The sequence below is a fragment of the Sceloporus undulatus genome, chromosome 2, assembly GCF_019175285.1.
Source record: "Sceloporus undulatus isolate JIND9_A2432 ecotype Alabama chromosome 2, SceUnd_v1.1, whole genome shotgun sequence".
In the NCBI taxonomy this organism is placed as follows: domain Eukaryota; kingdom Metazoa; phylum Chordata; class Lepidosauria; order Squamata; family Phrynosomatidae; genus Sceloporus; species Sceloporus undulatus.
In genome coordinates this window covers 224,796,339-224,865,807 of record NC_056523.1, presented here as the reverse complement: position 1 = coordinate 224,865,807, position 69,469 = coordinate 224,796,339, and the positions used below count along the sequence as shown (strand labels likewise).

General features: G+C 43.5%; 5 protein-coding genes across 7 annotated transcripts in view; all 5 read right to left on the bottom strand.

Moving 5' to 3' along the window:
* ATN1 (atrophin 1) overlaps nucleotides 1–515 on the bottom strand; it is an 84,775-nt gene extending 84,260 nt beyond the window's left edge. Inside the window, 2 exon segments of the mRNA XM_042451837.1 lie at nucleotides 136–223; nucleotides 441–515. The gene's annotated coding sequence lies outside the window, so the exon portion shown is untranslated.
* An 11,358-nt stretch (nucleotides 516–11,873) lies between these two features.
* Nucleotides 11,874–31,761, bottom strand: LOC121923430 (gamma-enolase). Its single transcript, XM_042453842.1, has 11 exons — nucleotides 31,629–31,761; nucleotides 25,437–25,538; nucleotides 20,192–20,287; nucleotides 19,864–19,922; nucleotides 19,403–19,472; nucleotides 19,030–19,163; nucleotides 18,384–18,606; nucleotides 14,907–15,104; nucleotides 14,495–14,696; nucleotides 14,131–14,238; nucleotides 11,874–11,902 (listed from the first exon to the last, which is right to left on the bottom strand). Exons 2-11 carry the CDS (start codon nucleotides 25,519–25,521, stop codon nucleotides 11,899–11,901), a joined length of 1,179 nt encoding a protein of 392 aa, XP_042309776.1. The 5' UTR covers nucleotides 25,522–25,538; nucleotides 31,629–31,761; the 3' UTR covers nucleotides 11,874–11,898.
* LRRC23 (leucine rich repeat containing 23) lies at nucleotides 31,629–42,776 on the bottom strand. Of its 2 annotated transcripts, none has more exons than XM_042453845.1 (8): nucleotides 42,542–42,776; nucleotides 40,450–40,596; nucleotides 39,133–39,245; nucleotides 38,693–38,946; nucleotides 38,453–38,583; nucleotides 35,949–36,085; nucleotides 34,704–34,965; nucleotides 31,629–32,231 (listed from the first exon to the last, which is right to left on the bottom strand). In XM_042453845.1, exons 2-8 carry the CDS (start codon nucleotides 40,579–40,581, stop codon nucleotides 32,187–32,189), a joined length of 1,074 nt encoding a protein of 357 aa, XP_042309779.1. In that variant the 5' UTR covers nucleotides 40,582–40,596; nucleotides 42,542–42,776; the 3' UTR covers nucleotides 31,629–32,186. The 2 variants fall into 2 exon arrangements, with proteins under 2 accessions (XP_042309779.1, XP_042309778.1); XM_042453844.1 differs by having other exon boundaries at nucleotides 42,642–42,668.
* An 8,465-nt stretch (nucleotides 42,777–51,241) lies between these two features.
* On the bottom strand, nucleotides 51,242–61,408 carry TPI1 (triosephosphate isomerase 1). Its single transcript, XM_042453301.1, has 7 exons — nucleotides 61,209–61,408; nucleotides 53,751–53,874; nucleotides 53,561–53,645; nucleotides 53,291–53,423; nucleotides 52,576–52,661; nucleotides 52,337–52,424; nucleotides 51,242–51,781 (listed from the first exon to the last, which is right to left on the bottom strand). The coding sequence occupies exons 1-7, from the start codon at nucleotides 61,318–61,320 to the stop codon at nucleotides 51,663–51,665; spliced, it is 747 nt and encodes a 248-aa protein (XP_042309235.1). The 5' UTR covers nucleotides 61,321–61,408; the 3' UTR covers nucleotides 51,242–51,662.
* A 2,928-nt stretch (nucleotides 61,409–64,336) lies between these two features.
* USP5 (ubiquitin specific peptidase 5) overlaps nucleotides 64,337–69,469 on the bottom strand; it is a 26,056-nt gene continuing 20,923 nt past the window's right edge. For both annotated transcript variants that reach the window (XM_042452767.1, XM_042452768.1), the window contains exons 16-20: nucleotides 68,328–68,471; nucleotides 68,035–68,180; nucleotides 67,753–67,906; nucleotides 65,731–65,815; nucleotides 64,337–64,962 (exon numbers count right to left, since the gene is read on the bottom strand). In XM_042452767.1, coding sequence (XP_042308701.1) covers nucleotides 64,869–64,962; nucleotides 65,731–65,815; nucleotides 67,753–67,906; nucleotides 68,035–68,180; nucleotides 68,328–68,471 — 623 coding nt within the window. In that variant the 3' untranslated portion in view covers nucleotides 64,337–64,868. The remainder of the gene's footprint in view (nucleotides 64,963–65,730; nucleotides 65,816–67,752; nucleotides 67,907–68,034; nucleotides 68,181–68,327; nucleotides 68,472–69,469) is intronic.

Here is a 69,469-nt window from a genome sequence, read left to right as displayed (position 1 = left end):
ATCATCATCATCATCATCATCATCATCATCATCATCATCATCATCATCATCAGGCAATTGTCTGCTAAACTGCATACAATGTTACAGGGAGAGATCAAACACAACAGTGGCAAAACATTTCTTTGCTATTTGTACCTCGATGTAGCTCAGTTTCTTCCAAACTGATGACCATAAGCCTTTACCCTCATCCCTGCTGGTATTCTTCAAGTTTGGCCAGCAGGCCCTAAATACAGGACATTCAATTTAGGGCAGTATCTCCCCTTCTCCCCCCCCCCCCCTTTTTCAGGTTTGCACATTTCCAAGCAAACCATGTATTAACTCTTTCCCCCCTTTTGATTATGTCATGTCGAAGAAGCCCCTGTCCTTGCCTGCCTCTGCCCTCTAGCGGAAGGCCCACCATGCAAGGACTCCTGCAGACTGCATTCCCTGGCTTTCCTTACCTGTTGAAGGGATCACATTTTGAAGAGAGGAGGCCGAGACAGGAAAGAAAATGGAGTTGTGATACAATGGCCTCTGAACTACACTTCCCACAATGCATTGTTTTCCTGGAGCTCACAAAGCAGAGCCAACTTGCCACACTGGGATGATCGAGGCAGCATCCTTGCTGCAGATAATAATCCTGTTTGACACCACTTTAATGGCCACGGCTCCATGCTATGGAATTCTAGGAAGTGTAGTTTGTTGCGGCACCAGAGATGTTGCCTTAATCTAAGGGTGACTCGGTAGCAACTGCTTATGAGGTTTTACAATAGCAATGGCAAGTACATTGCTACACCATTTATCAGTGAACGAAGCACTCCCTAAATGGTTTACAATCCATACGACTAATCCCCCAACAAGCTGGGTACTCATTTTGCTGACCTCCAAAACTATGCAAGGCTGAGTGGACCTTGGAGCCCCTGGGATTGAACTTGTTAAAGTATATTGCTAATTTGTATTGAAAATGTTCAGATGTGTCAATGGTTAACTAAGGTTTAAAATGGTTCCTATTGCAGGCCAGAGAGCCTGGGCCTGGAAGAGCAAGTCTTCAAGGACATTGCCTGAGACATAATATAAACAAATGTATTATTGTTATGCTTTTGTGTAGTATGGTGACTTCATGGGAAAGAGGTGTGTCCACTTGGTGGGAAGGTTGATCTTTTGAGAGAACAAAGACTGATGTCACATTCAAGCTTCTAGCATGGACTCTGAAAGAGAATAGATGTATAGTAGCCTGCTGTAAAGTGTACATAGCAACAAAGTCAATAAACCCTCATTTGAGTGAAAATCTGTGTGGAAGTTACTTTGATATTGAGTTGCCTGAGAAGACTGCATCTGTTCCAGTTGGTACCGGTTCAGAACCACCGGCAGCACGAGCCATCATCCATAACAAAGATCTTTTTCTCTAACAGAACTCACAACCTTATATCTGCAGGACAGGCATTTAACCGCCGCATCACCAAAGCTCCCTAATGTGGAGATGGGAAAATGCAGGGTCTTAATAAATAAAGAATGCAGATGCCACACTATCGGCCATACCACTGTGGGCTTTGCACGGATTATTGCTTTTGCCCTGAAACAAATACCAAAGTGCAAGAAAATCAATTTATCACCCAACATGTCATCGGTCAAGACAGGGATATACCTCTTTACTTCCAATGATCTAGTACCCTTGCTCTCTCAAAAACAAATAATTTCTTGAGCACTTGCTTTCATGACAATTGCTGAAGCTTATTCTCTCCTTGTTGTATGATAATACATTCAGCAACGTAGCTAGTTATAGGCCTACTACTAGAGGTAATATATTGCCACGCCATTGACAGTCATCATTAATTAGTCTAATCCCCTTTTAAAGCTACTTCATGTAGAAAGAATCATAGAATCATGGTGTTAGAAGAGAACACAAGTGTCATCCAGTCCAACCCTCTTTGGCCGTGCAGGAATTCACAATCAAAGCATTCCCGACAAATCACCATCCAGTCTCTGTCCAAAACCCGTAAAAGAATCTGAGATGCCATCACTCTCCAAGACAACATGTTGCACATCTCTTACAGTCAGTTCTTCCTAATGTTTAGATGGAATCTCTTTTCCTGTAGTTTGCATCCATTGCTTGGCATCCTATTCTCTGGAGCAGCAGAAAACAAGCTTGTTCCATCTTCAGTACAACATCCTTTCAAATATTTAAACATGGCTGTCATACCACCTTTTAACCTTTTCTTCCCTGGGCTAAACATCCCCAACACCCTCAGTCACCCCTCATAAGGCAAGGTTTCCAGACCTTTCACCATTTTAGTTGCTGTCCTCCAGACATGCTCCAGCTTGTCAAAATCCTTCTTGAATTATGATGCCCAGAACTGCACACAGAAGATATTTCTTCTAAAGATGGAGGGGAGTTAGGGTTCCCATATCCCGCCTGGGGGCGGGACTTTCTCGATTTGGGGTGGGTCCGCACGGTCCTGCCCCGGTTTGGCCCCGCCCCCGGGACTCCCCCCCCAGTGAGTCCTGCAGGCTTGGCTGGGGCTTGGAGGACGGCTGTCTTCCAAGCCCCAGCCATGCCCTGGGGGCTCCTCCACGATCGCGGAGTCCTCCAGGCTTGGCTTCAGCGAGGCCCCATTCCCTTGCCTGGCTTCCTCTGTTGGCGACGGAGGCAGCCAGGCAGGGGAAAGAGCCTTTCCTCTTTCTCCTCCTCCTCTTCTTCTGCCTCCTTTTCTTCCCCCCTTCTTCCTCCTCCTCTTCTTCTTCTTTCTCCTCCTCTTCCTCCCCTTCTTCTTCCTCCTTTTCCTCCTCTTCTTCATCTTCTTTCTCCTCCTCTTCTTCTCCATCTCTTCTTCTCCTCCTCCTCTTCCTCCCCTTCTTCCTCCTCCTCTTCTTCTTCTCCTCTTCCTCCTCCTCTGCCTTTTCCACTCTTCCTCCTCTTCAATGCCCAGATATGCTGTTTGGAATGGGGGGGGAGGTTAGCCAGAAAGGGAAGTACATTTCTGCCATCTGTCTAGGAACAATGCCAAAATGTCCTCCATTTTGATCATGCCTAAGAAACATGCATTTATATTAACATTTTTTTTAAAAAAAATCATAATTTTTTTCGCATGTCCTCCATTTTTATAAAATGTGTCCTACATTTGAAAATATTATCCTACATTTGTCCTACATTTGTCCCAGTTTGGAGGTCCAGAATTTTGGCAACCCTAAGGGGAGTGATTAAACATGGAGAACAACAATACTACAATTTATATGCACATTAATGTTGTATATGGCTGAATTTCGGAGGAAGGAACTGGAAAGACCACCTCTGACTATGCCTTGCTGAAATTCATGGAGTCTCCATTCATTGGCAGGTGACTTGAAGGTAAACACACACGCAGGTATTTATTAGTATCTTATAAGGCAAATCAGGAGCAAAGATTTAATAGGGGAGAAATACTGAAAACAAGGCTGGTTGGAATATAGCTTCTATTGTGTTTGAAAAGAGTTCAGTTCTGTATTGGCATAAAGCAGAGCTACATTTGAAGCAAATTTGGCTGGGATTTGATCAGCCAAGACACCCATGTTCTGAGTCCACCTTGTGAGTTGCCTCCCTTCTATGTAGGGCTGCCATATCCCGCCTGGGGGCGGGACTTTCCCGGTTTGGGGGGGGTCCGCACGGTCCTGCCCCGGTTTGGCCCCGCCCCCGGGATTCCCCCCCCCCCAGTGAGGCCCTGGAGGCGGCTCCGCGATCGCGGAGTCCTCCAAGGCCTTGCTGGGGCCTGGGAGGAGGAGGAGGCCGCTTGACACCGCGGCGATGGCCGCGATGATGGGCGGCCCCCGCGCCCCTTCCTGGCCTGAGAGGAGGCCAAGGCTTCCTCCCAAGCCGGGAAGGAGGACAAGGTTTTTAAATGTAGGACTTTTGTCCTGTGGCCAGGAAATTTTATTTAAAAAAAGGTCCTACATTTTAAAACCTTGTCCTACATTTTTCCCGGTTTGGAGGTCCTCAGGGATGGCAACCCTATTTCTATGTGCCCTCTTTTCAGACACAGAAGAGAGCACAGCAGGCAAACACTGGATCCCCTATGACTGGCAAGAAGTATAATGTCTCTGGATGGATCAGTCCAAGTATATGAAATACTGATGTGACACTGATGCTGCTCTTAACAGAACTGACTCTATCCTGCCTGCTGCACTCCTTCAGCAGGGTTCAAAATCAATAACTGGATACTAAATCTTGATTTTTCCAAGTACTAACCGAACTCTGAAGCAGTATTTCATCCGGTAGCTTTGAGACATTCTGGACCCAACCACCCCATGGCAGAAAACTGCACACAGCTTTTCTATAAAAATTGTGCATCTTCTCCCAAAAACTGCACAGCTTTTCCACAAAAGCGTGCAGCTCCTCCAGAAGCTATTCAACTCCCCCTGAAAACTGTGCAGCTTTCAGTATGAAAATCTGCTTTCAGTCAGTCTGATGTGTATTTTGTGCAAGATTGCTTTTTTATAACCAGTAATAGAATATTGCACAACAAAATTGTTGCACACAGGCAGTAGCACCACTAGGGTTGATGTCACACATGCAGTAACGTCATGGTCACTGTCTCCCTTCATTGATCCTCCTGGATCATTGCTATATACAGAATCCATAGTATAGTTTTTGTACTGATTTACTCATAAATCGTAATTCCCATATATCACTGAATGTAATGACAATTGTTGTGACATAAACACCTATCAGAATTAAAATTATACCTTTAATTACAATATCATCATACAGCCTAAATGTAGTTATAGTGAATTCTGGTAATAGTGATGTTTTAAAAGAAATTTTTTTTAAAATATGTTGTAATATTTTTAAATTTTAAATTTAAAAATTTAAATTAATTAATTATCTTATTATTTTAAAAACCTGGGCCCCTCTCCTTTCTCCTCCTACCTACCGCCTCCTCCACTCACACCAGTCAGCACTTACAAGCATTTAAACAGGGAAACAGATGTACCAAGTGCAAGTAGACAAATAGGTACCAGAAGCGAACAGAAGGAGGGCATCCCACAGCAAAGGGGTGCCTGAGGGATTGCTTCCACAGTGTGGGCCATTTAACAAGACATGCATCCAAGCATTTATACATTTATTCATGGAAAGTAACAAAACATTCTCGTACAACAATCACGCTACGTCAGTAATCAATAGATTACGTGGCAGGTTAGCGTATGCATATCTCTGGTCATCCTGCACCACCATCACCACCACACCCACACACCACCCCTAGCGATGCCACTGGTTGCACAAAACAGCAGTGTTGCACAACAAAAGATGGCCTTTTGGTCTACAACACTTTTGATTTCTATGTAAAAAACAGCAATAAAGGTAAAAGGTAAGATATTCCCCTTTGACAAGGTTGTCAAGTCATGCCAACTTTAGGGGGTGGTGTTCATCCCCGTTACTAAGCTGAAGAGCCAGCGTTGTCTGAAGATGGCTCTATGATGCATGTGGGCCAGCATGACTGCACCAAACACCGTTAACTTCCTACCAAAGTGGTATTTATTCGTCTACTTGCACTTTTACAAGCTTTTGAACTGCTAGGTTTGGCAGAAGCTGGGGCTAGTGATGGGAACACTCACTCCATCATGTGGCAATTGGGTTTCAAACTAATCATACTGCATACCAAAGGTGTGTTGCAAAAACAAACCATGGGGCTATTGTTTGTACAACATTGCTGATTCAATATTTTCATTGTGCAACCTTGCTGGTTTGTTGTTTTTTTTTACATAGGAAACAGCATGTTATTGCACAGCAAAAATGTTGTACAAAATCAGTATTATTAAAGAACAAAATAGCCAATTGGTAAAAAATAGCAATGATGTGCACACAAAACCATATATGACTGCAGCTTCATTTAGCCAAGTGTTTCTTTTCTTGTTCCATAATTTGGTTTGCACAACGTTTCACATAGGTAAAGACTGCAGCCAGCATGAAAGATTTCACGATAGTTATTTGTATAGAGGTATAGTGTACAATTCAGTGTTGCATTTTCTGCACTTTCCCCAAGGTAAGTGAAAATGATGTAAGTTTGTGAGGATTTTTCTCCTCTAGAAGCTTGTGGAATTTTTCGTGCATCATAAAAAATACTGAGTATATGTGAAGTCGAAGGCTTTCATGGCTGGCATCCATAGTTTTTTGGGTGGGTTTTTTCAGAGCTAGTGGCCATGTTCTAGAAGAGTTTATTCCTGATGTTTCGCCAGCATCTGTGGCTGGCACTTTTCTTCCCTGAAGGAGGGAGCAAGCTTGTTTTCTCTGCTGCTCCAGAGACTAGGACTCGAGCAGTGGATGCAACCTACAGGAAAAGAGATTCCAGCTCAACATTAGGAGGAACTTCCTGAGAGTAAGGGCTGTTCGACAGTGGAACACACTTCCTAGGAGTGTAGTGGAGTCTCCCTCCTTGGAGGTTTTTAAGCAGAGGCTAGATGGCCATCTGTTGGGGATGCTTTGATTTAGATTTCTCCTGCATGGCAGGGGTTGGACTGGATGGCTTTACGGTCTCTTCCCTCACTCTATTATTCTATGATTCTATATTTTAGGGATGCACCCTCCTCAGGACCAGAAAGTTCCAAATTTTATTTTTGTTTCTTGTTTTATTTCAAGACTGATGCACCTTTCGTTTATCCCAGAATATATTTTGGCATCTTTCAGTACCATCAGAGACTTTTCATACCAGCTCCCAAAGTTGGGTTTGTTTTAATTGGATACAAATAATAATAATAATAAATTTGTTTTATTTATATACCGCTATGCCAAAGATCAAGCGGTGAACCAGTAAGCTAATTAGCAAGTAGCTATTTGCCCCCAACGTCTGGGTACTCATTTTAGGCGACCTCGGAGGATGCAAGCCTGAGTCGGCTGGGCCCTTTTGCTGGCTTGACTCCACCTTGTGGTTTTGAGTGAATGGCGCAGTACATCAGGCATTTACCCACTGCGCAAAGAAGAAACAGGACAAATCGTGGGTCTCTTCGATATGTCCAGTGGCCCTTCAACAAGGTAGCAGGAGAGGTGTAAACTGAAGCCAGAACTAGCTAAAATAAAGGCAAAAGGAGCTATCACCCTCCTGCTGATGCTTGACTCAAGAAATGCTGTTTTTAACCATTTAAAAGGCTGTAATAAGCAGTTCTGGATAAAGTGTGCAAGCACACACCCAAATTTCAGTATTGATGACTGAAACTCACACTGAGAGCTTTCTACCTTGTCTGCTCCTGGTGATTAATAAAAAAAAATGTAGAAACTGAAGAAAGTTAATTTGTATTAACCTTTTATGTTTCAGCATAGCTCTCCTACAGGTATTCTTTTAGGCTCTTTGTTCTCTAGACCAGACTTTACAAGTATTTAAGGCAAAGCGCGAGTTATCCTTATGCAGCTCACTCCGCAACCTTATTTTCCTGTTTCTCTCAGCCTTATTCCACAGTTCAGGGGGGTGGGGCAGAATTTATTTATTTATTAATTTTTGGTAACCAAAATTCTTAATAGGATTTTGGGAGGAGAGATGGTGGTCCCTTGCTGGGTTGGTTGGAGGCTCCCCTGAGCAGAAGGTGAAAGGGACAGTGGGGGCAGGAAACCAGAGAGTGAGGCTCTGCCTATCCCCCCCCCCCCAGTCCTCCATATCCCTTCCCCTCCCATAAAGGAGAGACCCCTGGGAGAAATGGGATTTTGTTTTTTGTTTGGTTGTTTGCTGCCTTGGGGCAAAAGAGAGACCTGGGTAGCCATGGGTAAGGGAGAAGACTGGGCAACGTGTCCGTTTTATGCCAGTGATCAAAGCTTTGAGTCTGGCCTCATTTGGGGTAGAGGAAAGCAGCAACCCAGCAGACCTGGCCCACAACATTTTACTGCCTGAGGCAGAGGGTTAAAATGACGCTTGGTCTTCTCTCTCCCAAACACACCATGGCTGTGGAATCCTGTGTTCTCTTACTGGCACTAGGACAACCTCTTCCAGGGCCTCTGAGGGGAGACCGTGTTGGACTGACACAGTTTTGCCCCATTCAAGACTCTGTAATTTAAATTTGTTTGTAAAAATGCTGTTTTCAATGCCCCCTTTTTTATCACCCCCCAGACCTTTCCACGTGTCCCTCAAGGGGGTTGTACACACCAACTTCAGGAATCAATGCTTTAGCAAGACTGTTGTTCTTGTGTGCCTCCAAGTGGTTCCAACTTACAGCAACCCTAAGGTATCATACAAGGGTTCTTCTTGGCAAGTTTCTTCTTTAGAGTGGGATTCCATGGCCATCCTCTGAAGCTGTTCTTTATTCATGCTGAACCTCTCACCTATTCTTGACCTTCACTTGCTTGCAATTGCTCTGGCCTGATGAGGATTTCCCCAAATTTAGCTCTTACTTTGCCAGGACTTACACTGAAGCACATGCATGGGCAGTCCAACACCACTGTCAAAAATGGTTCAGCTACCAAAACAGTCATGATCAGTTTCACACTGTGAAGCAGCTAGTTCCAGATTTCTATTCAGCCTGCAAATGGGTTATGCAGACAAACTCACTTAACCCTTGCCAAGAAAGCTGAGTCTCCAACTTACTAGAGAAGCTTGTCCTCAGCATCACACAAACAGGTCTGCTACATTTTCCACGTCCAAAAGAGTGGAGTCATTCCTAGGAAAATAGGTTGGCAGTTGTTATGACCGATAAAGACCTTTAGAGAAACTTCAGAGCCGCCTTGTTCCAAGAATGCTGCTTTTGGGCTTTCTCAGTGATAAAATAAGGAGGATTGTTTTGTTTGCTCTGGCATAATGTTTTTGTATGTAAATCACATAGATTATCCATTACAAAAAAAAGGTGACTTACCCTGCCGTTTTCATGTTGATTACGGGATGCAGTTGGGTATTCGCAGGGAAAAACCCGGTTACAAGCTGGCCAATTTGCAAAGTTGGGAATTTCGCTGAAAATGGACAGGAATAGATATTTTTTTGTAATGGGATAATCTCCATAGAAGTTCCACATTTCATGATGGTGTCACATGCTGTGTAAGATTTTAATCTGAAACCTGTTTTAATATCCAAGTTACAAAATATGGATATCAAAAATATCCTTATTTTGCTTCTTTTTTCTTAAAGCAGCCAGTGGCTGTTGAGCTGCAATTCATAGCATTTCTCACATTGACTATGCTGGCTACTGCTTCTAGGAACTGCACTCCAACAACATCTTCAGAACTGTACTTTTCTGACCTCTGGAAAGCGAAATTGAATTTGGGAAGCAAATTCAACTAGATCCTTCACATATGCCTCCATGGATTTCAGCTGCAAACCTGACGACCTGTGAGTAGTGTAGGATTAATGGGATTTGTGCAGCCCTTCAGATGATGCTGGGCTGCATCCCAAGCTGATGAGGAATGCCAGGCCTGTTCAGACAGTCCAAAATAAAGTGCTTCGAGTCACTTTGGAGATGGTATTTCAAGATACTGCGTCCAAGAGTCCAAAGGCCGCACCAAAGCCAACGCTCCAGTCTAAGGACTGGAGTGCAGCTTTGTGAAGCTTCCAGACTCTAGGACTCATGCATCATTGATACCATACCTCCAAAGTGACTCGAAGCAGCTTTATTTTGGCTGTCTGTAACAGGCCGCAGTTGCAGCAGCAGCTAAAGGGTCATGTATTCACTCTCCTTCCGAGTAAGAGAATGGGAAAGTTAATAGCCACACGGCATAGAAATGAAAACCTTTCTTCTTGGTGATGCCAATCCTCTCAGGAGAGCTGCTTTTTGCTGAAGGGTAAAAGTAGGTCTCAGACAACAAGGATTTCAGGGTGTTTAGACACCAAACCTTCAGCCCCGATCAGGAGCTGGTAGGTTTTACCCAGAACTTGGAAACATTAGTTTGGATATAGCTCCCCGAATCCAAGAATGTAGTGTCATGCTGCCAAGAATTCTGGAAATCATACTCTAGAATATGTAACTCCATCGATGGTTTCATCCAGTCCTTCCAAAAAAAAACCCAGAGATATTCAGGCAGAGGCAAGAGCTCAGATTGAATCAGAATTTCATTGAGTTGAGGTTTTGTCTGTTGGTGAGATTTTTGGAGGGGGGTGTTTGGTTTCTTTCCTATTACTTGTCACTGTTGTTCAATTGAAGGTGAAACTGTCTGGAGGTCAAAGCAGAGTGGATGGCAGGGATAAGGAGAAGGAGAAAGAGAGTGCCTTGTGACCAAACATCTGGGAGGGCAAAGGGAGGGAGAGTGGTCGTGAGCAGGCTGCTGATTGCAACAACATGCCCACAAATGCACTGACCCACAACACCCCGAAAACATAGCCCAGTGGTCCAGAGTATCTGTGGCAGCACATTTGCCCTTGTGTTTTCAGAAAAACTGAAAGCAATGCAACTTTCAGATCAATTGCAACTTAACCTCAGACTCAGGTACTACAGCACACACACACACATGCCCACATACATCAAACTACACTGGAGATTAAAAGAATACTTGAAAGTAGGTAGGGACAGGCAGAACCCCAACATGCACAGACACCATGTGCACACTCTTGTGTGCACACACACACACATATGCACAGAAAGCAGCAGCTATGGACAGAATGCAGAACACAAGGTTAAACACAAACTCATATCCAAGAGCAAAACATAGCACCTAACATTTTCCAAGTGGCAACAGCACAGAAACACACAGACCTGCGTCAATAAACAAACACAATTGTCATCCTGACTAAGGACAACCCTCAAATCCCCATGTATGGGCCATGTGCCCTGGCAAGTGTGCTCATGCCATTGGTACTTGGATACACTGATGACTGAAGCAGGCCAGAGAGCAGACACTTCACACAACCGCAAAAGCTGGCTTGCAGCACTGCATCGTGGAGGGGTGGAAGGAAGCGCCATTCTCGACATGTCTAGGGGATTCCAGTTGGGGAGCTAAGGAGCAGAGATTCGGGCAGCTGGAGGGGTATGTAAAGGAGTGAGGAGCAGAGGAGATGGAGAAGGCAGTTAGGGGACATCAGAGAGAGTCTGTGCATGGAAATCTGCAGGGAGGGCTAGTGTGGCAAGGACTGTGTTTATAGGACACTTGGATTGCGAAAGTTGTGGCCAGCAAAGCGGGCTTCATCGCCAAGCTCCTCCTCCAATCCTGGTGGAGACAGAAAGAGAGAAAGTTGATGAACCATGACTCTGGTCACATAGTGGGCGCAGACTGGACAATATTAACCTCCTTTGAAAGGTTAAAGAAACAAAACTTAAACTGCTAAGGTCAGCTCCATTAGAAGCTGCACAATAATGAGTTGCAAAAACCCCAGTTCAAATCATGACTCTGTCATGGAATCCTTTGCCAGCCCTAAGCAGCACACCCTCTCTCATCTCTGTTGACAGTGGGAGAATAAAATGTGCAAATGTTTTGCTAACCATTATTTCAGTAGAATGCATATCTACATCCAGTGACATTAATCTAGCAAAACTAGATTTTTTTTTTGGTGAAGTGCCATTTAATTCCAAAAGCAGGAACATGAAGCTGTATATTGAATGCTGCATATTGACAGCCTTGCTTGGAATCTATGAAAGACACTAAAGTGATAATGTGTATGGGGGGAAACTCCTTGTAGTGATGGTTCTGGGAAACCTATGCCTGGAAGCCAATGCCAGGAGAAACAACTGGTATCCTTGTATAAAGTGAGGATGTAGCCCTGAATTCCCTGTTGAGTGTACTGGAAGAGATCCTAAATGGTACCCTGTTTCCCTTGTAATAGGCAAGTGGCCCTTCAGTGGTGCACCTATGCAGTCAAGGCTCCCCTGGCCTCCCATAAATGGCCAAGGTATGTGGCCCCAAGACATCTCCAGAAGCAGAAGATCCTTGACTCAGTTCAGTGAGCCTGAATCCTGAATTTTACACTTTTTACATCACCTGTTGCAGTTCTTACCTCATTAGCTGATTATATTTTGCCAGTCGCTCGGACCTGCATGGCGCTCCAGTCTTTATCTGTAAAAGAGAGCCAACTCATGTATCACCCCAGGCCCTGAGGTTTCTAGGCCAAAACCTGAGTCCTAGGGATTCCATGGTGATGCTTAAGTACTACCACTGTTGCTTGTGTTGCTTGACAGCTTGTTCATTTACACACATATGCACACACTGGGAACATATTTTTTCTGTTTCAAAATGAAGAAGGCTGAAATCTTAGTTGAGGGGGCTGCTCCCAATGAAGGTGAAATGAGGGGATTATTCCTCCCAACATAGACACTCTGGAGAGTCTTTTGCAGTTACAACAACAAATCTGTTAAGCTGTAGGAATTTTTGTAGGAAATGGTAGAAGCTGCTGCTCTCCACGCAGCAAGATTTGCACACAGCTCGTTCTTCCTGCCCAAAGGTGACTGCTCAAACTGATGAATTAGTAACTTTGTCTCCTGACTGGAGATGACCTACAAAACACTGGAGACTAAGTCGCAGGTCCTGGGTTCTGGCAACATCTGGCTGCCTGAGTTACTGAATGATTTTCTTTTTTCTTCTTCTTTGCTACATGGTTTAAAAGATGAGTGCTTCGGGCGTTTACCACAAAATATGTGCAGTTAGGGAGGGTCGAAGATGTGAGTTCCCATCCAGTCTTAATTCCCTATGTTCAAGTTTCTGCACTCGGTATCCCTGACAGTGGCAGCCCCAACCTTGGTGTCACCGGTGGCGGAGGGGGGTTGCTGGCAAGAGGGTGCGCAGCCCTCTCCTTGCTGGGGTGGTAAAGCTCTCCTCATAAGGAAATCTTTGCCACCATGGCAAAGCTGGGAGGGGCACAGCAGAAGAGGACCCAACTAGAGGTCAGCCCTCGTCTGGGGTGTCACCCAGTGGATTCTGCACCCCCTTAGTGCTGCCACTGATTCCCAACTACACTTACTGTTCTACTTGCATCAAGTGAACACAAGTAGAGCAACTTTTCAACACTTGACCCAGTTGGTAAATAGTGGCAGGAATATAGTAGAGGGAGAGCAAACTGCATGGCCACAATCACTCTAATACTAAGTGTTTCTCACATTAAAGGCTCTCACAATAGCACCTGACCTGAGGAATGCCATACATACCAGCAGTAAAGTATGATGGGAGTGCTTGGTTGACCACTGAAACCAATACAAAAAGTATTTTTGTTTCTAAAGGAAGGAAGGATGCAAGTAAGCAAGCAAGCTCTGCTCTCTACAACACCATCCTGGCTGGCTGTTGGCCTTCCTAACCCTCCTTCCAGGATATAGTGGCAGTAAGAAGGCAACAGTATTATTTGTTTCTTCCCTTCATTTCCCCTTAGAGGCTAGCAGTGTCTGTGTGCTACATAGCAAAGCTCAAGCTTTGCTCACCATCTTCATTGCCTCTGTAAACAGTGTCTCTGGAGTGTCACTGTGGCATTAGGTCCAGCCACCCAATGTCTATTTAAAAAGCAACAGAACTAGAAAAGGAAAAGGGATACTGTGTCAACTGGCATCAGCCCCGATATTCCCATGCCAGGTGCTGATATGCCCACCATTCATCAATTTGCTGGTAACTCTGGAGCCATCTGGGCCCTTGAGGTTGCAGGGTCCCCAATGTCGGTCTCAGAGTTCAGGTCAATGGTGCCACTGGAGCCTCTTCCCCCCTCAGCCTGCCTCACTTGTCCATAATCATAATTCAGCCTCTTTCTGAGCAGACTCAACAAAGTCCTTGATTTGTGCCTAACTTTCCAGTGCCTTTCCCACCATTTCTTCTATCTTTTTAATTATGTATCAAGAAAAAATCAAGGAAGGATAACACAAAGAGCTACAAAATGCTTTCTGACTAATAGTGCTAGCAATCCCCTGTCAGAAGAGCACATTCCTAGGAACACATGACACCGGAAAATGCCTCATACTCAGGTCCTTGGTCCATCTAACCCAGTATTGCTAATTCTGCCTGGCAGCATCTCTCCACAGTTTCAGGCAGAATTCTTTTCTAGCCCACTAGGAGACCCCGATATCCCTGGTGCTCTCCCATGCAAATTAAACCTGTCTTTATCCTGCTTAGCTCCCAAAACCAGACAAGAGGGATATGTCAGTAGTATGGTCATCTAGAGCGCTATATAAATAAAGGTATAATAAAATAATAATAATAATAATAATGATAATAATAATAAAAAATCTTATAAAGTATGGTGTTATGCATAGACTGTTTCCTCCTAAGAGGAGGTGGAAGGCATGATTTCATACCCAGACAGAACTTACCTGCCCAGTACAGAGTCCCACCCCAGGTCCGCAATGAAGGTGTCTTCAGTCTCCCCTGATCGGTGACTCACCATCACTCCCCAACCATTCTCCTGGGCCAGTTTACAGCTACGGGGAGATACAACAAACATAGTTAATATACTTCCCAGTGGATTTGTGCCTGGGCAAGTGCTCTACAGCTCATGGGATCTTTGTAGATTGTAAGCCCGAGGGCAGGGAACTGTCTAATTAAAAGGTTGTATGTACACGCTGTGAAATTTACAGCGCTTCATAATAAAGGTTAATAAGAATAATAAGTAATAATAATAATAATAATAAAATAAAGAGGAAGATGAATGTAGAAGAATTTTGGAATTAAACTTACGCCTGAATGGCTTCAGTGACTGATCCAATCTGGTTGACCTTAAGCAGGAGACAGTTGCAGGCCTTCTCTTCAACAGCTCGCTCGATGCGTCTCGGGTTGGTCACTGTCAAGTCATCCCCTACTATCTGAATCCCTACATTTGCTGTGAACCTGGACCAGGCCTCCCAGTCATCTTGGTCAAAGGGATCCTCAATTGACACCACTGAAGAGAGAGGAAGGGAAAGAGGGAAGAAAATGATGGGTTTATTACACACAGTCATCATTCCATCTTTTAACGACAGAAACTCTATGATGAGTTGCATTGGCGGCGGCGGGGGGGGGGGGGTTGGACTGGATGGCCCTTGTGGTCTCTTCCAAATCTGTGATTCTATGATTTTCTTCTCTGCTGCTGAGGTTTTCCCAGTTGGCTCACCTGGATAGTCCCGAACAAAGCTCTGGTAGAGGTCACCCAACTCATCAGCAGAGATGTAGCGGCTGGGGTCATCAGGGGATTTGAAATCCAAGTCATATTTGCCATCTCTGTAGAATTCTGATGCAGCCACATCCATGCCGATTACAATTTTATCAGTGTAGCCAGCTTTCTCAATGGCTTCTTTTAGGAGTTCCAGTGCTGAGGTATGAGAGAGAAAAAGCATCTTTAAGGTTGAAAATGTCCTTTAAACATCTGAAATAATCCTTTGAGTGGAGATTCCCACTGATGAATAAGGAAGAGGAAAAGAGCATCTCCTGTTTGGCTTAGGGTCAAGCTACCTGCTGCACATAATCCATAGAATTAAAAACTCTGACAGATGTTCCTGCTGCTACTTCTGGGGAAACCAGCTGCAAGGGTGGGAGGACTTGCAGCTGGAAAGTTATGAGAGGTTTTCTTCTAACATGCTCTTCACCAACTTTTTCTTCCAGCTGCTCCTTCCTGGTTACAGATGCATGTTTATCTTACAAACACATATCTGGAACCCTAATAAAAACAAAGGTCAAGCACATAGTTCTTCGGCTTCTTTGTTCAAAATCTTCCCCTCCCAATGCTGCTTTGCCCAGAAAAGGCAGCCACTGAGGTTTTATCATGTCAACGTGTGTATTATCATGTGCATTTGCTGTCGGTTCTCATATACTCAAAGTCAAGCCTTAAAGTAAAGCAACATTAAATGAATTTTTCAAAAGATGTTTAAGTTTATCAACTGAAGGAAAAGCAACAGTGCAGGGACCAATTTCAATCAGTTATTTTCTGCACTGCCCCAAGAATCTCCAAATGTTCTCACTCCCCAGGTTGGCTTATACCTTTCTCTTGCTTCCATTTGAAGAATTTATTCTATTTCTTCAGAATTCACCTATTTTAAAATATAAGCTTTTATTACTAATTATATATGTTAGCTGGTCTTTCAGTTATGAATTTGTTTAATATATGGATAATTTTATTTTATTTACTTTAAAAACTGTTCTCCTTCCCAACAGTCTCTATGCAAAACAGAAGTGAGAGAACAAATGGTATCTAATCCAGATAGGATGGAGATAACTGATTGGAATCGTGTTGGTTAGTCCAGATCGGAGTAAACCCATTCAATTTGAATAGTGAGTCAACATATACCTCAATCTAAATGATTCAATGGCTCTACTCCAGACAGGACTAACCACAAATTTAGGTTAACTGTTGGCTGGGGGTTCTGGTGATCCTGGATCCTCCCATTCATTTTGGTGACAGCATCCACAATATAGAATAACTTTCTGAGCAAGAGAAAAGTCCCACCCCATCATTAAGCAAGCTTTGATTTGGTCCAGCATTTTTAACACAGATCACCTTGTGTTTTATCCTCTTGGTATATTCTATTTTTGTTTGTTTTACTATTCTTTAGTCTGTCGTGGCATTATTTGTTACCATCACAAGCTGCTCTCACTATCTCTATAAAAAGGCACAGTATTTATATCTTAAAACGAATAAATAAAGGTGTGAGAAATTATCAGGGAAACACCAACAAATTTGTCGGGTTGTGAAGCTTTTTAAAAATATCAACATATGAATGGGTGAAGATCTTGGGAGTGTAGAAATCCCAAAGGGAAGACTCTGGTCCAAAACACACTGCAGCAGCAGAAACAATCCAGTTCAAGACCACTTTAACTGCTCTGTTTTAGTGCTAGGGAATCCTGGGACCTATAGTTTATTGTGGCACCAGAGCTCTCTGACAGAGAAAGCTAAGTGTATCACAAAACTACAGTTCCCATAATTCCTTAGCTTTAAGACAGGGCAGCTAAAGCAGCCTTAACCTTAGAGTTTATCAGATGCGAGTTTTTGGCGATTTTTCTTGCTTATCGCACAATGTTAGCGTCACCAACGTTGCGCAATAACGTGAAAGTGTGATGTTCTTCCAGACGCCATTCATTTCTATGGGAGCTCGTTGCACAACGCTCCCGTAGTTTAAGCGTCATTCCTCCCCTTTTTGGGCATTGCGGGCAAAAGTGGAAGCCAGGCCATGGTCTCCCGTTATCTTGCGAAACGTGTTGCGAAATGGTTTGGTGTGGTAGGCAGCAGCGCAACGCAACGCTCAAGTTACTGATTGCAAAGTTCCCATGATGCTGGGCTGCTTTTTGACCCCATTCCCTTCCGGTGGCCTTCCTTTTTCAGGACAACCCCTGGGGAGGGGGGGTGGCTCTGTCTTGCATGAACACCTAGGAGGCTTCCAATGTAAGGAACCCCCAGGGGTCATCCATTCCAGCCCCATTCCTCTTTCCAGCATGGACACCTAGGAGGCTGCCCCATTCCTCTGTCCTGCATGGACACCTAGGAGGCTGCAAATGAAAGGGACCCCTAAGGGTCATCCATCCCAGCCCCATTCCTCTGTCCTGCATGGACACCTAGGAGGCTGCAAATGAAAGGGTCCTCTAGGGGTCATCCATCCCAGCCCCATTCCTCTGTCCTCCATGGACACCTAGGAGGCTTCAAAGGAAAAGGTCCCTTAAGGGTCATCCATCCCAGCCCCATTCCTCGCATGGGCACACTGCATGCACACACTGTAGGCGAAAACAGGAAACTGGAAGAGGCTTCTCCCCTTTCCCCTCTCCCCCCCGCCCCCGGAAACACAAAGGTCAGGATGCCACCAAAACCTCCAAGGCGCATGCGCAAATATGTTGTTGCGAAATGCGAAAGACAAAAGGAAGGCGCTGGTGTAGTAAATAGTTCCGCAGTGCATGGTTTCGCATCACGGAAATCACAGCTTTCATGCAATTGTAGCGCAATTGTAGCGCTAACATAATGTTACGGGGGGATAACAGAAAAGCAAGCAATGTGGTAAGACATCGCGCGAAACAGTCATTTCGCAACATTCTTTACACTTCCTTAGCGCAATTGCAGGGTCCAAAACTTGAATCTGATAAACTCCCTGGATTATTTCTGTACTGTGTTTTGGACCTAAGACTCCTAATTTAAAACTCCAGTCCTCAAATTTGATTATGTGGAAGTAAGAGGCTGTGCAGACCAGTCATTAAGGCTGGTCTGGGGGCAGAGTTGAAGGATGGCATCCATATGATGCACACCCCGACTCTGTCCCCATGGCAGAGTGATGTCACGTGCTGCTCCACATGGTGTGCGGCATCATGGCGCTCCTCTGGCGCTGCGTTTACACAGTGCAGCCCCAAAGGAGTTCCTTAAAGCCACTGCGCTGCAGCTATTGCACCCTGGAAAGGCCAAATCAGGAAACAGTGCATGGTTGCCACGGTCCTGATCCAGCACAGCAGGAGGTGGCTGCACGCTTCTCCTTAGGGGTGGTTTGCCCAGCCTCTTTGTCTTGCTTTAGGATCACTCTACTAAAAAATATTACTTTTTACTGGAGAAACTGCAGTCGGGAATGGAATTGGCCTGGAGGCTACAGGATGTAATAATCCGCACAGTTCTTTTCTTCACCTTCACTGTTCTCCAGGATGTTCGGGGCAAAACCTCCTTCATCTCCTACATTGGTGGCATCTTTACCATACTTGTCCTTGATAACACTCTTGAGATTGTGGTAGACCTCAGCACCAATGCGCATGGCATCCCGAAAGCTCTCAGCACCAACAGGCAAGATCATAAACTCCTGCATGGCCAGCTTGTTCCCAGCATGGGAGCCCCCATTGATTACATTGAAGGCCTGGAGGGGTTCAGTAAGACAAGAATCAAAAGGTGAAATGCAGCAATAGAGTCCAGTACACATCTACATGATCACTTTGCACTGTTCTGAAATTTGTTTAACTATCATGGCTTCCTCCACAATGTTGTCGGAAGTCAGGCTGCTAATTTATGAGGTTGCTAATTTTTGTAAAGCAATTCCATGCTGCTGTACAAAACAAAAATACCATGTTTTCTGTGACTGGCAGCCATGAGGATAAAGTGGGGTTGAATCTGGTTTGGATTAGTAATGTGGATATAAAATCAATGTGTGTGCAAGAGTCTGGTAGCTTTGTACTCTCTTTTGGTATTGAAGGAGTATATTTGTATATTGCTTTAGTTTCTCTATCATCTCTGCACCACCCTTTTGTTTGTTTTCTGAAATTAGAAATGATCAAGTTCTTACAGGTACTGGCAGAATCAAATCTGAATTTCCAGCTAGGTCAGCAATATGCCGATACAGGGGGACCTCTTTCTCTGCAGCCGCTGCTTTGCACACAGCCAAGGAAACACCCAGGATGGCATTGGCTCCAAACTGAGCTGTGAAGATCACATCACATTATAGTGTAACAAAAGCATCACAGACTTGTTCCAGCCCCCAAAGCTCTTCCAGTCATCCCCAGCCCCAATGGTATCTCCTGCTACTAGGTTCCATGCATATATGTCAAGATTCACAGAGATTCTCCTATCTCTGACAGCTCTCCATTGCTCTGCCAACTAACCCTCTTCTGCCTCTCCCACCCCACATGTCCATGTTCTTATCAATGGAAAGAGATTACATTTATTCTCTGTTCCATCCAGCTCCAGCATGAGGTTGTCTATCTTCTCCTGTTCCACCACAGGGAGGCCCTGCAAAAAGAAACAGCACTTTAATGGAAGACGGTCAGGCAAAACTTGCCCTGAAATTTGTCACAAATTCCTCTTGCCTCCTCTAGTTACTACTCTAGATACTGCATTCATTCTTTACTATGCCACCTTTATAGTTCAGAAAAATCTACCTTCTATGTACAGAATTGACCAAATAATCGGCTTCTACAATGAGCTCCATTGGAAGACATTAATGTTTTGATAACACACATATGTGTGCATACATGTGTGTGTTTGCATGTGCATGCACACACACACGGTATGCTTGGGCATACAGAAAATAAAACAGGATGAAAAGAAAGCACAGAGAGGAAAAGAAAGAAGGAACATAAGAAGAGCCTTTGGAAAATGAAGAGTAAAGGGGGATTCTTACAGCGCTCATGAGGGCAGGGGCAATAGTGCTGTTGATGTGCTCCACTGCCTGCAGCACCCCTACAGAAAAGAAAAAGACCAGAGAGTGTCACACAGAGGCAGAAAAAAACAGAGAGAGTGAGAGATAAGGCACATGGGACCATCAGCTTTTACCCTGTCACTCCAGCATGAGACTGAAGCTTGGGAAATTTCACTACTGCACATCTGCTGTTATTGCCACTCCGAAAGCAGGCCACCAGCATGTGGATGTGCATGTCCATAATAAGTGCACCCACCTCCATCCTGAGCTATCTAGAGTCATGCCTTGTCCACTGGGGGAGTGCTCCTACCTTTTCCAAGGAACCGGGATTTGTCGTTGTCACGCAGCTCCAGAGCTTCATAGATCCCAGTGGAGGCTCCGCTGGGAACAGCTGCCCGGAACATGCCTGAGGAAGGCAGAGGTGGGAAATGTTGTGGGAGAACTGAGCACTGGCGCCTTCCCTGGATATTCAGTGGTTCTTTCAAAATTTGAAGAATAATGGTAGCTCTTTGATATATGTGGGATGTGGTTGCTTAGTGGTTAAGACGCCAGTTCTGACAATCGTAAGATCGGAAGGTTGGCAGTTCAAGTGCTGCATGATGGGGTGAGCTCCTGCCACTAGTCCCAGCTTCTGCCAGCCTAGCAGTTTGAAAGCATGCAAATGCAAGTAGGCAAATAGGTACCACTTTGGTGGGAAGGTAACAGAGTTCAGTGCAGTCATGCAGGCCAGATGATCACAGAGTGGTCTTTGGGCAACTCTGGCTCTTTGGCTTAGTAACAATGAGCACCACCCCCCTACAGTTGGTTGTGGCTAGACATTCTTTACCTACTTTTGATATATATCTATATGAACATGAAAATAATGCTCGTGGTATTTTCTATGCAGTTGCACCATAAGAAGTAACCTTTTTTCCACCTTTCAATGTTATGGCCAGTGAGCAGAGGATAGTGGCATTATTGGCTAGTTTTGGCAACCACTTAACATTTTTGGGTTATAATTAATTTAGTTATGGATATTTTAAATTTCATTTTGAACAACATTAAGCATGTCAAACCTCTGTGTTACTGTTGAGTGTATTTTGCTTTAAAATTGACATTGGACACCTTTGCAGTGTGTATTTAGATAGATTAATCTGAACATTTCCAGCTTTGGTCCTGCCTAAATAACTGCTTAATGGTTTGGAATTATTGCTGATTGAGGAGGGGGGAAAGAAGGAGGAGGAGGAATGATAATACAAATAAAGCTATCTGGAGCCCTTGTTCCACAGAGTTTCTAGCCTATCCCCTAAATGTTCTTTGGCTGGGATGGCCTTGATTAATCCTCTGCCATCCCATATTTTTAGCTGCTTTCAAAATGTGTTAGTTTCTCTCTTCTCCTCCCTCTTTCCCCCTTTGTCACTGTCTTACTTCCACTGATCCAAATTGAACTCAAAGAGTAGAGATAGTTTACAGTGAATTAAGTCTGAGAGGTGTGGACATTGCCCTGTCCAGGAAGCTCGGGCAAAAGCAAAGTGCTGCAGCTTCTCTTAGCTTGTGTACTTCCCTATTAATAACTGTTGGCATCTTTGTGTGTTGTGTGCTTTCAAGTAATTTCTGACTTATGGCGACCCTAAAGCAACTAAGGAATATAACTCCTTATCATGAGGTTTTCTTGGCAAGATTTGTTCATAGGAAGTTTGCCTCTGAGACGAAGAATGTCTGACTTGCTTAAGGCCACCAGTGGGTTTCATGGCCGATCCAGGAATTGAACCTTGGTCTCCAGAGTCATACCACTATGCCATGCTGGGTCTCGTTGGCACCTTTACCTCATAATATTATTTGACCACTCTAATATTATTTGTCCCTGTTTTCGTCTGTGAAATGTTAAGAGGGTACAGCAGGCCCTCTGGAACTGCTGGTTCTAGACCTGGGATTTCGAGTGACCAGGGATTGTCATGGTCCATATTATTCAATGGTGGTGAGGTGACCATGCACGCAGATCCAAAAGCCTCCCTGGATCCGAAGGGCCCACTGTATGTTCTGATCCATCAGCTGAAGTTCAGGTGGGGCCTGACTCCAGGGGCCACACATGGAAGCAACAGTATTTCTATAGGAACGTAAGAGCCACGTTGCAGGTCACAGGGCCAAGTAGTACACTCTGCTGCCCAGATGTTGATTCTGGGAGATTTCCTAGCTGTATGCAAGAAGCAGCTTATTATAGCAGCTTGAATTCAGAGCTAGAATCTTAGAGTTGGAAGGGACCACAAGGGCCATGCAGGAACACACAACTAAAGCACTCCTGAAAGATGCTCACCCAAACTCTTTTGTAATCTACTCATTCTCTTTCCCCTTTGCCCATTCCCCTCCCCATACCACTCAAATCATACTGCCTGAAAGTAAACGTGAATACTATCATTACCTGAAGTGAAGGCCAAATTTATATCTATCCTTTTTTCTCTCCTACTCATGTGCATGCTTGCATTTCCTTTTCTACAACTGTGGGCTCAGCACTGCTTCCCCCCTCTTACCAGTTCACTTTATTGTTTCTCTATTTAGTGTATCTTAATCCTTTCCCTGCTTCCTTTATCCCTCTTCTTGATGGAAAGCTTGTTTTCTCTCAGTCTATTAAACCTGCCGCTTGCCCCCTTCTTTTCTTTCCATATCTTGATCCGACTCTCCCTTTTACATCTTAACATTTGGAGTGGGATTTGATTCCGTCTAAGCATGTATTAAGATTGCACTGTTAACCTCTCTTTCTCATATTCTCCTTTTTCTTTCCTTCTTAAATCAAGTCACCTACTGCCTGCTTGTCATTTTAAAATCTTCTCAAGACTATTCTAATACTTCTCTCAATCTGTTGTCCAACTTTTCTTTCCAAAATCTTAGTGTGTCTGATTCTTTCTTACTATTCTCCCCTCACCACAACTACCATAGGATGATGATGATGATGATGATGATGATGATGATGATGATGATGAGTGTTGTGGCCACCACTTCTCTCCAATTCATGTTTTGTTTTGTTCTTTTTCCTTTTTTATCATCACATTTTAACACCGTGCACACTTATTTTCTCTTTGGATTTTATAACATTGTGGTGGTCACAGTCCTGAGGATCCATAGGCATCCTTATAGTGGCTATACCTAACTGAAAACACAGCCCAAACTGTGCATGTTTTAAAAGCAATCACACAATTAATGTCACATTTAATTTTGCTGTCCATAGTTGAGGGCTGCCTGTGATGAGTGTGACTAAAGAAGGCAAATGGATATTATCGTAAAAAGTGGGGACTCCAGTGAATTTTGGAGGGTGAGGGACCAACAAGCATCTCTCTACAAGGAAGGAGGATGCCAATTTCTTGTATCATTTCTCCCTTTTAGATTGAAAGCCACTAAAAGGGAGAATAACAGCTATGCCATTATGCTATTTGTAGACAGGTAGTGTGATATCGTGGTTTGAGCACTGGACTAGGACTCTGGAGACCCGGCTTTGGATTCCTGCTCTGCCATGAAACCCCCCTTGAGCAAGTCACACTCTCTCAGCCTCTCTCTGAATAAATCTTGCTGAGACAATCTCATGACAGGTTCACCTTAGGATTACTGTAAGTCAGAGACAACTTGAAGGCACACAACAACAATGTTGTATTATTTGTGCTGCAACAATTTTTTTTTTAAAAAAAAATCTGAGTGTTGATTTAAACAAATGCCACCCATTTTCTAATGGTAAATTCTCTTTAAATGTGTGAAGTTTATGGTATAAATGTATATACTATGCAGAGTTCACAGAAGTCCCTTTCTGAAATTCATAAGATGATACAGTGGGCCGTTGTTGTCCTTAGCTGGGGTTTGGTTCCAGGACTCCTGTGGATGTCAAAGTCTGTGGATGCTCAAATTCCATTATATACAATGAGGTATGATTATTATTGTTACTACAGTGGGTCATTGGTATCAGCTGGAGTTTGGTTTCACGACACCCCCCCCCCCAGTGATATCAAAATCCATGGATGCTCAGGTCCCATTATATACAATGGAGTATTATTATTATTACAAGGGTTCCTTGGTATCCACTGGGGTCCTGGTATCCAAAAATCTGTGGATGCTCTAGTCCCATTAAATACAATGGCATAGTAAAATGGTGTCCCTTTTATAAAATAGCAAAACCAAGGTTGGCTTTTTGGAACTTACTTTTAAAAAAATAATTCAAGATGCGGATGCTTAAATCCATGGATATGGATGGCCGACTGTAATTCAATAATTTAATAAAAATAATAATGCAATTCAATAAATAATTTAATAAAAATGACAAATTTATTTTTTAAATGTAGCTTAGTGTATGTTTTTGTGTGTTCTATCCAAATTTTAGTAAATGTAGAATTTTAATAAAAATGATTTTTTAAAAGATGCTTGTGGTTTTGTACTTGTAGTAGCATGTATTTGAAAAGTTGCTGAGTCTTTTCTGGGGCTCAAATGTGAGACTAAAGAACTGGAGATGGAGAGCTAAAAGATGGTGCTTGGAGGATCAGGCAGTGGGCCTTTGTGGGGATGGACCCTAATAGTAATCAGTAGGCATGGGTGATGGCATCAGAGGTCCTTTCACACTATACAGGTATATGATGCTACGATTCAACTATGATTCTATTTTAACTGCCACGGCAATATCCCATGGCAATATCCCATTGCCATGGCAGTTAAAATAGAATCATAATTAAATTGTAGACTCATATACCTGTATAGTGTGAAAAGGCTCCTGATGCCATCACTCATGTCCAAGGGCAGAGAATTCTAAGTACCCTTCCCTAAAAGGTAAATGCCAGGATTTCATGAGATGGAACCACTGCAACAAAAGTAGTGTGAAAGGGTCCCAGCTGAGTTAGGAGGAAAACTTGGCTGGGTAAGTTGGGTAAGCACAGACTATTGAGTGAACAGCCAAATGGTCATCAAATCAAGGAGGAAATAGCCTGTTTCTCTGATTCTGGTTTCTCTCTGTGAGGGAAATTGGGCATTCTCTGGGAACCTGGAGAGGAATGCTAAAACCCTGAATATTCATATCAATCCCGGAGGCTAGGAAAGCTTATCATCAGGGTTAGGAGTTGAGTAAGCAAATAGTAATGGTTATCTCTTTTCTCCTGAGGAATCTGGTATTGCAAACACTGCAGGCATGGAAGTGAACAGTTTCATGGTCTGCTCTGAACACCTATGTCCTGAGGCCCCTGTGTGGATGGGATGGGGTTTGGGAATGAGGAATGATGCTCTTGCATTGTTGTGGGCTTCAAAACCCTTTACTGCTGAAGGAATCTCAAACATGTCACACTACTTATTGTCTTTTCCAGCTCCCTCCAGGTAGCAACGTGGGAGAAGGCACAACAGAACACAACTAAAATTAAATTGATGTGATTCTCCCCTTCTTTCTTATAAGTTTGCTGGAGAGAGATGGAGAGTTAGAGGTGCAGCTTCACCCTTGGTGTCTTCTGCCCTTTCCAGCTCCTTGTGGCCTTTGGACAGAGCTAATTTGTCATGCACTGGGCTGTAAATGGAGCACCCTCCCCACCTTTTCTTCTCTCTCCCACATCGGTGCATACCTTTTCCTGTGTACAAATCCACCTCCACAGTGGGATTCCCACGAGAGTCCAGGATCTCACGAGCATGAATCTTCTCAATAGACATGGTGGAGTTGCTGTTTTCTGGAGAAGAACAAACAAAGTATGACATATGCACAGAGCATAGATTTGGCTTTGATAGCCTCACTCCCTGACTGGTCATACCTTAGGAAGTGGCTCTCAGCTTCAGACCGGATTGAGTTATAGAAAAAAGATTCAGGAGGGTGTGGAGGAAAAACCAGATTCCAAGAAGGCATCCCAAGCCACGTGCCTGCAGCAGGTTGTCATCTAGTTAGAATTGTACTGACTGAACCAGATAGAATCATAGAATCATAGAGCTGGAAGAGACCACAAGGGCCATACAGTCCAACCCCATTCTGCCATGCAGGAACTCTCAATCAAAGCATCCCCGACAGATGGCCATCCAGCCTCTGTTTAAAGACCTCTAAGCTAGGAGACTCCACCACTCTTTGAGGATGGAGTGTGTGTTGCACAGCTCTCACTGTCAGGAAGTTCCTCCTAATGTTGAGGTGGAATCTTTTTTCCTGTAGCTTGCATCCATTGCTCCATGTCCTATTTTCTGGAGCAGCAAAAAACAAGCTTGCTCCCTTCTCAATATGACATCCCTTCAAATATTTAAACAGGGCTATCATATCACCTCTTGACCTTCTCTTCTCCAGAGTAGAGAAACGAAGAGGTGATACCATAGCCCTGTTTAAATATTTGAAGGGATGTCATATTGAGAAGGGAGCAAGCTTGTTTTCTGCTGGATGAGGAGTTATAAATGGAAGATTGCAAAGCTGAGCTGGAGACTCTCTCATGGAGTTCTTGTTGCCATTTCAATGTGCACATATACTGCCACAGCACATATACATCCCCAAAAGCATCATACAGGGGGGCAGGTGTGGGCTTGGACCTGTAGCACTCTCTGAATGCATCTCTGCATCTTTCAGGCAGCTGGTGCAATGTTGCAGGGTGCACATGGTGACACTCTAAGCTTACATATTTGTCTTGCAGCGGGCATGCAGATGAGTCAGCCAGGCCAAAGGAGAAATAATCTCCTCTAGAAAAAATATATATACACCAGGGCTGTGGTCTGTCTGGAAATGGCATCCTCTGATTTGAAAGCCTTTCTCCCCATTCATGAGGTATGTATGGGGATGTTTCCAAAGGCTAGGCGGTAAGGTTCTGCAGCTACCTAGCATCATTGTTCACATGTTCCAGGGCAGAGTTCCTGGCGCTGAAAGAAGATGCTGAGGTTGAACCTATGGGGACCTTGGCAATAATGAAACCCCTGACCACCATTAAGGCAGCGAAAATGAGTATTCCTTTTACCAGGGACAGACACTCTACCGGACCCTGAAAGACACACATTTCAAGTAATGCCACTGGCATCAACCAACGTTATTTTGAAAAATAATGTAGTCACCGCCTGTTTTAATGTAATAAGTAATAAACATTGTTTACTTCAAACCATGCGTGTGTATGTATGCATGCACACATGGCCTTAGCGCTTAACATTCTGGGCAATCTGGGGAAATATTTTATACTTCTAAGTGATTTTAAAAATCACTTTAAAATAGCAGGCCAACAACTTTTTACTAGTGAGAAGCAGCATGCTTTATTCACAAGTAAAAAGTGGGGTGGGTGGTGGGTGGGGGGAGAATAAGGAACTGATTATAACTAATTAAAATAACATTAATAAGATAGCTTTAGGACCTCAGAAGAGTCACTAATCTCTTCTGATTATGATATGGAGAAAATAATCTTGATCTACCCCATTAACATTATATTGTTGGACTACTGAGGTAATGTGAAGTTCCTGGAATGCCAGAAATATGCTATACAAAAATGTCTATACTATCCATGTTGCTGGATGGATAGTGAGATGGCTGGCTCGGTCCTCAGGCAGTATTATTGCTCAGGCAGGAAAATTGGGATGTAATGGAAAAGGCAAGAAATGGTGTAACATGTACCGTGTGGGCTATTGTGCCTTATGTGCCAAAATAATTTGGCTAGTTTTGGGCTCTGTATACTCTGATGTGGAGCAGGGAAACGCTGCCACTTTATTTCAGGCTTTGGCTTCCGGCAGGGTCAGGTTTATACAGTGTTGACCACCCAACCTGAATAAGATCACCATGGTGGTTGGCTAGTTGCTTGGCAACCTCTTGTTTCTGTAGCTACTGGCAGAGGACAAAATTAGGAGGAACCTTAAGTCCCGAGACAAGGTGACCTGGCATCCTCCTTTTTCAGGATAAATCCTACATTCCAACCCTCCGTCAAGTGTTTTTAGCTTTTATTTTGGCATGTCGCAACATCTGAGTGTCCTACATTTTGCAGTGCCCTGTCCTCCTTTGCAGTTATGACATCTGGTTACCCTGTCCCTAGAGAGATGCCATGCATGAATCTCTGGTTTCAGCTTGGATGGATCCAACATCATGCAGCCAGAGGCTATTCTGTTTGTAGAGAGGAAAAGATGTTGGGAGATTTAAGCATGGATTTCTCTTGTCACGTAGGATTTTACCATATGAGGCCAAAAAAGTGAAATTTTATCAGAAGTGTCTTTGGTCTATATCTATCACACGTCGTGTCCATCCTGCTGCTGCCTTGCATTCCAGTTCTTACTGTTTGTTCCATTTGTTGCATTCCATTTATTACTGTTGTCCTTTTCATTGATGGGCAAAAACCATCAATAGGTTCTCACTCTCTCTGCTATTCCATTACTGCCTTCATGTGATAGGTCCCTTTTGCTGCAGTTCTGCTTCTCAAACAGTCATGTGGAATGAGCGGACACGATTCTGTTCCTCCTCCCCCTCTTCTCCCTCCATCACTCAGCAAGTGCAGTGGGCAACACCTTCCTGAATGTGCACACAGCAGCCCTGCACAATGGGAAGGAGAGGAGCCGTAGATGCCAACATCTTTCCGGAGCCAGCCACAGTGTTCACATTCACACAGCGGCCAGCTCCAGGAGATGGTTGGTGGTCATGATCGCTCATTTCCACCATTCCTCCTGGAAGGCGGCATTTGGCAGTGCAGAAAACAGATCATGCAACCATGGATCACCCAAGCGCTAGTGTGGGGGAAAGTGTAATAAGATATTATGCTAAACCGGTATGCTTCCATTCTTAAACTAGTGTGGGACAGGAGGCTAGTGTAATGAAGTCCACAGTCTGGTCAATTAACATGCCATGACAGAGGCATGAAAGGCAGTTTCTTCTGCACTAATATATAAGAATGAAAATGTTCATTATTTTGAGAGTCCCCATAAAAAACTGTGAAACCTATGTCAACCAAGCCATGAACATGCGGGTATGTCAATTCTAGAACCAATATAACTTTTAAACTGGTTTAGAATATTTTAAAAATTGATCAAATGAGACCAAAGGCCTGTCCGGTGCGGCAGCCTTGATACTCAAGCCATCCAAGGTATGCCCATTAACAAATAGGGAACAACAATTTGACTGGGATGATTTCTCCAAAGGAATTGTAGAAATAGTGAAGAATTCTCTATTAGAGAACTTCAGTGCCTTTCGGTGCATTTATAACTCCTAGAGGAGTTTAAAGATTTAGTGTAGATATGATCTAAGAGACAAGAGAAAGATGTCAGGGATAATACTGCAATCTTTTAAATCAAGCCCAGAACCCGAGTATCCAAACTGAGGATTATCTTGCTCTGCACTAGCAAGAGCACTATCAATGTATTCTCCTAAATAGTGGTATGCAGTAGTACAGATACCACATCCTTAGTTGTTGGTAACCCAGACTTGATTTCTGATGGTTCACATCTACCCCTTTCATGCACAAAATTTAAAATATGATATATAAAATTATCTTCAAGCTATAGGTATAAGGTGTACATAAACTAATTGTGTGTTTAGACTTGGGTCCCCTTGCCAAGATACCTCATTATGTATGCATATGCAAATACAGGTATTCCAAAATCCAATTTTTTTGAAAAATTGAAAATCTGAAATCCAAACACTTCTTGTCCCATTTTGGATAAGGGAGATTCTACCTGTAATATTAACACTATTTTTTTCCTCCAGTGATCTCAAAGCATTTCCCATCTATTTCACAGGTGGATTCTCTTCCAAGCAGCCAGCAGGGCTAAAACTCAGATTCAGCAACAGACTTATGCTGTGGTCACCTTCAGACCATTCTTTCCTTCAGACTGCTGCCCCAGGAATATAGATGTTTGTCACAGAGAGCAATTTCTGCAAGTTACTATTGTAACATTTGGTTGTCATCTGCTTCTTGGCTTGCAGAGGACCTGCCTAGATTGGCTACTGTATTCTGATTAAAAAAAACCCCAGGAAAATGGTGATAGAAGGAAGGACATTGCAGAAGAATACAGCCACCTTCTCCAACAATCAGTTGACATGTCTCTTTGTTCATCTGACCCCTTTGCTCAGCCACAACTGGCTTGAAAGAGTTACAATTTGGGAGAATATAAGAATGGCAAAGTTATGATGATCTTATGCTCTGTTAGGAAAGGGTTTATGGACACCCCTCCACCTGCATTGTATGTGACGCAGAGGGCAGGCAATAGGAGGGAGGGAGGGAGGGGCAAAATGGAGAAGGCTGCAACTCCATTGGAGGGAGGGGGAAGGAGGAGAAATGTGGCTGGGGATGGGGCTTGTTATATCAGGGGGCAAGAGAAGTAAACATGCAAGAAACAGCACACTGAGGTTCATGGTCCCCTTCTCGTTTTAAAGATTGATAAAATAATGTAGATCTTGTGCCAGGAAAATGTTCAAGGTCTGGGGATTTTGTTTATCGAGACCAGTGTTTTCTGGAATGTACCCAGGTAGATGTTTTCCTCCTACCCTCTTCTGCCACGTCTTCTGGGTCGGCATCCCCCATCTGCTGCTTCATTGGCTGAACAGCTGCTCCATGTGTTGAAATGTCTGGGTGTCTGTCAGATGCCAGACACTCACCAGGTTGCTAAGGCAGATGCAACACCATGGAAATATCTTGGCCCCAGCAGATTCAGCTGCTTCTACTTCTCCTCACAGCATATTGGCATGTGTTCACCTGTGCATGCTACGTATTGGGCGCTCTATTAGCATCAACATTTTTGCAGCAGAATCCAACCGGTAAACAACCTAGACCATATAGTCTCCAGCCACTTATAAGCACTACTGCCAGCTTTTACTTTGATTCATTCTAGTTCTGATACAGGACAAAACTGTTGGCTCTTGGCCTGTTCTGCTATTATCCATTCCTTCCAACAATGCTCGTACTAAAGACGAGGCAGGACAAATGTAACCTGCCCGCCTGTCCTCACCATCTCACTAGTCTTTCTTTATTCTTCACATCTCTCATTTCTACTTTCGCTCTCCCTGTCTCCCTTTCCAGCAGTGGGGAAAAGCAGGGACAACAGAAGTAGCACTGTCCTGAAAGGAGGTCAGGGCCAGATAAGCAAGGATAAGGGATGTGGTCAGGGAGTGGCAGGCTGACTAGGAGGGGAGGAGGCAGCACAGCTGGGGAGCCACTGGAAACCATTTGGATCAAGGATATACAGAATAAACTGTGGTGGGAAGCTGGCTGAAAGTGGTTTGTTTTCAAGCTGCACAGTATTCCAGGCATTCCCAACTTAGCACTGTCTTCCATAGCACCTAGTTCACTTTGCATTTATTTCGTGTCTTCTAGTGGTACTAGGGCATTACTCTGGAAGCCACACCAGTCTTAAGACAGTGTAGTAAAAGCTTGCCTGGCTCTCACTGCTTTCTTTTCAGTGCCCAAAGTAGAACATTTGATGGTGCCTTTTTACTCCATGATAACACTGTGGTATGGTCCATGACCACATCACATAACTGCTTTGCTAAGTGGCTAGTGATGGGAAAGCCCAGGCTGATATCTCTGGTCATGAGTCCTCTGCCTTGCAGACTCCCATCTCATTCCTTGAAGAAGGTTTAACATTGATGCCTGCTCATTTTCCCAGTACCTTGCCTAGAGGTCTCCATCCCAGTATACTGAGAGGGACATTTGCAGCAGTTAAAAGAGAGACAAGAAGTTAAAGGTCAAGCAACAGCACTATCAAGAAAGTATGCAGGGGAGGGGGATAAGAAAATAAGGGGGGGGGGATAATTGGGTGGAATTTTGTGAAGCCTCTTACAGAGGGATGTGAAAAGCAGGGCTTAGCCTTGTTAGGAAATGATGGAAGTCACTTACCTTCCTAGTCCAGAAGTAGGAAGGTTGGCCAAAGCACACCACTTAAGAGGAGCGGGATGGCAAGATCAAGGATGCAGGGCTGGAAGGGGAGCTGCTCTGTCCTCTGAGCCAGTGGCAGCAGCAAAAACAGCAATGGGATGGAGCCGCCCCTGATAGGGCCTTGGTGGCAGCATGTGACCCAGAGCCGTGATGAGTCAGGATTTCAAGGGAGCTTTGCAAACAGCACGTAGAGGATGGAGAGAGACAGGGAAGGGAGGGGTGGACAGTGCTGCAGGAATGGGATGCCAAAAGCAAAACACGCAGTTGAGCTTTATCAGACAGGATTTTTTAAAAAATAATTCACATGCCTCAAATCACAACTCTTGATTGAAAGCACAGACAGCTCTCCCCCTCCAACACCCTGCAAAGAGAGTCTGGCTCTTCTGAAACAGCAGTGCAGCTGGTACTTCCGGATGCCAGGAAAGTACTGTTGTGTAGGTTAGCGCTGCAAAAGACAGCAGAGAAGCCTCTGGAAGGCAGCTGACACCTCCAGCTCCACCCTGGGGATTGGTACCCATGTCACTCCAATGGTACTTCCTCCTCCGGGATAAAATCCTCTGTTTCCTGGAAGAAGGGGTGGGGGGCAGAAAAGCAGGATTAGAGGATTTTGAGATGAGGATATTTCAGGTGGAAGCAAGCAAGCTGATTTGGCACATCCTACATCCATAAGCTGTATAAGGAGTGAGCTGATTATGCCTGCCCAACTTGGTAGCCCAGGGAGCACAGGAGAGGGATGCACTCCGCATGGATTGGGCTCTGCACAAGCTCTATTGAAATAAGTCACTTGAGTAGGAGAAAACTCCCATTTAGTTGTGCCCTACAGCAGTCTTGAACAGCTGGATACTTCCCATACATTTTGGACAACAACTTCCAACATCTCTACTGGTGCTGTCTGGAGTCTAAGGATTAAGAACACAATCCTAAATGCACTTACCAGAGGAAGTCCGACTGAATGCAATAGGCCTTACTTCAGAGTAGACACACATAAGATTGCACTACTGGATAATTTTCCTTTCTCTCTAACTGCCTTCTACTTTTTGTGCTTGTAAATAGGCTCATAGAATCATCGAGTTGGAAGAGACCACAAGGGCCATCCAGTCCAACCCCCTGCCATGCAGGAAATCTCAAATCATATCTTTTTCACTGAGTCTTTTTTCATTCCTGGTCTGCACCCAATGCAATTTAGGGACAGTGAAGATAATAAATGATGATGATGATTAAGAACTTGGTACTGTATATTTCTTTCTTTGCAGATATGCAAGGAATCTCGCACACAGCATATTGTATTCAGAGTTGTATCAAATTTGTTTGTTACAGTGCTATACGTAGTCATCAATACCTAATGGCAGAGCTATCTGCTGTGAATTTGTTCAATGGTTTTTCAGAGCCTGCTTATGTAGTAACACTCTCCATGTCATCTTGCAGTGAATCCAATATTACACTAAGGCAGTCTGTGTCAAACAGCATCTCTTTATCTTTTACTAGTCCTATTGTTAACCAGCGTTATTGTGCCATTTTGCTATTTCTTCTCTGCTACAGGGATCCTGAAAGTATATTTTTGCTGTTTTTCCTCATGGAGTTTCCTTTGGAGTTTCATATCACTCCCTGAGACTCTATAGGTGGAGAATAAGAGCCTTTTAGATGTTGTTGGACTGCACATCCCATTAGTCCTTGTTAGCTTAGCCAGTGATGATTATAGGAGCTGCAGTCAACAAAAGCTAAAGGATTGCATGTTCTTTATCCCTGCCAGAGAAGGCATAAATACCATCCATACTTTGCAACCTAACATTCCTCCCCTCCCACACCCCCTGCAACCAGGTTCAACATACAGTAGTTATTCCTATTCCTTTACTGTCATTTTAAGTTAGACAGCAGTTTTCCCCACCTTGTCCCCAATTGTTGTGCCCCCGTTAGTCTTCCATCTCTTTTACAAACTTCCATGGAGGTGGTAATGAGTTTGTTGCAGCAAAACAAGGGCAAGTTTGGTAACACTTTAAACATAATTTTAGCACAATTTACTAGCACCAGCTATTATAAACTAGAGCAGTGGTACTCAAACTTTTTTTCCTTTGGGAGGCCGTCCCCTTACATATTTATATGTTGATGTCACATGCCCACCACTTAACGTAGTATATGACTAAAAATATTTTATTTAGTGTGCATATTTTCATTGGCAGATTCATGTATATTCATATTTTAACATTTTCTAAGGAATTAACATCATTTAAATTAGTTTTATTTGAGTAAATTCAATATTTAACAGAATGCATGTGAAACTTTTGCACATAAAAGAGTTTCAGAAGAGTAGGAGGAAGAATCAGACCCTCCAAGTCCCATACAGCCCTCCCCTTGAGCAACTCTAGTGCCCCCCCAGGTGTCAGGTGTCTTGCCTGACAGTTTGAGAACCACTGGACTAGAGTATATTTCTTCAGATACAGACATGTCTGAGGAATAGACTGTAGTCTATGAAAGCCTCTGTAATACTAAAAATGCTATGAAACTTTTAAAACTTATTTTATGAATCAGATATTCCATGTAAGACTGGCACCCACCAGATTCTTGGATTCAAACTCTCCTTTTAGGTAAAGTTCTATGCCATTCATCCCCCTCCCACTATGCTCAACTTTTGAAGGGAAAAGCAGTTAAGACTTAATTAAATTTACAAGCTCCCCTCCTGCTAAGTACAACACTGTCCTCGAGTAGACAAGAGCGCCCTGAGTGGTGTGGGACTACAGCAACCAGATGCCACGATCCCAAGGCCAACTGCGGTGGCAATCTGCAACAGACCACCAGCAAGGAGCATTTTTTGGGCTGCTTTAGGTGGCTGTGCTGTGGCTTCAGCCCAATCCAGGGGTGTGTCATCTGAATGTCATGCCCCCAGATCAACCCAAAGGTGGCACTTTTGGCCCATCTGTTTTGGGCCAGAACCACTGTAATTAAGGAGATTATCACAAATATTAATATAACCTGGTCCCATATGGGCCCCCTGCAATTTAAGTACTTTTGCCTTTTACTATATTCCTCTACGTGGCTCACTTCTAGTTCTTTTTCTCTCTCTCTTTCTCTTTCTTGTTCCAATTCTTCTTCCTTTCGTCGCTGACGTATATCTTCAGCTTCAGCTCGTTCTTCTTCCTCAAAGAAATCTTTATCAAGGCGTTCAAGGCGCGGGAGCAGTACCAGGACTTCTATCCGGTAGTCTCCTTCTTCAGAACAAGGATTGTCTAGAAGAACCAGAGCTCGTAACATTGGCAGCACCTCCAACTTCGACACCTCTTGGATTTGGCCGATTCCATTTCCCCTGCAGCATTGGAAAAGTGACATTAAAAAGCACCCTCCTTTTTAAGAAAATAAATGATTTAAAAAATTCTAATATGGAAGGCCAAGAATGATGGCATAAAAAACCGCATTAAGCAGATCTGCATGTTGGAAATAACTTCTGCATGCTCCCTGCTAAAGATCTTCCCTCTGTGGGCCGACTGTTTTCTCAGATGTCAAAAGTGCTCTTTTATAGGTAGTACCAGAACAGCTACTTTTACTAGCCAGTACCAGAACTTTGCAGAAGAAACTTCTAGTTGTGTAGACACATACAGTCTTGAAATGGCACTCTTAGCCTTTAAGTCAGGAGTGGGCAACGCATAGGTCAGGAGTGGGCAACGCATAGGCCTCAAGATATTGCTGAAGTGCAACTCCCATCAGGTCTAGGTAGCATAGGTAGTGGGGAATGTTGGGAACTGCAGCCTAGCAATATCTGGAGGAGCACACTTTTCATTGAAGATACTGCTGTATAAATTTCAGTTTCTAGTGCTCAGACTACTCTTGCCCAGGTCCCCTCTAGGTCCTACCATCCATTCTCACACAGATCTCCAACTTTCTCTCTCACACACCACTAGCAATGTTCATTGTTCCATTACTAAGGCTTAGCATTGCAGTCAGAAAGCCAACAAGAAGCTGCAGTGGAAACACTCCACTCTCTAGATTTTTATCTACATCTTAATATTACATTATGGATAAGAAACAATATATAATTTAATATTATTTTCATAACTATTATTTGGATGCCCATGTTCTGGATGCTCAGATGCCCTACTACCCAACAGTAATTTCATTATTATTCACAGCAAATACTGCAGGAAGTAGTGTGATATGATCAAGTGCAAATTTTTCTCACCAAAGAATGGTATTTTCAGTGAAGGCAGCAAAGCACAGTCCAGACACCACTTCCTTTGCTGTTTCTATTGCTAAGGAACCTTTGATGGAGATTTGGTACAGGGAACAACCCACCGTATGTTGAGGTACTGAAGACACTTCATACTCTCTGAGAAACCATCCAGAGTTTCAAGCTGATTGTCACGCAGATGTAAAGTTGTGAGCTGTTCCAGGCCTTCCAGGCCCTCTAGATAGGTAATGGAGTTTTGGGCCTAAAATGGGAGATGTTGCAGACTAAGAAATAGAAGATGGATGTCAGTCTAAAGCAGCGGTTCCCAACCTTATGCTCTGAGAAGCCCTTAGGACTCAGTATGCACTTCCCAGGTGCTTTGTAGCCACTCCAGGAAAATGAAAGAAATAAAAATTGAATGAAATTACAGAATAAGAAACAAAAAGTAACACTACTCCTAAACTTCATTAACTTGTGAGACATAAGGTAGGCCTCTTAAAGGCTTCGCGATAGATACTGATTCTAAAAAGGGCTCCGCGAGTCTAAGGGATATCTGTAAGAATCCTTAAGCAGGAACAAAGAAACTAGTAACCTGTTGCAATTTGTTAGACTTGAGGATCTATCTCTTTCCCACAAAGCTGAGTTAGTTTAATACCAATATAAAGTGCCATGGATTCTCCCAAAGCTTAGCTGAGATGCTGAAAATACTCTGTTAGAGATCCCAGCACACAAACACATCCTCACTAAATCAGACCCTCAGGTTCTGCAAGAGTGAGGTGGGGTTCAACATGCCTAAATGCTCATCTTTCACATTCCTGTACATCCATACTTCCTTCTGTGCTACCAGGACATAAGGGATGCAGAATTTTGCAGTTTTGCTTTGCGGCTCCTTACTGAGCTCAAGGATTATCAAAAGAATCACAACAAGTCCATTGATTAAACAGAATATATATGCACGGTCAAAAAGATATTACACCCATGCAGGCATTACGTACAAGGTACAGAACTCAGCACTTCAGCAAAGGTGTAGCCTTGCTCAAAGTGTCTGCTCCACAGCTCTGCCCACAGACATCCACACATTCCATACAGATATCTGCAGGGAGGAAAATTTTGCTTGTACAGCTGTACATGATCCTACACCATATGCAACTGGGTTTCTGAACTGTGTGGAAGCCTCTGAAGGCTGTGGGATATATGACATGGAAGGTGAGGTTATGTGTGTAGCCATTTCTGTTGACATTTTGAGTCCCTTGCTTAGAGGTCATGGCCTGAAGTGTGTGTTTTTTAAAAAATTGTACTCCCCTTCTTCCAAAGAGCTAAGTGCAACTTACCAACGTTTTGCCATTTTATCTTCACTGCAAAAATTATAAGAGAGACTAGGCTGATAGAACAAGACTGGCTCAAGATCACCCAGCAAGCTTCATGGGATTTAGAATGGGAATTTGAGCCAAAGTTTCCATGCAGTGGCTTAGTGGTGAAGACACCAATTCTGATGAGTGGAAGATCGGAAGATTGTCATTTCAAGGCCTGAGTGCTGCATGACGGAGTGAGTTCCTGTCACTAGTCCCAACTTCTGCCAACCTAGCAGTTCAAAAGCATGCAAGTGCAAGTAGATAAATAGATACCACTTCTCAATGGGAAGATAGCAGCATTCGGTGCAGTCATGCTGGCAATATGAGAGACCCTCTCATGGCTGCAGGAGTTTACCACATACTGTGCAGATGTGGACAAGTCTACAAAGGGACCACCAAATGCAGTGTTCAAACACGAATCAAGGAACATGAAAGACACTGCAAACTGGGCCAGCCAGAAAAATCAGCAGTAATAGAACTTGTTATATTATAAACCATTCCAGGCATAAAATGCTATTTGAAACTACTGAAATTCTAGACCATGCCAACAACTATCAGGTCAGAATGCACAGGGAAGCCACTGAAATCCACAAACACCTGGACAACTTCAACAGGAAAGAAGAAACCCTGAAAGTAAACAAAGTTTGGCTACTAGTCCTGAAAAACACGAAAATCAAGACTCAGCACATGCAAATGAACATCATCCAGGATAAGGGGCTTTCCCAGCAGACAATGGAACACTAATTAAGCAGACACAAATCGTCCTCCCATTTTCTCCCACCCTGAGGCCTTGCCATTTACCAACAAACACAGAGATTAACATGTAAATCACTTCCCCTCAACCAAAGGTCACACAGCACCTCCATGCCACCATTCTCTGAAGATGCCAACTACAGATGCAGGTGAAACATCAGGAATAAATTATTCCAGAATATGGCCACACAGTCCAAAAAACCCACAAAAAACTACATGACATCACTTTCCTCACATTCGTCCCTCTGCATGTTTTTCACAATCTTTGCCTGAAGAAACATGTATGTTTCAAAAGCTTGCACACTGAATGTTATGCCTTGCTGAGTGGGTTAATAATGGTTTTACCATAATATGGACTTTAGAGATAGAAAGAATTTAACTTACCATACCCTCTCCACTTCCCACAGTGGTATTCAGGATTCTCCATAGTTCTTTACCTAAAAGCATGCACTGTTTCCCAATAATTAACATTATGTATAGTTTGATGCACAGACACAATAGTTTCTCACGACAGCTTTTCTTACCAGGTACAGATTTTTGAGCTTAGGCAGGTAGAGTCCATCTGTAGACTTTAGGCTATTGCCACGCAACTCTAGTGTGTGCAGATTTGACAACTTTTCCGGATCCAGCTCTGATATTTTCTCGATTTCGTTACCTGGATATCACAGGAACAGACAAAGATTAACCTTCACTATGCCCTTCACAGTACAGAGTAAGACATTCCCTCTATGTTCAGAGGAAACCTTGAGCATCTATCAACCAACCTTTCAGGTTGAGGCTGGCCAGGCGTGGGTGGTTAATGCCAATGGTGTCTTTTATGTGATTGTTGGCAAAGCTGGCATTCTGCAGATATGGCAGCTCCTCCATGCTGGCACTGGTTAGCCGATTGCTATCCATTTTCAGCCACAGCAAATGTGTAAGACTTGATAATGGAGACATGTCTCGAATCAGGTTTTCTGATAGGTCTACATAGCGTAAGTGGATGAAGTTTTGGATGAGGGTAATATCTGTCAGTTCTCTGTCACAGGAGGAAATTGGGGAACAATATTATTCCACAGAACTAGCTTTCAAGTGTTTCTCAACAGTTTTCCCATTCCAAGAAGTTGGACAAGGAAATCACATTCTTTTGCAAGGAGATGAAACCATTGGAATGTTCAAAGGGCAAAACGGGCAGGTGTGGATTAGACATGTTTTGTGCACTTACTTTTCTTTGATCTCTAATTTTACGAAGGCATGAGCCAGGCCATTGCCAGTTTTACATAAAAGTGAGAGGCCTTCCTTGATGATGTCCTCAGTGAGAGGGTTTGAAACTTGGGGCTGTAGGAAGAAGCAGAGTCAGGAGAAAAAAAGATATTAAAGTTGCCAACTCACAACTCTGTCCCTACAGAGCTGCCATTGAAATGGGAGGTGGGACAGTCATGATTTTCCCCACCCTGCACTTTTCTCCCTCTTCCCTCCTACACCACTACAGCATGCTGCAAATGTGGTGGGGTATAAAAAGGATCAGGCTGGGATGGGAAGATGGGGTGAGTAAACCCCATCCCTGCTGTTCCCAAAGTCAACTGAAAACTTAAAGTGGAGAGGGCAATCTCTGTGGTTTCCTAAGGCTTCAGCCTTTGTTAAGGAAGCAAAAATATTGACAAATATCAACAATATCAAAGCCAAGCCTGTTAGGGTCTAGTTTTAAATGAGCAGAAACATGTTCTTGTCTAACTATGCTTCTCTAAGAACTGAGACGGACTCAAAACCAACACAAATAGCTTGCAGTTTAAAGAAAAGTTTACTAATGGCTTGAATCTACATATGCATAGAGACTGCATCCTAAACTAGCTTCAGGTGAAGAAGAAATCTTTTAAAAAGTTGAGAGAGGAAGAAAATGGGTAGCCCAAAGGGCAGGAAAAAAAATCTTTGTGTGAGAACTTCCCAAAAATGAGAGTGACCTGAATCATATGGTTTGTTTTACCAATTTGCAAAGTTATTGCCCAGTGATTCAGTAGGAGCAAATGTGATGTTTGCAAGAGGGGAGACCGCAGGATTTTCATGCAGGAAAATCTATCTATCTATCTAAGGAGCGGAAGAGAGAATGCAAAAAAATCTTCCAACAATCTTTGGGTTGCAATCTGGCAACAAAGGTTAAAACTAGAATCCGTTCGCCGTTTCAGAGATGCTCTGTAACTCTCTCTCTCATACACATGTGTGCCTTACCCCAACCAGGTTTAACCTCTCTATATTCTGCTCTTCCCCTTTCCCAGTTGTTTCTTCGGCTTCTTGCCTATTTTTAGGATCTTAGTTTATAAGCTGCTTTAGACAAGGGGCTTGTTTATCTTTTGTAAAGTACCCAGTGTGGGAACCATACACGCTTCAGCTAAGCCCTTTTAAGTCCCATTGATTTTAGTGGGGAAAGCGGAAGCATGTGCTTAGGTCTCTCACTCTGATGTTTATAGGACCTAAAAGGCCCTAACGTTAGAGGTTGTGCCACATAGTTGAGGGCAGAATGTAACACATAATATTAATCCTTTACCTCTTCTTCTTCTTCCTCCTCCTCCCCAGCCTCCTTCTCCTCTTCTCCCTCCCCAGCCTCCTTCTCTTCTCCCTCCCCTTCATCTTCTTGCAGGTCTTCAGCATCATCATCCTCGGGTTCCTCATCTGACATATTCACAGGCTGGTACTTTCAGGGTAAAAACAACAAAAGAAATTGAAGTGGTTTTAGTAATTTGCCAAAGTCATCTCATTTCTATGAATGCAGTTTCACACCACTTTAAGTGCTTATAGCTCCATCGTATGGAGTTCTGGAATTTGTTGTTTTACAGTGTCTTGACCCTTCTCTGCCACACCAAACTACAGGTCCCAGGATTTTGTAGGACGGAGCCACAGCAGCTAAAGTGGGGTCAAACTGAATTATTTCTACAGTGCAGATGCACCCTCAGAGTCATCTATGAGAGGGCAACCATCCTCACTCTCTTGACATTAGAAGCAGAATGAAAATGCAGGGCCTCCCACAAAAGCAGTAGCATTCAAGCCTATTAATGACATTATGGCCTAAATCCAATTGCTCATCTCAGCTACAGCAGTTCTCCTGAATCCTTGTTGACCTAACATTCAGCAATGGATTCAACAGATCTACTGCATGTGTTGAGAGTCAGTGTGGCCTAGTGTTTGAGTGCTGGATTACTACTCTGGAGACCAGGATTCGAATCCTGGCTTGACCATGTCACACGCTCTCAACCTCAGGAGGTAATGGCAAACCTCTTCTGAACTAATCTTGTCAAGAAAATCCAAGGACAGGGTCACCTTTAAATCAGAATGGATTTAAAGGTGTACAACAACAACAATAAGCAAACATACGAGGACCAGCATGGGGTAATGTCTTGGGTGTAGAATCATAGAATACTAAAGTTGGAAGAGACCCCAAGGGCCATCCAGTCCAACTCATTCTGCCATGCAGGAACTCTCAATCAAAGCATCCCCATTGACAGATGGCCATCCAGCCTCTGTTTAAAAACCTCTAAGGAAGGAGACTCCACTACACTCAGAGGGAGTGCATTCCACTGTCGAACAGCCCTTACTGTCAGGAAGTTCCTCCTAATGTTGAGCTGGAATCTCTTTTCCTGTAGCTTACATTCATTGTTCTGGGTCCTGTTCTCTGGAGCAGCAGAAAACAAGCTTGCTCCCTCCTCAATATGACATCCCTTCAAATATTTAAACAGGGCTATCATATCACCTCTTAACTTTCTCCAGGCTAAACATCCCCAGTTCCCTAAGTCGTTCCTCATAGGGCATGGTTTCCAGACCCTTCACCATTTTAGTCACCCTCCTTTGGACACGCTCGTTTCTCAATGGAGACCAAGGTTTGAATCCCAGCTCAGCTATGGAAACCCACCGGGTGACCTTAGGCAAAAAGTCATACTCTCTCAGCCTCCTCAGGGGAAGAAGGCAATGGCAAACCTCCTCTGGAGAAATCTTGCCAAAGAAAACCAAAACCCATGTTGCTTTAGGGTATCCATAAGTCAGAAACAACTCAAAGGCACACAACAACATGTGAAGGAGAGCGAAGCCAAGAAGCTCCTTAAAGAACCATGAGTTTACTCAACCTCTCTCTAAAAAAAGGGGGAGAGAGGATGAGGAGAAGGTTCATTGTTATGTTGTTGTTGTTGTTGTTCTGTGCCTTCAAGTCCTTTCTGACCTACAGTGACCCTAATGCAACCCTATCATGGGGTTTCCTTGGTAGGATTTGTTTAGAGGTTTGCCAGTGCTTTCCCCAGAGGCTGAGAGAGTGTGACTTTTTGCCCAAGGTCACTCAATGGGTTTCTATGTCTGAGCCATGATTCGAACCCTGGGCTCCAGAGTCCTGGGCTGTATCCACACTGCAGAAATAACCCCGTTTGGCACCTCTTTAACAGTGTTTTGGCTCTTTGCTATGGAATTCTGGGAGTTGGAGTTTGTTGTGGGGCCCAGGCCCCCAACAAATTCCAACTCCCAGAATTCCATAGCAAAGAGCCATAAAGAATTAAAGCGGTACCAAACTGGGTTATTTCTCCGTGTGGATACAGCCCTGAGGCGTTCCTCTCTTTTGGTCGCCCTGCCTCGGCGGGGAAAGGAGCCGAGGCAGCTACCTGCCTCTGCCGCAGACGGCAAAGGGCTCGCTCTCTGCTCCCCTCAAGAAAGAACCAAGGCAGGCTTCGCTGCAGGAACGGTTGTTTAGGCCGCTGTTACCCAGGCAACCATGGAATGATTGACAGCCTTGGGGAGAGGGCGGCACGAGGCTGAACAGGTAAAGCGGCGTCGGCGCTAATTGGACGAGAAAGAGCAGCTTCATTTGCATAAAAGGGACCGCGTTGAGACTCTCTCTCAGTCTGGGGGCGGGGCCGGAAGTAAAGGGGTGGGGAAAAGGTGACAGTTAGGATGATTGGCAGTGGTCCACAAATTGTGCTCTTTTAAGGGATTTTTTTGGACTTCAGCTCCCAGAATCCCAGGCTATTGGCCAACATGGCTGAGGCTTCTGGGAGATGAAGTCCAAAATATCTTAAAAGACACAGTTTGGGGACCACTTAGGGCTTATTGTTGTTGTTGTTGTTGTTGTTGTGTGTCTCCAAGTCTTTTCCTGAAGCGACCCTATGGAGACCAGGGTTTGATTTCCTGCTCAGCCATGAAACCCACTGGGTGACCTTGGGCAAAGTCACACTCTCTCAGCCTCAGGGCAAGGGCAAAGGCAAACCCCCATCTGAATAAATCTTGCCAAGAAAACCTCATGACACCTTAGGGTTGCCACAAGTCAGAAAGAACTAATCTAGGTCTAAACTGTGCTGTAGAAATAATCCAGTTTGAGACTGCTTTAACTGCCCTGCATCAGTGCTAGGGAATCCTGGGAATTGTAGTTTGTTGTGGCCCCAGAGTTCACTGACAGAGAAGACTGAATGTCTCACAGAACAACAATTCCCAGAATTCTCTAGCACTGACCCAGGGCAGTTAAAGTGGTCTCAAACTGGGTTATTTCTGCTGTGTGTTTTGGTCAAGTAGCAAATAGAAGAGTTCAAGGCATGAATGGAAGTAATCCAGTTTGAGTCTGCTTTAATGCTAAGGAATAATGGGAACTGTAGTTTCATGATACATTTAGGGTAGCGCCCCAACCTGGAGCAGCGGGCCCTAGAAACGGTTGTACATGCTCTAGTAACCTCTCGCCTTGATTTCTGCAATGCGCTCTACATGGGGCAACCTTTGTGCCACGTCCAGAAGCTCCAATTGATTCAAAACATGGCAGCCAGACCAGATTGGCTGACAGAAAATCCAAGTTCAACCAGGCTTGGCTATATAGAAATCAGTCAGGTTTCTCACAGGAAATTGCTTAGGTTAAACTCTTTTCTTTGTGAACTCTGTCCTGGTCTTAGCCAACCTCTCCTGGACGGTGAGCCTCTGTGCAATGCCAATTGAAGCCCAAGGCCTCCTGTTCCCCATCTGTGCAACAACATGACGTCTTCCTCTCCACCATAGTAATGACTGCCCTTATATAAACAGGATTCTATATTTCTAGGGCAGTATTGATCTAATTAAATCACTTTCCATATTCCCTGCAGCTGTTTTTTTTGTGGGGGGGGGGGGGGATGCTTGCTTAGAAGATATGCAATTGATGAATTAAATAGTAGTTATGAAATACTGTATATATTCATGTATAAGTCTACAAATTTAAGTAAAAAAATTGACCCAAAAAACCAGAGTCGACTTATCACAGGTTAATGTAAGGATTGTACTTGAACTCTTATTTAAAAAACAGGAACTATACCCTGGTGAAAGGCAAGAGTGTTATCTGTCCTGGAAGCACTGACCTCCCTCTGTTCTCTTATCCATCCAGCTCTTAGTGAGAGCATAAACAGTTATGTCTGCTGGATAGTTCTTTAGCATAGTTTTCCTTTGCTTTGTCCTTTAGATCCTTTCTTGCATGCTTCTAAGTTTTACCCTCGATTTATCCATGGGTCATATCAAAATCCATAATTCGGGCCCCAAAAACCTGCCCTCAACTTATACATGAGGTCGACTTATAGTCGAGTATATTATGGTAAATGCTACTTGTTTAACATTCAGCTATTTAATTGCCACAGATCCCATCATTTTTTATATTTGCAAATATTTTAAGAGTGCTAGATTGCCCCCATGGGAACATCATCCTAAACCTTTTTACATTTTTGAAGGAGCAGAAGAAGATGCCTGTACATATCTCTTCTTGCTCCTTTCTGTAAAATACAATAAACTGCAGCCTTGCAGAGCAACAGATAAGTGGAATGGGTGTTGGTTAAGGTAAGTAAGCAGCTATAGAGGAAGAGATGATTATTTTGGTCCAGATGGTTATTTTAGTTGTCTGTTCCTCTTGAAAAACCAAAGCCACTGACAAAGGGCCCGAACAGACAGGCCAAAATAAAGCTGCTTTGGGTCACTTTGGAGGTAAGCTGTTTAAATGATGCATGTGTCCTAAGAGGTGGGAAGCCACGCCAAAGCCATGCTGGAGTCTTAAGTAGTGGAGCCCAAGTTTGGCGCAGCTTCTGATCTCTTAAGATGTGTGTGTCATTTAAACAGCATACCTCCAAAGTGATCTGAAGCAGCTTTATTTTGGCTTGTCTGTTTGGTCCCTAAGTTACAACTGGCATTAACCTGTGATGAGTTATATTAAAGAGAATGGGTATGCATGTTCAAATTCATATTTTAGTTACGAAGTGCGCAATTCTCACCTACTTTTTTGTGGTGGTGGGATTATGTGCCCCTGTGAGGCAAGAGGTTATGTTGATGGTAGCAACGCTGCTGGTCTGGTCTTCTCCCTCAAACAGGCATTTGATGAGGAGCCAGACTGAATGTGCTAAACAACTACTGGGTACCAATATACAGTGGCAGGTGACACTGCTGGAAGCATCTCCCCGATACAATGGCACAGGTACCATACCTAACACTTCTATGTATGGTCGTGAAAGCTAGACAGTGAAGAAGACATATGAACAAAATCAACTCAGTTGAGATGTGGTGCTGGAAGAGAGTTCTGTGGACACCGTGGACTGCCAAAATGAGAAATAAATGGCCCCTGGAGTAAATGAGGCCTGAGCTGTCCCTGGAAGCAAAGATGACTAAATGGAGACGTGACTTGGAGTTCTCTCGTTCATGAGGCCACCATAGATTGAGGTCAGCTTGAAGGCAGTTAACAAGAAAGTGCACCACTGATTCAAGGAATATGCTGGATGAGGGTGAGAATGAATGGAATACCAGTTCATCGTCTTTCTGTGAGACTGGAAGACCCCAGATTTCTTCTGTCTGGATCTTTCCTTACGTTTATGGTTTAGGCTGCAATCCTGTGTGCACTTACTTGGGAATAGTCTCACAGAACATTATGTGAATGCATAGTGTTGCACTGCTAATGTTGATTTAAAAAAACAACACAGAACCAGTAGGTTGAATGAAGTTACTATATTTTAGACTAACTTTCCTATCATTTGAGCTATACACTGACCGTGAATCTGTATTTACATAGAATGTACAAATTTGTAGCTTATTGTTTTGAAAAATGCATAGATGTGATTTTCTCACATCAGAGTGGTTTTTTTCCTTTAATTGCATGTAATCATTTGCAAAAACAAACTTAGCTGTTACTTCATAATTTCAGCAATGAGATGTACAATTAAAATTTCCTTCTGATTAAAGTAATTCTGCAAAAATTTCTCCTTAACATTTTGACAACATAGAAAATGTTAGTGTTAAAATCTTGTTGCTATTAGTTTTATTTTTTTGTCACCAACCTTGGTTTTCCTTGAAAAGGATTTAAAAAACAACAACTATGGAATGGCAAAATGCCATTCTAGAGGACATAAGATGTTTAGTCCACTTTTCTCACTTTTTAGAAGACATCCACATGAGAAGTGGCTAAATTTTTTTCTTAAATGTCCACATGAGGGAGCTCCAGTATAGGCAATGAGAACTCTGTTTTTCCAGACAAAATCAATATAGTACAAGACTGCTTCCTGGCCTTGACTCTGAATATGTGCTTTTCTTAGATCAGTGCAGACTCCAAGGGGTGGAACAGAAGCTCTTCCAATACTTTTTGCCCGAGGATTAATTTACAGGGGAGACCAGTAATAGGTTGCTACCTGCAACCAAGTGCCAGACACAGAGGAACCCTTTCCAAGATGGCATGGCATAATGTAAGACGCTGCTACAGTCATCTGTAGAAAGCTTCTGTACACCTAGTCAGCAAGCCCACACCATTAAATTGTTTCTTGAAGTTAATAGTAATATATTACTATTGTTACAGTTGGCCCTTCTTATACATGGACTTTTTTATACACTGATTCAAGCATCCACGGTTTGAAAATGTTCCAAAAAAAGTATAAATTTCAAACATCAAACCTTGATTTTCCATTTTTATAAAGGACACCATTTTGCTGTCGCTATATTTAATGGGACTTGAGCATCCACAGATTTTGTTATCCACGGGGGATCTTGGAACCAAACCCCAGCGTATAACAAGGGTCCACTGTATTTGGAAGCATAATTGGTTATGTAACCATCCTGCTTCCAATATTTTGGAGGGAGGAGTGGAGACTCATTTTCTACCATTTGTAACCTATCTGTGTTTTCACATTTTTTCTTGGATCTGTTAATACAGATGGGATAGTTGTCCAGTGTTTTTTGAGTGGTGAAGCTTCGAGCTTAGAAGTATTCATACTGTACTAGAGGCAATAATCAGTTGGTGTAGGGGCAGGATTTCAGTAGCCATTGGCATCAGTTTATTGCTTTCTTCCCAGGATAGCACTATGACCTGATGTAATGCAGTAACATCCTTTGAGATGATCGGAGCAAAAGAAGCTTCCACAGATGCATGGGGTACAGTGGAGGGGCCATAGACAAACATATATAAGCAGGCTGTGTGTGAGAATGTGAATAGAAATGCAAACCTTTGTGAGTAGGGAGATGAAACAACAAGTTCAACTTTACCCATAGTTTGGGACAAAGGCAGGAGAAAGGATGTTTGTCTAAAGGAAAGGTAACCAGATAACCATATGAACTGTAGTGTGGCAACCAGAAAGGAGATGTGATAAACTGGCCAAGGGTGCCAGTTCATGAGGCTGGGGGATTAGCTGTTGTAATGTGTGCAGTGTGCCAGGAAACCATTGTTTCCCAACGCTGTGCAGTTAAGGCTGCTGTCACTACCAATATATTCTGAAGATGCTATCAACTTAGCACTCTCCTGGATGCATTGAATTCATCACACAGAAAAGCACTCACCAGCCATGAATGCTGTTGCACTCGGGTAGGTTTCCCACTGCACTTGGTTAGTCAATGTGCAAGCAGAATGGACACGATGGGTCTTTTGACTGATGCTACATGGCTTCAACCTGGTGCCCCTCCAGATTTCAGGCTCATACAGGGCTATGAGACTTGTGCTCTTATACGACAAGGCTGATGTAGGCCAGTATTGACAATTTCCCCTTTGAAACGGGAACTATATCCTCTGATTTAGGAAATATAGACTGAAATCCCTGCAAAGCCACCACACTGACTGGGTGTTAAAAAGTATGGAATCTGCAACATTTGGTCAGTGTCGTAAAACAGAAGTATGGAGAAAATGGCAGATCTGAACAGATCCAGCCCTTTCGAGGAATACAGGTTCCCTGCTGCACTCTGTACTGGCGCACAAGCTGCAGAGATGGAAACCATGCAACGGTCTCCTGTTTTTGAGAATATCAAACTCCAGCTGTTATTTGCCTTAGTCTACTTCCCTAGGTGGACCATGCAGTTCAGTGTGCCTTTGGGTCAGATGCTATTGCACCTGACCCCACTTTGCACAGGTACTTGGGAGTCCAAAATGGAAATGCTTTAGTGTACTACTCTATTGGATTAGACAAAATACCACAGAATAGCTCCATCATGCCTAGCCAGAGGAAGAAGGACGTCCTTTCATCCACCATCATTTGGCCTCAGAGGGAGAGAGGGGGGCCAGCTATATCAGGCCTAGCCAGATGAAGAAGACGACCTCTCCCTCCAGTACCTCTGCCATGGTCCAGGCCTCAGAGGGAGAGAAGATCTGCTGGACTTTTCCCTCTTCCCCACTGCCATTCCCTTCTCATTTTGTGTCTTGTCGTTTTTAGATTGTAAGTCTGAGGGCAGGGAAATGTCTAATTAATAATTTGTAAGACATTCTGAGAGCCTTTCTGGCTGAAGAGTGGGGTATAAATACTCCAAATAAATACCATTGTGTCATTGTCATATAAAAAGTTGTTCTATTCCTCTGAATCTTAACAGCTGATAGTGCAAAGCAACTGAAAAGGAAAACTGCTGCCAGTCAAAAAAGACAAAAATCAAGGACAATGTTGGAGAATTTCCCAGTGCAACAGTGATCTGAGGTGGTGACTAAAAATCCAAACCAACTGTAGGACAATTTTGTAGGACCAAAAGCACTGGGGAAAGAATGGTCTTTTCTATGTATGAAACTCTAATCCTTTATGCACTGATGGCATTGTACAACAACTCTTGAGATTATTGAACATCATTCAGTAATCTGAATGATGTTCAATAATCTGACAATGGAAAATGTGTGGAACGTAGTACCCAAGGACAGGACAGCAGAGGCAGAAAAGATGTGGACCTGCTTAGTGGTTCTTTAGCCATTCTGTGTTTTGGGGCTTCAGTAGGAAGCAACTTTGCCTTTAATGTTTTGCCATGGAGAAGAGTTAACCCAAGCTACATGTCAGCATTTCCAAACTGAAATTATGTAATATAGTGTGTGTATGTGTACGTATACATACACACATGTACATTCATACATACAACACACTCCTGTTTTCTTGCTTTGTCTTTCAAGTCTAAAAAAGGATTTCTTTCAATAGAGAGCTATTTGACTGTATCTCTTTGTAGGAAAATATATTTTATTTTAGCCTGTCCAGTGGAGCCTGGTTATGGATGTACATATTATAATAAGTATGTTAGGCTCTCTTCAACTCAGAGCCAACAGGTTAAATTACTTCTGACATTTTGGTTATAAGTATGCCCAGCACTTCCTTAAAATAGCGCTGGCATTACTATGCATTTAAAGTATTTAAAAGCAACTTTGGGGCTACAGCAGGGATAGTAACCATGCAGTTCTCCAACTACTGTTGAATTTCAACTTCCAGTTGTCATTATTGGTTATTCTGGTTAAGACTGATGAGATGCAGTTCAGCATCAGGACTGTACAATTGCCTCCCTAGAGCTAATTGCCAAACATTTCACCTCCCTTCCATGTAAAATTAGGGTATGCCTGCCTTCCTGGTCTCTTAATATAAGGAAAATGGAAGCAAGAAGCAGGAGAGAGAGGAAATGCCAAGATTACCTGTAGATTTTACCTATTAGTGACCCACAAGGAGTGGTGGTTAAAGTTTTATCACAGTGACAGCAAGACCAACTAAAATCTCCCAAGGTCCAGGAAGCAGGGTGCAGCAAATTAGGAAGGGAAACTTAATGAGACTTGTCCTCAGGAACACTCAAGTATGGGTACAGACTGAAGAGTCATCACGCCAGACAGGAAATTCAGTATCACCATATCCACAGAACTGGTACCACCTTCTTGTGATGCACGACTTCTACCTCTGGCTAAATCCTTCCTCGCCATTTCCTTGGATGAGACTGTCAGGGAGGTAGTGCCACCATCTGCCTTCTTTTCTTCCTTGTGGGGCTTGGTGAGCCCCTCATACATCCCTCTCCATCCTTGCCAGTCTCAGGCACTCACCTTGAGCAGGCCTTGTAATGTCACTCATACAGCATCTTGCATAAGCAGCCTACCCACTGCACAAAAGGCACCACCAAAGGTGATGAAGCTGATGGGAGCTGCATCTCTGCTGCCACTACCACCCCTTTGTGCAGCAGCCAGGTGGCCATCAGTGTCTGCTTCAGCTGTGCTCAGCTTGCCACTGCCTCTTCTGGTTTGTGCTCCTCCACTGTCTTGAGCCCTCTTGGTTGAGGTCCTTGGCTGTGAAGCCAAAACATAGGAGTGAGCTGGGTGCAGCAAAGGAACATGCTGCTGGGCTGCTGCACAAAATGTGTGTGTGTATGGGCAACCCCCTCCTCATTGCTCTCAGTGGCACCCTATGTGAGGATGATAGGCTGTCTATGCTCCTCTGGCACAAGAACACCCAAGACTGGCAAAGATGGAGAAGGTTGCATGGGGAGCTCACCAAGCCCTTTGGAAAGGAAGGAAGAAAGCAAAGACCGAGTGGTGGTACTGCCTCCCTCCCTGTTTCGCCCAAGGAAAATGCAAATGCCATTAGCAGCAACCATGGTCCTGAAGTCCCAGGCATTCACTGTGTGTCTTTTTACCCTCCAGCTGGCTCTGGACTGAAGAAGAACAAGATGCCTTCCCTTTGGATACTCTCCCCTCTGTGGGGCCACAAGTGAGCAGGATATTTTGACTCCAAGGACAAAAAATATAAGTTTTGTGAAGCCATGGCATCTGCTACAGATATGGGGGTCATACTGTAGCTTTCTCTCTTGATTCATTGCATTCATTTTAAGTACCGATTCTGTGGCGATTCCTGTTAAGTTTCCTAGTCAAGTTAAATGCTGAGACTAGGCAACATTACCATAAAGTTTTCTCTTAAGCATGCTGCATATATGCCCATATCTCAGCCCCAATTCTAACCCCAGCAGGAGAAATTCACTGCAGTAGAGGCAACTGAAAATCAGTATCTGAGACATTTTCACCTCGGGTAAAAAGTGACTGTGCAATTTCTGAAATTTTCCTCTGGGTGGCAAAGAGCATGGGGACATGAAGGCATTTACCCCCATGTTACAAGAGTTCTCTCATACACTACTTTCCCTTTGTTTATTTCTGTTCATCATTGGCTTATGGAACATGAAACAGACGTACATCTTACAAACAATACAAGCCACTGGGAAGCAACATCCCTTCCTCAAAAGTGCAGGTGGGCCTACAGCAGTACAAGAGACACTGGTTAGAAAACAGCCTAGAGGGATAAGGGAAGAGCAGGAAGTCTGACCCAAAAACAGAGGGTAGTGAAAAAAGCCCTGATCGTACAAGGCTCTTGGCTAACCATTTGCAATCATTGTGTTCAGCAGCAGAATTGAACAAATAACAGCAAAGTATGGGAAAGGGATTTGAGGGTGAGGCCATTTCTTTTGAGTGCAGAGGCTGGGCATTTATTTTTACAGTATCTATCTCCCAACCACGATGGCTGTCCCCCTCCCCAGCTTCTGACTGTATGGTAGGTTTCATTGTTTTGCATTGATGATATCTACGAACTCAGGCTTAAGGGAGGCTCCACCAACAAGAAAGCCATCCACATCATGTTGAGAAGCCAGTTCTTTGCAATTGGCACCAGTGACTGAACCTGCAAGAGATAAAATGCCATTACAAAAATGAGGCACAAGAAAAACACAGCAAGCAAGGATGAGAAAAAGCACGTCGTACTACATGGTAGTATAACAGCACACCAGTACCTTTTAAGGCAAAGACATTTGGAAAGGATGGAATTTACAGTGCAATGTTATGCAAACCTACTCAGAAAGAAGTGCCTCTAGCTGGTAAACGTATAGGATTACAGCCTTAGGCACAAGTCCAACCGTTAGTCCCAAATGGATTGCATCACTAAATCTAACTAAATGCTGATTTATGAAATTTGCATATAGGCCTCAGAATGTACTACAGAGTCAGTCTACCTATCTGCTAATATTCTGCAATTAAGCCATCTTTCAAAACAATCATCTCCCTCTAAGAGAATTTTCCACACCCCACACATAAATGTGTGAGGGGCAGCTGTCTACCAGCTAGGCTCTATCATCTGGTCCCACCCACGCATAGCTAGGACACCAGAAACTGAATGGTTGGTTGTGCAGTCAACAGGCAACACTTGCTTTCTGAACCGGAAAGAGTAGACTCCATTTACCTCCATAGATTATTCGGGTTGATTGTGAAACAGCATCAGATACATGGCTCTTCAGCCAGCCCCTCAACTTCTCATGAACTTCCTGGGCCTGCAAGAATTGGAAGAGTTTTCTCAGTGCTACTCAGTATAATGCGTATGATGCATCTTTGAAGTGGTGTTTGAAAGTATTTTCCATCCTCCATCATTTCCTTCACAAAAGGGAAATGACATTTGGAAACATTTTCCTAACATATCCATACCTGTTGGGGAGTTGCAGTTTTACCAGTTCCAATGGCCCAAACTGGCTCATAGGCAAGAACTACTTTGCTCCAGTCCTTTACATTATCTAGGGAGAAGAGAGGGGGATGTTAAGTACCATTTAGGAGTACAGACCCAATGCCTCCTACTGAGAAAAATGAGCATGTTGAAATGGTTGTTTGGGAGTATATGCAGGACAATATTGAGAGTGTCTATGAATCCGGAAGAACATTTATTCCAATCCTGAATATATACAGAAGTTCGCATTACTTTAATGGGGGGAATGGACAGGTCACACTTTAAGTTAGCTTACTTACTAATTAGCTTACTTGCTGTTCACCGCTATGATCTTTGGAATAGCGGTATATAAATAAAACAAATTATTATTATTAAGCGACTGCTTCCCCAGATGTTTTTGGACTTCTGGACATAACTATCTCTGTCTATTACGACATAATTTGTCCAACATTTCTAACAACAACTACTGAGTTGTATAAAGCACCAATTTCATCTGCCTCCTTAAAACCAGTGTGTGCTGTAGTTCTTACCAGAACATTATGAGTTCTCTCAGGTTTTTCTCTTTACTGCAGACTTTTTTTTAATGCAGGAAGGGTGATGGGCAGGAAAATAAAATAAGAGCCTCCACTTTAGTATGAAATTTGTAATTAACAAAACAAACTGTGGCATCTGCCAGAAAGTGCCCCAGTGCCCTCTTACCAGCAATAGCCTTGGTCTGTTGAAATACCACCTTCTCTGTGATGCCAGCCTCTCGCTCATCCAGTTTCTCCCCAATGCAGGCAATGACACCAAGACCCTCTGCCAAGGCATGGGCCACCTTTTGGCCAATGAGCTGGGAATGGTTTTAGAAAGAGAGACCTGTAAATACTGTGAAACTTCAGCACTTATCCCTACTTCAAAAAATCCTGGCCTTCCAAAGCCAGTAGAGAGAAAGCGAAACTGAACAGGCAAATCCACAAGCTCACTCACCTCATCTGACTCGCCAAAGACATGCCTTCTCTCAGAGTGTCCCAAGATAACCCAGGTAGCACCAATATCCTTGATCATGGCAGGACTAGTGGGGGAAAAACACACCAAAGGAAACAGTCACACAAGGTAATGTGCTATAAGAGACCACCACCAGCCAGCCAACCTGGCCCTGAAGTCCCAGCAGACTCACCTGATTTCTCCTGTGAAAGCTCCTTTGGCCACCTTGTAACAATTCTGTGCAGCCACACCGAACTTGGCATTCAGCTTCTGGCGGGCAAAGTCAAGGTAGATGGTGGGGGCACCACAAACAACCTCTGTGGAGGCAAAAGGGGGAATCAGTGCTGGAATGAAGCAGACTCAGTGACTCGTAGTAAATCAGTGAGACAGATGCAGATCCTCCCCACCCCAAGCTCAATTCAGTACTCATATCCAGCATATGAGATCTGCAAACATGTTTCCCAAATCAGCCATGATGCCCACAGTGGGCAAAGCAAACTCTGCCTCTTATCTCCACACAGTGTAATGTCGAAAAATACCAGTCCACTGAGTACACTGATAGTACTGTGCAAATACTAGTTTATTGGCAGCTGCATATTGGCAGAAGCCGTGGGCACAGACATCAGTGAGCAGCACCATCCCCTTTCTCTCTCTCTGCTCAGCAGGCTGCCAAAATGGTTGGCTGATTGTTCTGGCTAAAGCTGATTGCTTGTACAGCAATTCTGAAATCAGGCTGAGGGTCACAGAGGCTACCCATCCCTGAATTAAAAGTCACTACTATCAGATAAGCCTATTTCACTAGGTTACTAAAGGGATGAAATGACACAAGATGACATACTGTGAGCCATCCAGAACCTTCTGGGTACTGCTGAAACCCATCCCCTCAAAGACCCCTGGTGCCTAACATTTCTCTTTTCACACCCTCTGAAGTATCCATCCAATTTTGTCTGGAGCTCCACTGTTTCTTCAGTGGGGCAGCAACACTCTGTCCAAGGAACAACATCCTCTCCCTTCAAACCAATTCAAGTCAGAATAAAGCCAGCTCTATACAAGTATGTGCTGTATTTTGTTCATGTTCATTCCAGCCCCATTTAAAGAAAGTACCTACAAAGTCTGACCAGGCAAAAAGATTGCTGTGACTTCTCTTGTTACAGATGCCATTTAAACATCAACCCCATCTCTCTGAAAGGCTCACGAGAGCTTACAGTATTTTAATACTACTTCCCCTTTGGCTTCTTGCTACATTAGAAATCCTCTTTCCTAAATTGGCTGTCCCACAAACTCCCCCTCAACACCCATTATTTCTCTAGTGGCCTGATGTGACCTGAAAGATGTTTGTGACAGAGAAGACTCCAGAAGCATCAGACAGTGGAAGACACAGCATTCCTAGGAGAGGCTGTACCTAATATGACAATGGCCATCTAGCCCACAAAGGGTTATTTCCCCTACTAGTCACTCCCCCTCGAACCCAATAAGAGGCCACAGTTATTTCCCAGTTAAACCTTTCTCTCTTTCTAAGAAAAAAACGGCATTATGAAGACTACCATTACCTTAGCCTCCTTTTGGTGGCCTCTTCCCTGTACCGCTCACCCCTTTTGCAGACTGACTGACCGCACAGGTAGGCTGCACACTGGCTGGATCCAGAGATGGCCAGGATGCTGTTTGCATTAGGAAGGATCTATGTACCTCCCCGCTGTTGTTTGAATAACTCTACAAACTGAGACTATGGCTGTACAGACACTACAAATGCATGCCGGCTTCACAGCATTTTAATTATCATGGGTCCTGAAATAGGGGGTTGCTTGTTTTCCTGCAGGGCGCATATACCTGTTCTACTTTCAGATAGGTCTGTTTGTTTGCAGTACTGCCATAGCATCCTTTCTGAGAAGGGGCAGAAAACTAAATACTGGAATTTTTCCTAGAGGAATACTCCATAGCCACATTGCTCCCAAGTAGGGTTGCCATAACTGTCCACTAAAACCTGGGACAAAATGTAGGACAAAATCTAGACCAAACTGTAGGACAACTGCAGGACAAAACTCAGCCCAAAATGTAAAACATGTAAGAAAAATGGAGGACCTTAAATGTTCTACATTTTGGGCTGAGTTTTGTCCTGCAGTTGTCCTACAGTTTGGTCTAGATTTTGTCCTACATTTTGTCCCTTACATTTTGTTTTAGTGGACAATTATGGCAACCCTACTCCCAAGCAGATAAGACAGATTCGCTCTGTAGGAGAGCATACCTAAAATGAAACATGGAGAGAAGAGGACAGGCAGCATGAATTCAATTGAGAATAAAATGGGATGGGTAAAGTCCACACACAGCGTTTTTTTGGTTTGGTTTTAGTGGTACTTGATCCTTCCAGGCTCCCCCAATACTCTTTGTCTCCTTATCCTTAAAAAAAGGTAAATTGCTTTTGGAAGCATTCATGTTTAAACAGGTTGCAGCACTCCAGGCACTTTTAAAAACTTTTTCAAAACCAGAAATGGGGTTCCACCATTTCTGGCTTTGTTCCTCCCCCTTCGCCTCCTGTTTTGGGCATTTCTCATAATATGCATAGCCCTTGAATGGTCCCCAGGGCAGAAAACTGAACCCTGGACCCACTGCTGCCACCCGCCCTGGACTAGACAAACAGAACCAGACTTTAGAAGTCAGAGACAGAGGAAAAAAACACAACTTTCTTGGGTTTAAAACAATTTTGTTGCATTAATGTTTTAATGTAAAAAAAAAAAATCCTACTCATTTTAATACAGTACTGTGAAACATTGTTTTATGTGTTTAGAAAGCTTGATCAACCATGTTTTAATGCTTTCTAATATAACAAGGTAAGTTATTAGACTTTAATATCTTCCAATAAAAAACTTTTTACTGTTTATTATCCCTATTAAATCTGAATATATGTAGAATATATGTAACAAACATGCAAAGTACTCTCAGAGTTGTCTTGGTTGAATGTCTGTTAACTGAAATATTTGTTTTTGAATGGCATTTCCTGCTCTCTAAGATAAAATGATTAAAAATAAGCAACTGACACTGGACGCTGGTCTAACAAGAAACAATGACCAATAGACAGTTAAATTTAAATTGTTTAAATTCAAACAGTCATTATTGTTCCACTAAGAGGAATGGAAAATAGTAATAATAGCCAGACTTTCAAAAATATATGAATAACCATTTTTTAAAAAGAAGGAGTGGTGGGTTGCTTGGTTTATTTTAAAAGCCATTTGGTTTAAACCATAGTTTAAACTAATCTGTTTAAATCAGTATGTAGAGAGATCTTGTAGCATCTCTGAGACTAACTGAAAGAAAGAAGTTGGCAGCATGAGGTTTCATAGACCTCAGTCTACGTCCTCAGATGCTGGTTTAAATCAACCAACCCTGTTTGGAGATTGAGTAACCATAAGAATAGCCCTCAAGACATGTGCCTCTGGTGCCATTGATTCTAATGGCTATCCTTGTTTTTTTTTCCTACCAGACCTAGCTTGCAAAGACTGAAAGATCTGTGGGTGTTATGACCCTTACATTGTGTGTGTGCCCTTCTGCTGCTTAGAACAATATTGATCATGAGACAGACAGGTGCTGCTGCCAGTTAGGGCTGCCCACAGACTGGAATAAAGCCAGCTTAGTTCACTCATGTGCTCGCATTACCTGACTGATCTGAAGAAGGTAGCCTGTGATACTTAGCAGAGCATACATACACTATAAACATTATTATCTGCTACTTCAAGTAGTCTTTTGTCTGGCACAAGTAAAGTACCACGTTAACATTTATTTATTTTTTCGACAAGGTGTTTACAGCAGGGGGGCAAAGTGTGGCCCTCTAGATGTCGCTGAACTGCAGTTCCCATCAGCCCTAACCAACACGGCCAATGGGGAGGAATGCTGGGAGTTGCAGTTGAGCGCTATTTGTTGGGCTGTACTGTGTCCACTCCTGCTTTAGAGAATGAAGCAAATCTTTTTAAACTTCTAACAGTTCATGCCTAAGTTCATATTTAAGTATGGAGCTATCCATCCTTGGATCGCCCTGGCAGACTACCAAAAATTGGAAGTTAGCAGCTATCCACAACGACTCAGCCCAGAATCAGAAGTGGAAAGGGTGATGCTGGGGAGATGGCTGATGGGGAATGTTTTATGCTGCACAACAGGAGAAGGATTCATTTTTCAACTCAAGGACCTTCAACTACCTTCCTGAGAGCTTCAGGTCTGTGACTGGCAAGGCCTCTGTAAAAAGTGAAAAGGGCCACTTCTTCACCCATGCCCATCTGCCCTAGCTGTTCACCCAAATCTAACACATATCCATCCAGTCAGTCTCTTCATCCAACCCCTGCAATGTATCTAGTCGTTAAAAAAAAATCATGACAACATAATTTGGGCAGTTAAGGAAAAGTACTCATCCTACCCTCCATAACTACAAATGACTGCCAAGGTCATCCTATAGAATAAGATATCTTTAGAAACTGTTTTCTTTGGTGCTAGAGCTCTTTCTGGAGGGAGAGGAGTGTTTCTAGCCTACAGCATTATTTTGAATGGGAAACCCAACTATGCATGAATATCTTGCCTGACAAATTATGAGAAAGAGACCAGGCAATACTGTATATGTTTGTGATTCTGCAGTGGCTTTGCCTCCAGTAAGTCAGGCAATGCAGAGATGCTCAAATACTCCATGCTCTCTTTCAAGCAAGCAGTATAACATAGATAAGGAGAATAGCTGGGCCATAAAATCAATAAGCTGGACCATAAAATCAACCTCCTCCCCTCCCCTCGAGCCTCACTGGGAGGCTTGTCTCCTGACCTTTAGCAGGCGAGAGGGATAAAGTTTCCAGCCCCAAGGACAGTATTTTTAGGCAGCAGCACTGCCACCTATATTTAGGATCCCCTCTCTTCCAGACCCTTTGACATTTCTTCAGGACACTTTCAGAAACAGAAGCCCTCTTCCAGCCCACCTTGCCCTTTCTGAGGTAACAGGGGCAGCAGGGAGTCTGCCAAGGGAACCATCTGGCTCTGAGAAACCTTTCCTCCTTCACTGGCACTGCCAAGCTAATGCCTCAGTAGTTATACCAGGCAGAGCCAAGGGGACAGTCTCCTTAATGCTTGGTAAGGAGGACAGGCATCAATAATACTCCTTTTCCTTAGAATACAATGACAGTCATGTTGGTCTGGAAAATCAGTATCCAAAGATATTTTTTGCAGCATCTTTCAAACTAACTGAAAGAAAGGCAGCAGGAGCTTTCCTAGACTCAAGTCCACTTCTTCAGATGCATTCCCTTAGAGATGATCTTGCTAATAAATGTGTGTCGAATATGGGCAGATCACTCTAATGCTGATGGGCTCCAGCAACTGGCAAACAGACTGCCCCTAAACATGGAAGCTGCCATGGTGTGGGCAGAGCAGCAATTGCCAGGAGGCTGGCATCCCAACAGACTGCAATTAGGAGGAACAGGAATGCCCCCAAATACCCTGGATGTGTTTGTTTGACATCTTAGCACATAGATGAAAATAGTGGGGTTAGCTTCCTCCACCAACAGTCTCTGTAGCTCAGAATCCTACAAAGCATACTGTGGTAAAAAGGGGACAGTTACCTCTTTTCGAGGTCAATTGCCAGGCAAGCATTCTCCTGGGTTTGAAGCAGAGAGGAAAGGGAATGAGGCCAGATCCTTCCTTATGCAATGGGCAGGCAATGGGAAACCTCCTCTGAACCAGCCTTGCCAAGTTTGCTTTGGAGTTGCTATAAGTTGGAAATAACTTGAAAGCACACAGCAACAACTAACTCAAATGGATCTTGCAGCATCTTTGAGACTTCCCCTTGCATGAGGAAGGATCTGGCCTCTAAACTGACATGGCTAGCTCTTTGAATTTGTTAGTCCCAGTTCTAGGAAAGTAGGAAGTATTATTATTGAGCGGAATGAATTTGTACATTTGCAGATCATGAATCTGATGTGCAAAATACCTCTACTGCATGCCTCTTAATGTATCATTTGCGTATCAGAATCTCAAATCAAATTCAATACACCAAAATCCAAACACAAATGTTTAGATTGACACTCTCACAGGACTGTCTCTGGGTTCTCCACCCCAAACATGTTCTCTGAAGAAGTAGGCTGAGGTCTAGCAAAGCTCCTGCTGCCCAACTTCTCTCTTTCAGTGAGTCTCAAAGATGCTGCAAAAGATCCCTTTGCAGATTGACCTTCCAGAACAACATGACTATATCTTTGAATCTGTTAGTCCCAGTTCTGGGGAGGTAGGAAACAATATTATTGAATTGAATTCATGTGTACATTTGCAGACAATGAGTCTGATGTGCAAAATATCTCTCTTAATGCCTCTGAGGAAGTAGGCTGAGGTCTAGCTAAGCTTTTCTCTTTCAATGAGTCTCAAAGCTGCTGCTGCTTCTGCTGCAAAAGATGCCTTTGCAGAGGGCTTTTCCCAGAGTGACCCTCTGGGCTTTGGCCTTCTTTCCAAAGGCCCCCTTGGCTTTGAATGGGCTTTTTCAGGCTCCCTGGTATGATGCCCCTGGATGCGCCTGCTTTCCTCTGGCTGCATTTTGGCCTCTCTTCCTTCCCCACAAAGAGCCAGGGAGGGACTACGTGCGGAAGGACACGCGGTGGAAGCGGGGCGGGACCGGAGGGAAAGGAGGACGTCCGGGGAAAAGGGAGGACCGTGGCCAAACCAAAGCTCCCAGAACCAATTGCCTTCATGGGGTTTAGCTGCAGTCCTATGGCATTCATTTTTGGAGGTCTGTCCTACAGAGTAGGCTTGGCCTTTAATTCATTCCTGTGTTCATTGATGAGTCAGTTTTTGACAAGCATGGGAAAAAAGGGATGATTACTTTTGACCCTGTTAACTGTCTGGTTATGTGAAGGTGAAGGCTTTCATGGCCGGCATCCATAGCTCTTTGTGGGTTTTCCAGGCTCTGTGTCCATGTTCCAGAAGAGTTTCTTCCTGACGTTTCGCCAGCATCTGTGGCTATGGGCATCTTCAGAGATGCCAAGTCTGGCTATGAGTTGACAATGCTAAGTCGGTTCAATACAGCAAAGGTGGTGGGAGTGATTTGAGAGCTGGAGTAGGGCTCTGGGTTCGAATCCCGGCTCCAGCATAAAACTGCTCTGGGTGACCTTGGGCAAAAGGTCACTCTCTCTCAGCCGCAGGGGAAGGCAAGGCAAGCCTCCTTGACAGGAAAGCTCCCCAGGGTCGCCATGACTGCTGCTGATGGCACCCAACGAAGGCAAGATGACATATATGTATTTTAATGATCATTAATAGTAATTAATCATTATAATACTGTTTATTACATTATAATAAGTGTATTATAATAACTACTACACTGTAATATTATTTATTACATTATAATGTAACAGATTGTAATATGTAACGTTATTTATCATACTTATTACATTAATAACAGTAATTAATATTAATAATTAATGATTATTATTATTAATATCGATCATTGTTAATAACAACGGCATTTCTCTAATGGACTTGGGCTCCTCTTGAGCAAGAGGCTGCCCATAGGGAGGACGTGTCCGGGAAAAGGAGGACGCGCCTGACTCTCCCTGGCCCTCAGGGTGACCAGATGTCCTCCTAACAGGCCAAAGAGGACAGGGCACCCCAAAATGGAGGACGCGTCCGGGAAATGGAGGACCTCCCTTACCTACGTCGGCGGAGACATTGGCCCCGTTGAGGGTCTGGATGAGCTCCCCGAGGCTCTTCTTGTCGCCGTTCATCTTCCAGTTCCCGCCCACGAAGAACTTCCTCGGTGCCATGATGGAGTAAGGGATGAATGAAGGAGCTCTGAGGAGGAGAAACAAAGGTCGAAGAGCGCGGGAGAGACAGCGGCGCCGCCCTGAGTCCGGCCCGCTTTTATAAGGCCACGACGGAGCCCCGCCCACTGGCCCCGTTGACGTCACAAAGGCGAAGGCCACGCCCCTTCACCTTCCTCGACGTCCTCATCCGGGCATTCTATGGAGGCGGGGAAATGTAGGCGCATGCGCACTCGACCGCATTCCCTTTGACACAGGCCAAGGGAAACAGTTGCATCCTCCTTTTCCCTGGCAGGTCCTCCATTTCTGCCTTCTCTCCATAAAGCGTCCTCCATTTGCAGCATCCATTGACATTTCATATGAGTTTTTGTAGTAGCTTTCATTGGGTCATGCTCTACTTTCCCTCCTCCATTTTGAGCATGGCTAAGAAGCATGCATTTACATTTATAGGAGGGCTTTTAGCAATTTGAGCAGAACAGAGTGGTACTATTACTGTGGTACTATTACTATTACTTCCCTTGATCTAGACGCTATACTTGTATTGATGCAGCCTTCTATTTGGCAGTGGCCTCCACTTTTCCTGGGCTGTCCCACCATTTTGAGCATGAGTGAGAAGCTATGTATTTATAGTGAGAGGCAAAGTTAAGGGACCAAAATGGAGCCTGGCCTCTATTCTCTCAAAGTGAGCAGGTCAGGAAGGTAAAGATTCCCTTCTCATGGGTGGAATCTTCAGCCAAACATAGAATCATAGAGTAGGAAGAGACCCCAAGGGCCATATAGTCCAACCCCCTTCTGCCATGCAGGAGCTCTCAATCAAAGCATCCCCATTGACAGATGGCCATCTAGCCTCTGTTTAAAGACCCCCATAGAAGGAGACTCCACCATAACTCCAAGGAAGGAGTGTGTTCCATTGTCAAACAGCCCTTACTGTCAGGAAGTTCCTCCTAATGTTGAGGTGGAATCTCTTTTCCTGTAACTTGCATCCATTGATCCGGGTCCTGTTCTCTGGAGCAGCAGAAAACAAGCTTGTTCCCTCCTTAATATGACACCCCTTCAAATATTTAAACAGGGCTCTCATATCACCTCTTAACCTTCTCTTCTCCAGGCTAAACATCCCCAGCTCCCCGAGTCCTTCCTCAAAGGGCATGGTTAACTTATCCATCTCAGACATTTCTGCTAATGTTAGAAGCCAGTCATCTATTGATGATACCTCATTACTCTTCCAGGGTTGTGCTAATCTTAATCCTGCTGCCAAAATTATATACATCAGAACTCTCCAATATTCCTTCTCTATCTGTGGGGGAATCTTATTTATCATATTTAAAAGATAACTCTCCAGTCTTAATTCAAAGTTAATCTTCAGGTTCTCTTTTGATCTCAATATGTATCCTCTTCCAATCTTGGTGCCACGATCCAATTTTCTCTCAGCACTTCCAACATTTATTTGAATTTCTTTTATATAGTTTTGCAATTTTTGAGGCAACGACAATCAATGCTGGCAGCTGAAGCCCAACATTTGGAGAGATTCCCAGATTAAGAGCATGTTCTTCCTAGATTTTTTCCCTCATTTTTTAAAAGGTGTTACTTATCCATGAAGAGGGCCGCCATAGTGGTGTGAGTTTTGGACTATGACTCTGGATACGAGGGTCTGATGTCCTGCTCGGCCATGGAAACCAAATGGTGACCTTGGTAAAGTCACATTCTCTCAGCCCCAGAAATCATCATTAGGGGTTCACCTTAGCGTCGCCATGTCAGAAATGACCCTGAAGGCTCACAACAATTTATCAATGACTCCATTGCTCAACGCTGAATCTCTAGGTCCTCCAGCGTTACTCTGTGGTCGACTTCCAGCAAAGTCATGCTGGGGGAACTGGATTCCCAAAAAGAACATGCCAATAAAATCTGCTAATAATCAGATCTGCAAAAGTCATCGCCGCAAATGTGGAGGACTAACTTTAAGGATTCCTGATTTTGTGTGCTTCTTGTCAGAAGCAAATTCCTAAACTTGAAATATACTGGTTTTTCTAGGAGTGAAGGACCTCCATGAATGTGGAAAAACCTCAAATTAAAAAACACTATTCTTTTTACCTAAGAGAACACCTCTCTAGGAAACTCCAGGTCCTCCAGTGCAACTCTGTGGTCAACATCTGACAGAGGTTGATCACAGAATCATGTTTGGAAGACCTACAAATGCCTAGAGAAGTGTTTTCCCTAGAAACTTCTAGGTTCTCCAGCACATCTCTATGGTCAACTTCTTGCAGAAATTGACCACAGAGTTGCACTGGAGGACCTAGAGATTCCTAGAGAGAACCTATTACCCAAAAACGCAAATTAACAAATCTGCAAAAGTCAAAGCTGCAAATGTGGAGGATCAACTGTACTCTTTGCCTCCTTACAAGTATCTCCCTTAATCCCAATAAGTCTAAACCTAGGCACACTTAGGAGTGTCCATGTTAGCTGAATACAAGATGTCTTTCTAGTGATTATTCTTCACAGTTGTTCACTTAACTGCTACCAGCACTTCTTCCCCAGGTGCTGCAAAAGCATACTTTCCAAATTCAGCATGAAACATCCACCAGTATGCATAAAACGAACAAATATGACCATTTAGGTATGTAACCATCATGCTCCTTTGGAATAGCAGGAAAGGAAGATATTGCTTCCTTGGGAAAGTAAAAGGGACAAGAAAAACAACAACCAGGCCATCCTTTGACCTAAGTCTTAGCAGAATGTCCAGTTAGACTGCAACCTGAAATCCTTGACTGGCCAACCCACTAAGCAGATGAGGAAGGCAGATGAGAACAGGGAAACACTAGTGGAAGCAGCAGTGGCTGAAGATAGCTGGGTAGGTTTCTTCCACAGGCATTAAGAGTGTTCATTTCTATTTCGTTTCCTTAAACCTCAGTTCCAAGCCTGCAGCCTGTTTATAGTTCAGGGACTCTACCCAGTTGACTGAATGTGAACATTATCAGTTGGTAATGTAAAATGGTGGAGACAGAAAGTAATGTGGACAAACCAGTGCTGGAGGGGTATACATTTTTATTTGTGTTTTCTGCGTGTTTTGGCATTTAAGGGGCACAAGAAGAACAGGTGCTACTTTATGAGCCAGATTCTTTCCTGCACAATTGCTGAAGGAAGGGGGATGGGGGAACCCATCCTAGATATAAAGCCACATAAACCCAAATGTTCCCTTCCACCCCCACACCTTTTTAAACTGTCCAGAAGTGTTAAGATAGTTACATCAAGAAGAAACAGTGTGCATGGATGTCCCCTGGGGGTGACTGATTCAGTGAGACTTTTCTTCTTGTTGTTTTTACATAGAGATTCAAGTCAACACACACACTCACTCACACTCACCCCTTGCCCGTCAGTGTCCACAGAAGCACCAGACCACAGCTTCCGTATGGCAGAATCCCATCTCTAGGACTGCAGCAGTGGTACACAGACACATAAGGGTTGAAAGTTGGCCCTCCTCTTTGCATTCATCACCGCCATTTCCCCCTCCTCCTGCCATCAACTGGATCCTGCTTCAAACCCAGAAAGCAAAGATCCTAGCTGATGGTCCTCTGGTAAAAGTAGATGTAACCAAGATCCTTTGGAGGCTTCTCGGAGGCGCAGACTTTCTGGTCATTATAGATCACCCATCTGGAAACCAGGAGAAGTGGAGAGCAAGGAAGGAAACAGGAAGAGAACGATTGCTTAGTGGATGCATTAAACTTTGTGGCCACAGTTATGAATACAGCAATTCTGTAATACAGTAGGTCCTCTGTATTCACTGATATTTTTATCCATAGTTTCAACCACATCCACTGCTTGAAAATATTCAATACTATAAATTACAAAAGCAAAACTTATTTTTACCATTTTATAAATGGGACACAATTTTACTGTACTACTGTGTTAATGGGATTTGAGCATCCACAGATTTTAGTATCCAATCCCCCTCTCCATAATAATTAGCTTCTTTATCTTGAGTTTATTTTGAAAATCAAGTGTCTAATTCTTATGATTACAGAGATATGCTGTTGAAATTGTTGATCATACCTGTTGAAATCTAAGACAACAGAGGTTTTCCTGCAACCCTCTCCCACAAACAAAAATGGAATGATGAAAGAATGAAATCAAAGGAGGTTTGCATAATCAATCTTAATAAATCTTGATTATCTTGGTTTAGAGTTTTGTTTTCAAACCCATGGAATACACATTTGCCATGCTTATTGGCAGTCCCAGGAGCCAATTTGACCCCTCTTTGATGGTAAATGATGGAATGTATAAAGAAAAGGTGCTACTTTTCTGCCTTCACAGTTCATTAATCTGTTTTGGCCAAACCAAGGAATGCTAATTGTTGCTCAGTTATGTTCCCTCCAGGATCTTGCATTGCCTTCTTCTATATAGTTCACACTTTCTCCTTACCTGCTATCCTTCTTGATATGACAGACGTAATGGCCGCACATAGTGGACGTCCCCATGTGGCTGATGAAGGCAAAAAGTTGGTATTCTGAAGGAATAAAAGAATCATGTATAGTTCTTACTCTTTCAATATAATCTTACTCCACATCCCTTAAGAGCATATAGGTCACACTGAGCTCTATGTATTTTTTGAAAGGAAAAACCATCAGAAGCACGCTGATAATTTATCAGCTAATCTGAACAGTACTGAAGTACAAACTCAGTAAGTGCAGATTAGAGGTATATTTCAGTTAAATGTATAGAATACTGACTTGAAAATACAGATCCAAGAATAAAGAAAGAAATCTCAGATTTTTTTTCCAGTGGAAATTTTGGGGAATATAGAGGTGGAAACTACAATAAAATATTTCTTCTTTTGAAACGAATCAAGAAAAAACAAGAAAGGAGTACATATGCTGCATGGGAAAAATTCTAACTGTGGACATCAATATAGTATTGGTTCTAGAACAGATTGCTATGCAGCCAGTCTGTGCACACTTAGAAAGGAATACTGTGACTACCGTACTAAGAGGCAGCATGTGTTTTCACAAACAGATCCTGCCAGACTAATCTTATTTCTTTTTTGATAAAGACTTGTAGACTTGGAAGGTGAGAGGAAACTGATAGAAGTGGTGCTATCCTATTTCAGTATGGATTTCAGGTGCAGCCCCCCCCCCCACCATGACATTTTGATGAACAAGCAGCTGTTAAGTGGATGTGTAGCTGAAAGCGCTCACCAAGCGCTCTCTTTGTCATCCTGGAGAGAAGTGACAAATAATATGCCACAGGATTCTCTCTTGGGTCTGTTGTTCTGTATCTTTTTAAATCAGTTGGATGAAAAAGATGAGGAGATGCACATAAAATATGATGATAGCAAACTTGGAGGGCTAACAAATACCTCAGAAAACAAAATTAGGATTCAAGATGACTTAAAGAGATTTCAAAAAACAAATGCCAACAGGGATAAATATAAGGGTCTGTACCGGGGCTGGAAAAATAAAATGGGAGCCTGTTGTATTGGCAGGATAGCCATCTGTGGGTCTGAATGTCCACATATCACCATAGCCCATTATTTTCAATAGCAGTGGGTGCATGTAGCCATGCCAATGTGGCTGCATGCACATTGTAGCCCACTGACTTTAACAGGACTTGACATGCACATTTATTTCTCACCCAGTGATGGGGACAGAACTGAACCTCCAGGGATGGGAAGGATGGATGACATGTGGCTTGATAGCATCCAGATCAAGGAAAATAATAGTACCACTGTAATGTGTTCTTGTCAGACCATGCTTAGAACATTTTCAGAAGAGGGAACCAAGTTGGTAAAGGGTCTGGTAATCAAACCCTATGAGGAACAATTGAGTCCATTTGGCTTGCAAATTGTCTTCAAATATCTGAAGGACTCTGATATGACAGTTGGAACAAGGACCCAAACCAATGGATTCAAATGACAAGAAAGATTATTCAGACTAAACACTAGGAAAAACCTGTTGGCAGTAAGAGATATGCAACAGTGGAACAAACTAACTCAGAAGGTGGCATACTCCTTTTTTTTTTTTTGAGATTTTTAAACAAACATTGCGTGGTTGATATTGATTCCACCATGCAGTACTATGTTTATATGATCAAACAATGGTGAGCCAGAAGCTTCAAGAAGCCCACAGGCTGGATATGATGGCCATAACCCTCCTCCTTTGTTTATCCTCCAGCAAGAGGAATTAAGGGGAATTCTCTATGAACATGATATGTCATCTAATTCCTTTCAGGGCCACACAAACCAGTGGCTACCATCATATCTTATGGAAGCAATTCTTTTATATGTTGCATGTGTTAGTCATGTGATAAGAACAAACAACATACCCAGCACTGACCAAATGATTCTACAGAAGAAGCATAAATTTAAAACTGCAGCAAGGCCTGAGGAACCAATGCTACTCAACCCTCTAAAACCAAGACTCTCCCCAACCCTGATTCCAAACTCACTTCCAGGTCCATCACGCACTTTAGGCCCTACAGGGACAGACTCAGAGATGGATTCTGCTGCCGAACGTCCCTCAGAAATATCCATGGCAGCTTCTGCATCCAGATCATCAATATGGCTGAAGATCCAGTCCACAGCCCGCTCAAGACTGTTATTCTAGAGGGAACGATAAAAACAGACAAGTTAGCTACTCCATACCTAACTTTCTCCAAGGCTCAATAATAAAAAGAGGACATTTAATAAACTGAAGAGAACATTATTTTAGTATTTCATCTATGACTCACTGTAGCTCTTAAGGCTTTCATAGCCTGATCCCGGGAGAAGCCCATCGAGACTATGGTTGCCACACTATCTTCAGATGGGGGATCAGGACAGGTGATAGTGGAACCTGGCCCACTGGATCCTGGAAGAACCAGAGGATTTGCAAAATCTAAAGAAGACAAGAACAAATTTTTTAAAAAAGGCTTCATCCATGGATATAGTTACAACTCCATCTTTTGCCTTCAAGATATTATCATCTTGGCCTAAACCCAGGAGGCACTGAATGATGTCCTGGGTCTTCATTTGGTTAACATACCTGGATCATCCATGTGTGACATGACCCAGTTCATTGCAGCCTCAGCTCCACTGTTCCCAGTATAATACACGGCTTTGCGGCAGGCATCCATTGGAAAGCCCATCTCCACTAGTTGAGTAATCACAGATTCATCCAGCATGGGGGCTGTAGTGGGAAGGAAAGGAGTTAGATGTTCTCAGAAAACGGCATTTCTGGCTAATGTAGTGTGGCCATACTGTATGTCCCACTCTATCCCTCTTCTGCCAGTCTTCTCCCTCATCAAACATCTGCCATACTGTACCTGCATTCATGGATCTCAAAGCATGTAGACAGTCACCTCTGGAGAGATGTAGCATCTACACACATTTCCTGACAAGCCAAAGGCCAGAGCAACTCCAGCTCTCAACTCTTTCCTGTGCAAAAACACACCCACTAGTAGAGCTGTACAACTTACAGAATCATGGAGTTGGAAGAAACCACAAGGGTCATCCAGCCCAACTCCCTGCCATGCAGGAACACACAGTTTATGTTGCATCTAGTCCACCCACTTGATCTGATGGTCTACCACCATTACAATCAGTTTTCTACTTCTGTCATCTCCAAAACAAAGTAGGTTCAACACCCTAACAATTTTTAAATGGAACAGCAGGAGAATTAACATGCCTTGAAGATTTTGTCCTCTTCCCTACTATAGTCCTTTGGGTTTTCTTAATCTTCTTCCAAGAAACACCCACAAAGATGACAATAGCTGCATTACACATAAGCAATTGTGGATTTTGTTCCACTGCATCTTAAAGAGTCAGGGGATTTGCAAAAGGTTGGGAGGTTTGACAAACTCCTGGCAGATTATATTATAGAGCCAGTGGTCCATGTTTAGTTTGCTGGGTCACATGTTGTGAAGAGAGAAGCTGGGCATGTCTGGTTAGAACCAGCCAATCATAGTTCAGAGAATGCTGTGAAAGGGAAGGGCTATCATATGGGTGGATGCAAACTAGAGGATTGTTTGCCGAAGTGAGAGACAGGAGTCAGATAGGGAAAAGATGCAGTAGTGTCAGGACAGTCAGAGACAGGGTAGAGATCTACAGAGTTTTAGGAGCTGTGAATGAGGAAACAGTTCAGGGATTTCTTGTTTAATTCATTTTCTTATATAATAAACTTTGTTT

Bases quoted from the DNA above. Each gene is read 5' to 3' on its own strand.
- LRRC23 (XM_042453844.1), bottom strand. The intron at 39,246-40,449 runs GTAAAGGATTAA...TTCTTCCTACAG, and splicing joins AGGAGGAAGAAGAAGAAGAG to CCCCAAGTTTCAAACCCTCT. The intron at 38,584-38,692 runs GTTGGTTGATAG...TGTGATATCCAG, and splicing joins GGCCAGCCTCAACCTGAAAG to GTAACGAAATCGAGAAAATA.
- TPI1 (XM_042453301.1), bottom strand. From the start codon at position 61,320: ATGGCACCGAGGAAGTTCTTCGTGGGCGGGAACTGGAAGATGAACGGC. The intron at 53,875-61,208 runs GTAAGGGAGGTC...TTGCCTCCACAG, and splicing joins CAATGTCTCCGCCGACGTAG to AGGTTGTTTGTGGTGCCCCC. The intron at 52,425-52,575 runs GTATGGATATGT...CAATTCTTGCAG, and splicing joins AAACTGCAACTCCCCAACAG to GCCCAGGAAGTTCATGAGAA.
- LOC121923430 (XM_042453842.1), bottom strand. From the start codon at position 25,521: ATGTCTATTGAGAAGATTCATGCTCGTGAGATCCTGGACTCTCGTGGG. The intron at 20,288-25,436 runs GTATGCACCGAT...TGCCTTCCTCAG, and splicing joins GGATTTGTACACAGGAAAAG to GCATGTTCCGGGCAGCTGTT. The intron at 19,923-20,191 runs GTAGGAGCACTC...TCTTTTCTGTAG, and splicing joins ATCCCGGTTCCTTGGAAAAG to GGGTGCTGCAGGCAGTGGAG.